The 60,948-nt window shown below is 44.2% G+C and overlaps 16 protein-coding genes across 17 annotated transcripts; 9 read left to right on the top strand and 7 right to left on the bottom strand.

Annotated features, from left to right (window-relative positions):
- The first annotated feature begins 2,033 nt into the window (after positions 1-2,033).
- LOC115770188 (transmembrane protein 70 homolog, mitochondrial) lies at positions 2,034-3,137 on the top strand. The gene is made up of 2 exons (XM_030715349.1): positions 2,034-2,719; positions 2,778-3,137. The coding sequence occupies exons 1-2, from the start codon at positions 2,216-2,218 to the stop codon at positions 2,973-2,975; spliced, it is 702 nt and encodes a 233-aa protein (XP_030571209.1). The 5' UTR covers positions 2,034-2,215; the 3' UTR covers positions 2,976-3,137.
- Positions 3,138-3,295: 158 nt separating this feature from the next.
- LOC115770443 (eukaryotic translation initiation factor 4E1) lies at positions 3,296-6,259 on the top strand. 2 transcript variants are annotated; one of them, XM_030715719.1, is made up of 5 exons: positions 3,296-3,431; positions 5,068-5,471; positions 5,531-5,630; positions 5,698-5,785; positions 5,853-6,259. In XM_030715719.1, exons 1-5 carry the CDS (start codon positions 3,408-3,410, stop codon positions 6,014-6,016), a joined length of 780 nt encoding a protein of 259 aa, XP_030571579.1. In that variant the 5' UTR covers positions 3,296-3,407; the 3' UTR covers positions 6,017-6,259. The 2 variants fall into 2 exon arrangements, with proteins under 2 accessions (XP_030571579.1, XP_030571578.1); XM_030715718.1 differs by lacking the exon at positions 3,296-3,431 and adding an exon at positions 4,331-4,980.
- LOC115770444 (fas-associated death domain protein) lies at positions 6,253-7,113 on the bottom strand. The gene has a single exon (XM_030715720.1). The coding sequence runs from the start codon at positions 7,058-7,060 to the stop codon at positions 6,374-6,376; it is 687 nt and encodes a 228-aa protein (XP_030571580.1). The 5' UTR covers positions 7,061-7,113; the 3' UTR covers positions 6,253-6,373.
- An 88-nt stretch (positions 7,114-7,201) lies between these two features.
- On the top strand, positions 7,202-21,068 carry LOC115770442. The gene is made up of 7 exons (XM_030715716.1): positions 7,202-7,917; positions 7,972-8,107; positions 16,604-16,835; positions 16,996-17,140; positions 17,211-17,331; positions 18,498-19,165; positions 19,231-21,068. The coding sequence occupies exons 2-7, from the start codon at positions 8,019-8,021 to the stop codon at positions 19,884-19,886; spliced, it is 1,911 nt and encodes a 636-aa protein (XP_030571576.1). The 5' UTR covers positions 7,202-7,917; positions 7,972-8,018; the 3' UTR covers positions 19,887-21,068.
- On the bottom strand, positions 17,537-18,079 carry LOC115770446 (kunitz-type serine protease inhibitor 28-like). The gene is made up of 2 exons (XM_030715722.1): positions 17,934-18,079; positions 17,537-17,869 (listed from the first exon to the last, which is right to left on the bottom strand). Exons 1-2 carry the CDS (start codon positions 18,031-18,033, stop codon positions 17,658-17,660), a joined length of 312 nt encoding a protein of 103 aa, XP_030571582.1. The 5' UTR covers positions 18,034-18,079; the 3' UTR covers positions 17,537-17,657.
- An 85-nt stretch (positions 21,069-21,153) lies between the features above and the next one.
- Positions 21,154-22,009, bottom strand: LOC115770445 (heat shock protein 26-like). The gene has a single exon (XM_030715721.1). It carries the CDS (start codon positions 21,892-21,894, stop codon positions 21,244-21,246), a length of 651 nt encoding a protein of 216 aa, XP_030571581.1. The 5' UTR covers positions 21,895-22,009; the 3' UTR covers positions 21,154-21,243.
- Positions 22,010-22,255: 246 nt separating this feature from the next.
- On the bottom strand, positions 22,256-24,329 carry LOC115770432 (heat shock protein 67B1). The gene has a single exon (XM_030715702.1). It carries the CDS (start codon positions 24,170-24,172, stop codon positions 22,556-22,558), a length of 1,617 nt encoding a protein of 538 aa, XP_030571562.1. The 5' UTR covers positions 24,173-24,329; the 3' UTR covers positions 22,256-22,555.
- Positions 24,330-26,782: 2,453 nt separating this feature from the next.
- LOC115770110 (heat shock protein 23) lies at positions 26,783-27,745 on the top strand. The gene has a single exon (XM_030715227.1). It carries the CDS (start codon positions 26,979-26,981, stop codon positions 27,537-27,539), a length of 561 nt encoding a protein of 186 aa, XP_030571087.1. The 5' UTR covers positions 26,783-26,978; the 3' UTR covers positions 27,540-27,745.
- A 1,023-nt stretch (positions 27,746-28,768) lies between these two features.
- Positions 28,769-29,790, top strand: LOC115770426 (heat shock protein 27). Its single transcript, XM_030715694.1, has one exon. It carries the CDS (start codon positions 28,861-28,863, stop codon positions 29,494-29,496), a length of 636 nt encoding a protein of 211 aa, XP_030571554.1. The 5' UTR covers positions 28,769-28,860; the 3' UTR covers positions 29,497-29,790.
- Positions 29,791-30,623: 833 nt separating this feature from the next.
- Positions 30,624-31,497, top strand: LOC115770275 (heat shock protein 26-like). The gene has a single exon (XM_030715499.1). The coding sequence runs from the start codon at positions 30,733-30,735 to the stop codon at positions 31,375-31,377; it is 645 nt and encodes a 214-aa protein (XP_030571359.1). The 5' UTR covers positions 30,624-30,732; the 3' UTR covers positions 31,378-31,497.
- Positions 31,498-31,541: 44 nt separating this feature from the next.
- On the bottom strand, positions 31,542-32,333 carry LOC115770139 (heat shock protein 27). Its single transcript, XM_030715284.1, has one exon. It carries the CDS (start codon positions 32,309-32,311, stop codon positions 31,712-31,714), a length of 600 nt encoding a protein of 199 aa, XP_030571144.1. The 5' UTR covers positions 32,312-32,333; the 3' UTR covers positions 31,542-31,711.
- A 323-nt stretch (positions 32,334-32,656) lies between these two features.
- On the bottom strand, positions 32,657-33,531 carry LOC115770106 (heat shock protein 22). The gene has a single exon (XM_030715223.1). It carries the CDS (start codon positions 33,282-33,284, stop codon positions 32,742-32,744), a length of 543 nt encoding a protein of 180 aa, XP_030571083.1. The 5' UTR covers positions 33,285-33,531; the 3' UTR covers positions 32,657-32,741.
- Positions 33,532-34,215: 684 nt separating this feature from the next.
- On the bottom strand, positions 34,216-35,056 carry LOC115770173 (rhodanese domain-containing protein CG4456). The gene is made up of 3 exons (XM_030715333.1): positions 34,696-35,056; positions 34,474-34,633; positions 34,216-34,402 (listed from the first exon to the last, which is right to left on the bottom strand). The coding sequence occupies exons 1-3, from the start codon at positions 35,039-35,041 to the stop codon at positions 34,342-34,344; spliced, it is 567 nt and encodes a 188-aa protein (XP_030571193.1). The 5' UTR covers positions 35,042-35,056; the 3' UTR covers positions 34,216-34,341.
- Positions 35,057-36,063: 1,007 nt separating this feature from the next.
- LOC115770135 (heat shock protein 67B3) lies at positions 36,064-37,147 on the top strand. The gene has a single exon (XM_030715278.1). It carries the CDS (start codon positions 36,388-36,390, stop codon positions 36,967-36,969), a length of 582 nt encoding a protein of 193 aa, XP_030571138.1. The 5' UTR covers positions 36,064-36,387; the 3' UTR covers positions 36,970-37,147.
- A 259-nt stretch (positions 37,148-37,406) lies between these two features.
- LOC115770140 (GPN-loop GTPase 2) lies at positions 37,407-38,549 on the top strand. The gene has a single exon (XM_030715285.1). The coding sequence runs from the start codon at positions 37,450-37,452 to the stop codon at positions 38,371-38,373; it is 924 nt and encodes a 307-aa protein (XP_030571145.1). The 5' UTR covers positions 37,407-37,449; the 3' UTR covers positions 38,374-38,549.
- An 872-nt stretch (positions 38,550-39,421) lies between these two features.
- LOC115770297 (hemocytin) lies at positions 39,422-53,776 on the top strand. Its single transcript, XM_030715533.1, has 27 exons — positions 39,422-39,528; positions 39,820-39,909; positions 39,997-40,104; positions 40,175-40,222; positions 40,278-40,673; positions 40,737-40,864; positions 40,925-41,020; positions 41,084-41,281; positions 41,342-41,508; positions 41,565-41,722; positions 41,845-41,999; positions 42,065-42,667; positions 43,402-44,523; positions 44,583-45,476; positions 45,627-46,175; positions 46,229-47,548; positions 47,607-47,676; positions 47,737-47,992; positions 48,100-48,838; positions 48,907-49,404; positions 49,460-49,966; positions 50,028-50,511; positions 50,575-52,358; positions 52,433-52,648; positions 52,711-53,166; positions 53,233-53,489; positions 53,552-53,776. Exons 1-27 carry the CDS (start codon positions 39,422-39,424, stop codon positions 53,672-53,674), a joined length of 11,529 nt encoding a protein of 3,842 aa, XP_030571393.1. The 3' UTR covers positions 53,675-53,776.
- Positions 53,777-60,948: the final 7,172 nt, after the last annotated feature.

Raw genomic sequence — 60,948 nt, 5'->3', positions numbered from 1 at the left:
TTCGCCCGGCATTTGTCGAGTCAGCAATTGAGTTGCACTCAAGTTGCGGCCCAACACGAACTGCAACTCGCATAAAATCTATGCCCTAGCATACTCAACGTGTTGCATCAAACAGGATACACAGAGCAGCCAACACAATGTTGCGTATAAGAGTTCGTTGTGCCCCTTAACCAGCCGCAACACCAAACAGAGTGCAGCATGTTGCAGCTCGCGTTTGTGGGGTCTCATACAACTCAAAGCTTTGCAGAATTTGAGTGCATCGTGAGTTGGGCTGCTAAAAGGGGCGATTGAGCTATATTCAAATTGAGTCAGTTTTGCTCTTTGAGCAGTTTTTGATGTTCAGCTTCGATGGCAGCTGACATTTATAGCTAATCATAATTTTGATTAATTATAAACTAAATAATGCAATTTATATAAGCACATATAAAACATAGACACATATGTCTATATATATATCTAGAAGGGACACAAATAGAAATGCGCCGTGACCCAGGCATAAAATAAATTGACATCCCAATGAATTCGAATGTGCAATATGCCATGTCACTGCCACGCCCCCCTGGCTGCGTCGCTGCCTAAGTTAACTGCAGCACCCGCCCCCCCCCCCCTCAACCCCGCATTCGCTCCTCATAGATTCATATATCAGTGCTACTTTTTTTGCTATGAATTATTTTGGCTCGTCTGCATGTGAAATTTTTGGCCAAACAATTGGCAAGCGCCAGCAACAACTTACTATGAGTGAGGGGAAGAGGGGGAGAGGGGGACAGGGGGTTGCAACGCTGACGACGGCGAATGAATATGATGCATGAAATAACAATAATGAAATGACAACAAAAGGCACGGCCAACAAAAGGATTGCCATCGCTGGGAGGAGCAGGGGGTGGGGTGGGGCTGCACATGTCAGTAAACCAGTTGACCGACTCGGCAATAGATGAGCGGAGCGAAGGGAGGGGGGGTGAGGTCAAATCAAAATCCAGCTCAAATGTGATTTTTGGTCACTTTGAAAATTGTTGATTAGTTACGCCTGAGCGCAGCCAAATGAAATCGGGCGTCGGTTGCATTAAAACGAGATTTCGGCTCGCTTTCGAGCCGCAGCACTTGACATCGATTGCAGCTTATGGACATGCAACAATGCCACAGTTTGTGGCAACAATTCAATGAGCCAAACAAAAAATTAAAAAAAAAATAATAAAAAAACTAAAGAAAATTATCGAAAAAAAGCATAGTTGTGGCATGTAACCAGAAGCTCGTTATGCAATTTCATTTAAACAATTAAATGGAAATAAATTAAAAAATGCGGTCGAGCGGCGGTTTGCGTCGAACAACGACAAATTGCAGGCGCCACCCAAAGATAGATATAGATATGGATATGCACATATATACATACGAGCCACGCCCAATTGATATGCCCAGCGCCCAGCTGTCGATTGCCATTAATTCGAGCATATTAATGCGAATTTACATGCGCATTTTGTGCATTTTGTGTGCTCGCTTTGGTTTCCATAACATGCACATTACAGCCGCATACCAATCCCCCAACCCCCCCCCCCCCCACCACCCTCCTCTCACACGACACAAAATTGATTGTTAATCAAGTACAACAACTACAACAGCTACACACAGAACATTTTGTGCCCGATTTAAACAGATTATGTGTTCACCAGCATAATATCCACAATATAATATATAAATAATCAACTTCCACGATTTCTCTGGCTCACCAAAATTCGAGTTGTGCACGTTTTTGGCATCAATTATAATACTACTGGCATTGGCATATCCTTGTTATAGTTGTTGTCGTCCTTTCTGAGCAAATAGCTTCGTCAATGTGTTCGCAGTAAATAATGTAGTTGGCTTTTATCATATCTAATTTTAACTAGAGCGCCATTAAGTTCTAGTAGTATACGAATTATTTGTTTGCATTTTAGCATTTAAATGCTAAAAGCTATTATTTAAAATGAAATATATCTAAGTTGCAGTTTTGAAATTTCGCACTCACCACTCTAATTGTACTCAGCAATCTGGCAACGTCGGCATGCACGCAATCAAGTTCATGTCTTTTAAATAGGCGCAAATTTCAGTCTGTTAATTAACAGAGTCGAGTTTGTGTTAACAGGGCCAGCTGATTTCAAAATGTGTTATGTTATTCAATAACAATAAGGCCTGGCACGAAAATCACTTTAAACGAATTATTTTTAATTAAAACGTATATAAAATGTTTTCAATACGCTCTGCATTGCCATGCAGAAGACAATTGGCGCTGCTGATGTCAAACATAAGCCGGCACGCTCATGTGCAGTCCAGCTGCGGATATGCTGCCTGGTCGAGAGCAACATTGCACAGCCCACAACTACAACAAAAACAACAGCAGCACAGATGGTTGGCAACGCAAACTGCTGCTGGTAAGGATTCCGAAGCCGGCAATCTGAAGCGCATCTATTACGGAACACTGGCGCCGCGCATGAAAATTGTGAAGCTTTTTTCATTGACCACCAGTTTGGCTGGATTGGCAGCGCAGCCCATTCTCCTGGAACAGGGCATGAAAATCGGAGGAACCGGAATGGCCGTTTTCCTATGCACCATAGGGGGCTTCTTTACTTTCGTTACGCCTTTACTGCTCCACTTCATAACCAAAAAATATGTCACTGAGCTGCACTACAATCCCGTTACGGAGGAATATACCGCCACGACGATATCCCTTATATTGTTAAAGGTCAAAGTATGTGGTTATTTAGTTGGACTTAGAATGGTTTTTGATTTAATATAATTTTTTAAAGACAACGTTTCGACCCAGCGATGTTACCGTGCCCGAGGTTCCCGGTATGTTTACCTCGTTTCTGGTGAAAAATCGTCCACTTTTCGTTGACCCAGCTCTGTTTGATGATCCCGAGCACTATGTACGCATTATGGGCTATGATAAGCCTATAGACTTTAAATTGAATTTGAAGTCAGAAACGGAGCAGAAGCAGAAATAACGAAATAAATTTATGGTTTATAATTGATATTAGTTACAAATCACTTTTGGCTACCATAAAGCTTTTTAAACTTCAGCTCCTATTCACAATAGCAGAGCTATAACCGGCACCAGTTAAAAAACTTAACAGAATGTTACTTCAGAACACAATTATAGAGGAAGTTTTATCGACGTACATATGCTATCGATTTGACGTAAGTACAATAAGAGTGTGACCAGCAGCGGTAATGGCAAAATTACTTTGAAATATGTAAAGTATATACCAAAAAGACTACAAATACTTACAAACCGCCTTAGATTCGGTCACGCTGTATCGAACTTACAAAGTTGTCCAGACGCAATTATTTAACGTTTAACAGATAATTACCGGGAGTTTCAATACGCAAATCGAGTGCGTATACGGTATTTTATAAAATAAACTCTCGTTGACATCATGGTAGTGTCAGAGAACGAAAAGGTAAGATCAATATAGCAAACGTGTGCCGCATGGTTTCAGCCGTGGCAGGGTCGTCGATAAACAGGGCTGTTGCACAAGAGGGGAGCGAGCAGCAAGGGGTATGACTACACAGTATATGAGTGCAGCTGGCGTGGCAAGTCATCGCTAGTTTTTCGATTTGCATTTTTCAATTAGTTAAAGTAGATGCACATCCACACATTTGTTGTTTGCCATTAACGTAATGAAGTGAACTTAATTGTTATTTGCACGCTGTCGCCTACGTAAATTTTGGCTCACGCTACGTTACGAAGCTGCTCTCTCCATTTGCATATGCTGTTGTCTTTCGTTCGCTCTTTCAAAGCACGCCGCACGTTTGCCTCTGTCGCTGTCATTCTTTTTGTGGTGTCGCTCGGTCGCTGGAATTCGCAGATTGCTCGTACACACACGCCTAGCTCGCGTTCGCCTGTGTTTTAATATACCTAAATATACATACGTATTTGTATATGTATATATGTGTATGTGTACATGTGCATGTGTGCAGCATAAAAAGTAGGTGAAGCAGGAGAGACAGAAAAGTAAATTACTGCAATGAGCAACAAAGCTTCAGCAGCAGCAGCAGCAGCCAAGCAAAGAAACAACGGTTAAGTTTCTACCATGGCGACTGCGACTCGTTGCGGACTTTCATTGCAGTTAACCCCAGATGAACAGTTCAGTGTTTAGCTCGTTGGCTTTCAGTAATTCGCGGCAACTATTGAAACTTGGACACGAATTTTATCTAAATGAAACATATTTTCTGTTTTTCTCATTTGCCCCACAAAGTTTGAAAATTGACAGTGACGAAAATTCGAAGATCCAGGCAAACTGTGTGTATTCAGACAGATGTGTGTGTTGTTGTGTAGTCGTAAATTTTAGCGTGCAAACATCACATTCATTTCGGAATTTGTACTTCCATTTTCAGTCCCGAAAAAGTTATTTCGTGTATTATTATTTAAAAAATATATATATACATTGTAATTGTGCACACATCGAAAGTAAAAAGCGGCCGCGAATTGCACATAACGAGTTGAACAAGTTCTCTTTTACCGCAAAAAGACACACATAAGTGCAAAGTGAGTCAGTGTAGTGTCAATGACATCCACAAAATCTCCAGAATCCACAAAATCTGTTTGTAAGCAGCTCAGCTTCACTGGCTGAACGACGGCAACAGAAGAGTCGAAAATCAAAAATACTGCAATAAGCAATATCTCCACCCGGTCCGTTATTTACATACATACATACATATATATATATACATACATAACGTACAAAAGAAAAGCTTCACGCACGCACATATACTTATACACGCACGCACGCACACACACATAAAGCTATACGCAGCAACGACAAGCGATCGCGTCAAGTGAATCAGCGTCTCGCCGTCTCCCACTCGCGAGTACAACGTGAAAGCTCAAGCTCTCCCTCCCCATCAGCAGCAACAGCGGCGAAAGCCTCGAGACACTCGTTCGGCCTCAACATGCAGAGCGACTTTCACAGAATGAAGAATTTTGCCAATCCCAAGACTATGTTCAAAGTAAACGTCAAACTTTAAATTGCCAATTGACTGCGCTTCAATCAATATCTAATTATATTTTCTTTAATTTATTTTTACTCTTAACAGAGCAGCGCTGTGCCTGCTGGCAACGAGCAGGCGAACGCTAGCGCAAACACAGTGGCACCGGGTCGCCCGGAGCCAACACCGACTGCCACTGTTGCTGCTGCTGCTGATGCTGCTGCTGCTGCTCCTGAGGTGGCTGGAAACAAGGAGGAGCCAAAGGGCGCCACCGAGTCGCAGCAGTCGGATGATGGTGCTGTGCGCACCGAGCATTTGTTTAAACACCCGCTGCAAAACACATGGACACTGTGGTATTTGGAGAACGATCGCACCAAATCCTGGGAGGACATGCAAAACGAAATTACCAGCTTTGACACAGTCGAGGACTTCTGGAGTCTATACAATCACATCAAGCCGCCATCCGAGATCAAATTGGGTAGTGATTATTCACTCTTCAAGAAGGGCATACGGTAAATGCAACTCACGTTCAAATCTGCCAACAATCAATAATTATGTGTGTTTACCTTAGCCCCATGTGGGAGGATGCTGCCAATAAGCAGGGTGGTCGCTGGGTGATCACACTGAACAAAAGCTCTAAGAACGATTTGGACAACTTGTGGCTCGATGTGGTTAGTAATGAAAAGGCAGATGTTTATTTTCGAGTTATTTTAACGATTAATTTTCTATTCCGTTTAGCTGCTTTGTTTGATTGGCGAGGCATTCGATCACTCGGATCAGATTTGCGGCGCTGTTGTCAATATTCGCGGCAAGAGCAACAAGATATGTAAGCGATCCTTCGAAATACTTTGTTTCACACATACTTATATGCTGTCTATTATGTTACCTTGCAGCCATCTGGACTGCCAATGGCAACAACGAGGAGGCCGCTTTAGAAATTGGACACAAGCTGCGCGATGCTCTACGTCTGGGGCGCCAAAATTTGCTTCAATACCAGCTGCACAAGGACACCATGGTCAAGCAGGGCTCGAGTGTCAAATCGATCTATAATTTGTAAATTTTCTCGAGCAATGCTCTCCAAATTTTGCAACAGTTTTTTATTAGCTATTTTACGTTGCCTTTATTATACTGGTTTATAACCAATCCGATCGCAGCAACGTAAAGTCAACAAGCCCAATAGGCAAAACAGAATATAAACGAGAATAAACCCCCCTTGTTATCAGAGAGTGGCGCGTATTATCAGACGCACCGCTTTTTAGTCATGGAATATGCGAAAATAAAGAAAAACTAAGGTTAAAAACGAAATTCTATTTATTTATAAAAGAAATTTAATTCGCAAAATGCAGGTAAATGGCATGCGCTTCATATTGAATACGTGCAACATGTCAATGTATTGGAATCACATTTGTAGCAGCTAGTGGGACATAATTTCTTCGACACGGCGTCGCAAGTCATTTCTGCCGCAGTCGGCGAGTGCCCGACTGAGCTGCACCAGCAGCAGCCGAGGATCATTGCACTCGTCCTCCTCGAACATCTGCAGCAATCGCAGAATGCGCGATTTGAGATCTTGCGGATAGCGCAACTCTATCTCGTCCATTGCGCCTTCGCCAATGCGCAACTTGCGGCCCAAGTCACGCCAGGAGCGACCCAACTCTTGAGATATTCTTTTAAAGATCGCAGCACGCTTCGCATCCGTAAACTGCGCCACAGTCACATAGTTCTGCGGAGCTGCCGCCGGCTGGGCTGCACGCTGTGGAGCTATGTGCAACTGCTGTTGCAGCTCCTCAGCCAGTCGTTGCTCCTGGTAGGAATTGATGGGTATTTTGGCTGTCTCAGTTCTTTGGTAACTGTCTATAGCCTCCTGCAGCTGGGTATTTTTTATGTTTAAGCTTCGAAGAGGTTCAACATTCTCTTCGCTTATTTCATCACTGCGTTCCAGACAATCTATTAGGTCTTCTATATTTTTGATGAGATCCCTTTTCCTAGCGGATCCAATTTCGTTGGAATAAATGTCTTTTAGCTCCTCCAAGTCTGAGCTGTTGGCACCTTCAAGGGCCATTTGCTTCAGCATATCGTAGCCCCAGTGAACTCCCAGCGCCATCGTGCAATATTAAAATAATAAACTTTTCGTAAGAACAGTCGAAACATATCGGTTATTTTGAAATATCGATTTTGGGGTGACCAAATTTTAAGTGATAAAAGTCATTTCGAATTCGTAATCGATTGTTAGCAGGTATTTGCGCGATTCAAAGATGCAGCCACACTTCAGTGTTGTCGCAGCCCTTGTTTCTGCAAGTGCGTTTCTGTCGCAGGTTAAATCAAAATGTCTTTGTTTTATTTAACTTCAGCAAATTGCTTCTGATAAAATATATATAAATATGTGCAAGCTCGCACATAGCAAGCATTGCAAATTACGGTCCGTGTTAATGCGCCACAAAAACGTACTTAAACATCCAATTTAATAATTGCATTGTGCATAAGCAAAATATATAATAATAGACACGCCACACACACACGCACACACACACACATTTGCGTCTAGAATACAAACTAGCAGATATTGTAAAAGTTCATTGCCTTAAAAACCTACGCGAAGTGCAATAGATGTTTAATTTTTATTTAGCAAGAAATCAAAGTCCCAGCCAAAGCAAGCTGTGCGAAGTCAACGAACAAAAAGTGTGAAAAAACATCAATCAGACAAGGCATTTGCTATAAATAAAGCAGCAGCAGCAGCAGCAGTGCCAGCATCTGTTTCCCATTTCAAAACAAACAAATGCTAAAGAATACCAACAGCAACAACAACATCATAACAAGAGAGCACATATCGACTATCGCAAACGCGAAAGACAGCGCCAGGGACTCTGCAAAGGGTCACGGCGGCGGTCAGCAACATAAAACGTCACAAAAAAAAAATCATAATAATAACATAACAACAACACAACGCGTTAGGACTGCTACGTAAGAGTGACCAGATTTCTGTTAAAATTCACTAATGCATCCTTTTGAATGCAGGGCATAGAGCAGCAAAGAAACAAAAAACAAAAACAAACAGCACAAAAATGTCGTGTGAAAACGCAAAAACCTCATCAGATATTGAGCACGTAGACTGGAGCACCGGTGGCTCTGGCCAGCACTACGCAAATGTCAGGTAAGTTCGATTGCAAACGACTTTAAGAAACAAAAAAAAACACACACTATTTGCCAAGTTAGAAACAACGGCACATTGTTTGGCCCTCGACTGTAAGCTGCAAAAGCAACGGCAGCAATAAATGTCGCATAAATTATTCCGAGTCAAAACCAAATACAATATTCATAATGCAGCCGAAATGAAAAAGGGCCGCTGTTAATTTTAAGCTGAACAGTATAAAATATTGCTTTTTTTTTATATAATGTATTGAGCGGCCCCTCCCCCCCCCCCTCTGTTTGTTATTTGCGTTCCGTTTTGAATTACAGTAAAAGCTCTCATGAGCGGACAAGCGGATAAATAACCGCTGTCTTATTTAGCCATTTTCGAGCTAAATTCAGCTACTTTTCTGAGACAAATGGACATAAAATGAGATGTGAAACATTTGAAAAGTTCGTAATTAATATCCCCCACGTCTCTTCTGGAATGATGCGTCATATGAATCAAAACAGAAGCCGCCTGTCAAATGTATTGATTCAATCTCTCATCTGGTTTAACTAGCAAACAGTCAAAGCTCATTAATGTAATCGCATTTAGTGAATGTTAATGACGGCAATTAAATTGGCTGCAGCGAGCACACACATATTGTTAATATGAATCGAGCTATACGTAGTATAAATAATTTAATTAATCATACTAGTCTATTTGCATGTACTCATACATACTATAGGGCGTTTATTTTTTATCAACGGGCGCTTCAATAGAAATGCAAATTCTTGGATTTATATATGTGCATATATAAGCGGTCAGGTGTCAACCAACTGACACTCAGTGTCTAATTACTTTGATTTATAATATCAACTTCCGAGCCATACCCACACACATTCATTCGCACTCATTCATTCATTCATCTGTTTTAGCTACTAGCGCACATTTCGCTGGCCATAATTATGGCGTCATTTTAATTTATAAACCAGTCAACAGCCCAAGATACACATTGCGACTGGCGAGTGTGAACCCGAAGCTCATTGTGTCTACAGCAGACGTAGACGTCCGCTTATCAGAGTCGCCCACAATCTGTACGGCAATGTGGAAATCTTTCGCCTCCTATCCAAGAGTCATTGCCATTAAATATTTAATCGTCTTGGTTACTTATTTGCCAGGCGGATAATTCGCTTAAACATTTACACAGCCCGCACTTCAATTGCAAAACGAAAAAATATGAACTGATAACTGATAAGGCTCACAGCATTTACTATGGCTACAGCCACAATAGAATACTCCCAATAGCCTAATAAAGAGTAGTAAAAAACAGCTGTATTCAATTAAATTTATGCGATGTTTCTTCGAAACATTTGTTTTATTTTTAACTATAAAAAAGGAGCCCCATATCTTAATTGATAAGCACAAATGTACATCTGTATGTATATATATTTATCTAGGTATTTCCCCTTACATCATAGAAAAAATGCCCCAAATACGTTAGTTATTAGTCAGAAGATGAACATTCTTTCCAAACGAGCCAATTGTTGCCAAGCAAATATAACTAGTTCTAGGCGGAGTAGTTAGTAAATATCTTGAGATATTTTTCTAATTTGTTATGTTTACAAAAATATGTATTTTTATAGTTGTGACATACCTGAATAAAGTCCATAAAGCCTTTGCAGAGGCATTTCGTAAAGTCACGTAGTTAATGGCATTGCTTAAATCGGTGAACTGCAAAAAAATTATAAGACAGTCATGATAAAAGCAGCATAATTTAACAGATAAGCATTAACAATTCACACTGAGATATCAACTAAAAATTTGCCTAGAATTACTTTAAAACTAGATTTGATGTTTAAATCTATGAGAAACAAACTGCAACAAACTATGATTAACATAGTTGACACGCATACCTTTGCATTGGCAAATGCCTTTGTATTAGTGCACTGCTTTGCGTGCACTGCTTTTGTCCTCCAAGCTGTGCCTTGGGTTGACACGGGCCGCGTGTCCGTGTGCTCCGTACGTGAACTGATCCGCAAGCCAGCGTGCGAACGTGATATTTTTCACGTTGCCACGATTTCCCTTCGAGTATTTTTCATATAGGCAAACTGATTAACAGCCAAGTAAATATATAATTTCTAATTGATTTTGCTGGCTAATCAGTTTTTCCCCGTTCAGCCAATTAAGGGGTTAGAACATTAACAAACGGTCTTAACTATTTCTATTAGCTAGAGTATACAACCAAGATAAGCATTTGTTAGCTGGGCTTGAGTTCTGCCAGCTGCAAGGCCCAAACCAGTTGGCTTTAAAGATAAGTAGCTGCAAACAAATTAAATGAATTACAAAAATAACGCGCAAAATATCAAAAGTAAACAGTAAGCAAAACAAAGCACACTAGAAGACAACAATGAGAAACACAAGTAAGAACCAAGCACGCGCATTGAACCGACCGCACAATACTCTGTTCACACGGCAATAACAGTTTTAATTGGTTTGAGGTAAACTCGGGCAAGTGTCAAAATGTTTGACTGACTCTTAAATAATCATGTCTCAATCTAAACATTTTATTCTGTACACAAAGCCAATATACTCCGTGCCACTTTTTGAGCAGGGTATACAAATTAAAAAGCAAACCAAAACAATGCGAAACGCGCAACTCCCAACTTCCCGTCACGTATAAAGTATCTATATGTGTGCATATAAGGGAAACGTATTTGTTTTCAAACTTTTTATTTTAGTCTCTTTACAAAATGTGCTAATTTATGGATAACCAAATGCAAGCGGGTTCGCTAACCGTTCCGATACTTAATATCTACCAGATATGACGACTGTCAACATCAGATTAAGACTGACAGCAAAATGAATGCGTGTAATTACTATTTGCAATCATCATTCAGTTTGGCGCGTAATACGTTGCGTATACGTTACGCATGCTGTGACTCAAATACCGTCGATCGCCATGGGAGCATGGTCGCCCAGCACTTTCGATTGCCTTGCTGCGTGACGGCAGAGCGGTGGCGAGGGGGTGCAGCAAATTCGCTATTAATTACCGCATGCCTGTGAGAGCGTCTCTTGCACTAATGCAACTGATTGAATTGATTGCCTGATAACGGCGACTCGCAATGTCCATATAAATATGGCTGGTACATACACACACACATGCATGCACCTCTTGATGTGACAGCGGAAGCAGGCAAGGGCAATTGCAACAACAACAACAACTCGAACTGGCTAACTTTGCGGACTACAAACGGAAACTGGAAACCGAAAACAAAAGATACCGAAAGTTGTTTTTATTTTATTGAAATTTGCACCTGTCTCGAATGTGGAAATGCGATAGCATGTGCATATTTAAATTAACATTAACATTAAATGTGTACATAGCCACGTTTCATCAGCTGCTGTACACGTGTGTGTGTTAGTAAGTGTGTGCATGTATTAGTGCATGCCGGCCGAAAAAAAGCTTGAGACGCGCTCTGCTCTGCCGCACTCCCGTTGAGTAATAATTGGACAGAGATGAATTTTCGATCAAAAGCTTTTGCTCACAATACTTTGTGCCCGACACGGACCTGTCTACAGCTTCTGCTTCTCCCAATGCTTCTGGCACAAACTTTAAAACGGCAATAAAAGCTCGTGAGCAACTTTTCGACTCTTCTTTAAAGCTTGCGCACGATCAATGTTCATGCACGATCATGTTCCTTTGTTTTTTCAGCAAATTAGAAACAAAAGCTTTTATTGCAATGCGAAACAAAGCACTCCGATCTGAGCCACATTATGTCGGGTACACATTGAACTTAATTTTCTGAAGCTATATAATATAGTTGTTCGAAAAAATACAAACTTAAAGCTACGTTACAATGACAGCATATGATATAGTTAGTTCTCCGATTCAAAGATGCAGCTAAAAAAGCTTAAAGTCAAGATACATACATAGCTTGGGCTTCATTTTGGCTCCTTCAATGTACTGCAACATTTGTGACATATTTTGGGTATGACAAAAAAAAAAAGAAGCAGTTAAATTATAAAACAAATCCTTGAACTTTTTGTTCCAGCTTTTACGATTTCCCCCAGTTTTAATTTAAGCAGTGTTTGCTTAAAAATAAAAAATACTTTTACTGCTCAAAAAGTGCTTAAAAAGTCGAGAGAAATAAAATGTTTTGTACTTAACGAAACGTTATTAAATTGCAGAGGTCTATAAATCTGAAAATTAATTTTATTACATTTGGGGATTGTGCAATGTATTATATATATTCAACAATTTCGATCAAATGAGAGAAGCTATACAAAATATAGGATACTTCTGTTCTGCGCATGATAAAGATTTCGTAAACTAATTAAATTTAAAAGAGTCTAGCTCGTAACTCTATAAAAACATGGTTTTTGTTGACCTTAATATATTGTATATTTATATAGTATATTCTTTATGATTGTCGAAAACGATGACGTTCTGCGTGTTATACACACAGGAACCCATTAAAGCCCCTTTTCAACCACCAATTTTTTACCCATTAAAAATGGGTATAAGGGTATATTGTATTTGTGCAAAATCCAAATGTATGTAACAGGCAGAAGGAAGCATCTCCGACCCCATAAAGTATATATATTCTTGATCAGCATCAATAGCCTAGTCGATCTAGCCATGTCCGTCTGTCTGTCCGTCCGTCCGTATGTATGAGCCAAAGGATCTCAGAACCTATAAGAGCTAGAGACTTGAAATTTCAGATGTAGATGGTCCTAGTTCCCGCGCAGATCGGTTGTGTTTCCGATAATCGATAACTTACTCCGTTTCCAAGCAATCGATAAAAATCGATACCGATATCCTGTTTTTTGGGCAATTTTGGTAAATAATAAGAGCTAGAGTCACCAAACTTGACATATAGTTTCTAAAATAGAATATATATATGCATTTGATGTTGGAAGAAGAGGGTTCAGGGTATCCCCTAGTCGGTGCTCCCGACTAGAACCTCTTACTTGTTTTATAAATGTATATATTGCCCACCCTATAAGTATCCTATTGGGTATACTGGGTACGCGTGCATGTACATATCTAAAAGTATGATTGTTATTCATTGGAATTAAGCGTATCTTATCGCAGCGATAAAATGAGCTTTACATTAACACGTCAATTTCTAATGGCATGGCCACAAAATATAAAAGCTTTCTCCTTATAAAACCCACGAAATGCTAAAAGCTTGAATATGGCTACCAAATATAGATCCATATTTGTATTGGATGCGCCAAAATAACCGGGGCAGGTCAATGAATGCGCTTTGTTTCGAATACCCAACGAATTTTTTGCAGTCTGAATTTGATTATTTAAAGACGACGAGTTGGGGTTAAAAATCGAAAATTGCCTGATGAAATTCATAAACTTGGCCAGAATTTGTTTTTCTTTGTTTCAAGAAAAAAAGGGGTGGGCATATGGAATAGACATTAATTTATGTGACATGATCCGAGACAGACGCGATGCTGCAACTCGATTTATTTTTACCAATTAATCTGTTTAACAACAAGAAAATCATCTGACAAACTCATCAAATTGCTGGTAGATGCGAATGCAAATGAAGACTGGGAATGCCGCCAGACTGGCGTCTGGTTTCTGTTGTCATTTATCGGCTCCTGAGCCTATTAACTAATGAAGTCATAAAATTGGCAGACATCATGAATGGATATGTCGCCTAACGATGGCACCGACTGTCTAAAGGATAAACAAACAACTAAATTGAGTGTACACCATATACTAAATACACACAAAGAAGAGAGATATTAAGCAACAAATACATATGTATGTATATATATGTACTTTATGGACGGTCTGGCTACTGTGTTTGCCTGTTTCACACTTTCCAAATGCGTTTTATTGATCCAAGGACAGTCAATTGCCGAGCACCGAAGCAATGGACACAGCTCAACTACTACGACGTGGCCATGGCCTCAGACCCAGCCCAAGTCCGGGCCCAGGCCCAGGCCCACAACAAATGTGATGACAACCGGCAGCAGGAGCAGCAGCAATAAAAACACAAACACAAACGCTTGACTGGCTTTGTGGCTGTGTGTCCTGCGATGTCCTTCGGCGCAATCACGCACTTGCTGTCTGAACTCCAAAACAGACAGCAGGCTGGTAAAAAGGGTGATGGCAGAAAGTAAAAGTGCCTCAACTGAAACCAATTTTTAACCCTATTTTGGCCAATTGGCCAGAGTCTATTGGCCAACAAATGTTGTTAGTTAGACGCCAATGACGCCCCATTGGCCCTGGCCCGGCGTGGGCGTAAACGGGCTCTAATAATAGCCCGGCCCGCTCGACTAATTGCGCCCGCCATGAACTTGACCAGCTAATTGAAATGTAATTGTAAAAAACGCAACTGGAACTAATGAATGATTGAAGGCATTATCATGCACAATGCATCAGCTTTGACATGTAATAAAAAGTTATAAGAAATGCCTATTAATGTTGAAGCCCATGCAAATTACTTTTCTCTTTTATATTCGTATTAAACGAACTCTGATGTTTTTTATACGAATACGAAATAATCAGAAACATTTGAATTTCTTATCGACCCGAAACAATAAAAACAAACACGCAGCGAGATTAATAATGATTCGGAAATAGCGTGTTCATCTTTTTCCAAAAACAAGAAACTATAAATAATTTACACAAGAATTCCCAATAAATGCGAATGCCTAGGTTCACGTGTGTGAACTCTGTGATACTCTGTAAAACAAAAGAAAAACTATTTCTTGAACAAGAGATTTTCCCTAGAGGCAAAAAAATGTAATAATAAGAAATATTCTTTATTTGGTTCATAGAAATTGTTTAATTACTTCGAATTCTCTTGCAAAAACTCGTTCCACGGAAAATCAAATGAGAAAGAATTTATTATGAATATTATTATTATTTTGAAATCTGAACTTCAAGCATCAATATTATATTTAAATAAACAAATATATACGTTTATGTGTATGTATATTCCCGATCACATATAGAAAATGCAATGTGCTAACTAAATAAAGTGTTTCTGTTTATTTAACGACACGTTGGCTCCAAGGTGTTGTGCAAATTGTTTTCGGAAATGTTTATCAACAAAGGCGAAGTCCAGCTCAAATATAAGGCACAATATGTAAATAGTACACAAAATGACCTATGCAAATATTAGATACATACTTAAACGCCGTAATTAAGTAAGTTTCTATAAGTATTATTGAACCTACCAGAAAAATAAACGTGGCTCAAGCAAAGATCTCGCAATTGACTCTGATTCTGATTAACACACACAACTGTAGCACATTTCAACTAATATACGAATATTCATGAATATAATGAGTACAATGAGTATCGGGTGCACTTATCATTTATATTCATATTATTCTTAACGCGAATTCCCATTAGATTAAAAGTTTCTTCTAAAAGTAAATTACATTTACTATAATATTAAATGTACTTAAACTTATCGAGCTAAAAGAGTTTCACTCATTAAAAACTATTTGAACTACAAAATCGTCCAGTTTTTCATTTGATTTTGTAGAGTGTCTCCTTTTAATTATTGACCCATCTGTTTTTAAGTCCTATCATGACTTAATTGTCTACAATTGTCGTTCTAACTAACGAACCAAACAGTTTGTTGAATAAAGGTCTAATTGCAAATTGTCAAAGAATTTATTAAAATGTTCAGAGGCGCAATTAAAACTATTGTACACCAAAAAAAAGTTCATTAATGTTGCATGGTGTAGCTAAATATATATGTATATATTTTTAAACTATCATCAAATGCAATAATGTACGGTAAATGGGCTCAAGCGAATGACTAAAAGATAAGTTCGTAGAGTAGTAAGTTTAAGTAAAGTGTATTAAACTAGAAACTTTAAGTTCAATAAATATACACAACAGTTACAAGCCACAAAAGCTGTAAACCTTACTTGAGCTCATGAGAATCGCAGAGAAAGGCCATTATAAAAGAAGTGAAGTAAACTTTATCTTATAAGGAGGCTACAGCACCTAAAGCCTCTGAGATGGACGCACCGTCAAAGATAGATGCATCAAGAGACAGGCTAAATTTACAATTAAAGGCCGTTTAATGGGATAGTTTACAAAAAGTTTAAATAAACTAACAGCAATAGCCGCAACAACCGTAAAACATAGGGCAGCAATGGGTTAAATGTGTATATATATCTTAATAGTAGATGTAATCGTATAGGGCTATAAAATTGTTTACACATTAACATTGATATTTGGACATAATGAAAGAACAAAGCGCAGGCTCGCTCCAACCGTGACCCTTAACAAATGCTTTGTTAAAAACATCGAACAAAGGCAGTGCATGAGTTTTCCGGATCCACGAGCTGCTGCCCGCCTGTCCGGGTTTACTTTATTTTTTTCGTTTTGGCTGCCAATCAAGTTGGCAACAAATCGCTGCCGTTTCGACTCAAGTAATTCTGTTTGGGTTCCCAGTTGAAGGTCACGCCCCACACACGCACACACGCGCGCCTTTTAAAGGTCAGAGTTGCGACTTTTTTAATCGAGTCCAAATTTATTCGCAGATTCGGCTCTGGCAGCAGCCAGGCATCACAGAACAGCGGCGACATTTGCCGCATCTGCCACTGCGAGAGTGATCCACAGAATCCGCTGCTGACGCCCTGCTACTGCTCCGGCAGTCTGAAGTATGTGCACCAGGCGTGCCTGCAACAGTGGCTGACCGCATCGGCGACCAACTCCTGCGAGCTGTGCAAGTTCCCCTTCATCATGCACACCAAAATAAAGCCCTTCAATGAGGTAAGTCGCATCAGCTGACATTTTCCCTATCTAATGCTCGAAACTAATTTATTTCGCTTTGTATTTTCTCTTTTTTTTTTTTTGTTGCACATATATTATTTTGTTGTTCGCATTGTTTGGCTTCCTCTATGCCGGACATCGATTGCATTGCGGCTGACAGTGGCGCAGCCTTGACATCTCCAGCATTGAGAGGCGCCGGCTATGCTGCACGGTGCTCTTCCACTGTGCGGCCGCCCTGTGTGTCATCTGGTCGCTGTGTGTGCTCATCGAGCGCGCCGCAGATGATGTAAAACGTGGAGTGATTGGTTTGTATACCCCATGAACTCTTCATATATATATATAGCTTAACTCAACTGCATTTATTCGCCCACACAGATTGGCCCTTCTGGACAAAGCTGGCCGTTGTCACCGTTGGCCTGACGGGCGGCGTTGTCTTCATGTACATCCAGTGCAAGGCCTATCTGCATCTGTGCCATCGCTGGAAGGCACTCAACAGGCGAGTAGTCCATCCGTAGCCGATGCTCAAAGGATAAAAAACATGCCACACCAAAGCAAATGGACAATTTATTTATTGAATTGCGTTAGGCAAAGGCTGATAAACAGCGGCAGCTTGAAGCTATTATTTTTGTTTCAATTAAGATTAGTTCTCCAGTTGTTCGTTTGTTAAAAACCCATTAATCTGAGGTACTATGATGCCCAGCTAAGCTTTGTATATAGTCTTTATTAGGGCGCAATAGAATACACTTAATTTGAATTATTGTATTCCACCCACAATACATAATATTGTATTATATATAGTGTATATATAATTAATAACATTTGTTATTCTTTGTCTTCGTCTGAGGTCAGACACGTTCGCTCGCACTCCTCTTCCGTGCAAAAACGATTGAAATTGCCACCGCAGCCAAGAAATATCATCTTATTGCAGGATCGATGCAATATGTTGTAATACCACATCTCAGGCATCGCGAAATCCTTGCACCAATCATAGCGATCATGACCAAGATCTCTACGTATATTGCAGCTGTGGGCAACTAACAGAAATAGTTAGCATTCTGCTAAAATTTTGGCTTGAACACAAATTAAATAGTCACTTACTGGGTTGTCCAGGACATTGTGGAAGAGTCTCTCTTCTCGCCTCGGTGTGGGCCACAAAACCCACCAGCGCCAGACAAACCAGAGCCAAATATAACTTCATTTGAATACAAATCACAAAGCTTTCAGTTCAGCTTCAAATGCAAACTGATTGGCAAATATTTAAAAATTGCTCTTAAATACCAAAACAACTCGAGAAATGAACAAAAAAAATCGAATAACAAAGTAATTTAGAACATCTGTTACAAAAAACAGCCACAAAAGTTAATGCACAATTGTAAAAATACTCGTACCGACTGCATAATACTCTGTTTCCCCTGTCACAACAACTCAAAGGGCTATGAATTTTTTAAGAATTCCTTTTGCTATATATTTGAAGAGGATTGTGACAAAAGGAAAAACTTTTGATTCTTTAGTTATACCTATTAAATCTGAAATCCTATCAAAATCGGTAGAAAATCTCGTATAGCTCCTTGAGCACATTTGCTAAAACACATTTAATATACGTCGCGTTTAACAATTTTCTCACTTTTTCACTTTCTTAATGCTGTCAATTTTAACTTGCAGAATCCTGCTCATACAGAACGCGCCGGAGAAGATACATCCGTTGGCGCCGCCATCGCCAGTGGCTGCCCACCATCACTTCAGCGAGAGGCACAGCTCGCTGGGCCATGGTGCGGTCAATGGCACCGTGGAGATCAATGCCTCTGGCGGCGCAAATCATGCCGTTCACGACTCGAGCTGCGGCGCCTTGGAGCATGCGTCGTCGGCGGGTCTGCATCAGCATCAACAGCAAATGCAGCTGCAGCTGCAGCAGCGCCTGCTGAACGCCTCGCCGCAGCACATGCTGCAGCTGGACGTAGTGCCGCACAGCAGCAGCTGCGCGGGCACCCAGACCGAGGATTCGCATGCACAGCGGCAGCAGACGGGCCAGCAGCTGGGTCAGGTGGCTGTGGCGGCCAACATTGAGTGCTCCCAGTCGCAGCACAACTACGACCGCGACTGGGCACTGGACGATGTCGTCTCGCAGATCTCATCGTTTCGGCCCTGCCCGCAGGGCTCGGGCAGCATGACACCGTTCCATGACTCCATACACAATGTGCTGGAGCACTCGGAGAGCTCCAGTCGCGGCTCGGCCACAGATCTGTGCGCCGGCTCGCGGCAAGATCTCAGTGCCAGCGGCATTTCCACAGACACCGGCCGTGAGCACGCGATGCAGCTAAGCAGTTTTAGTGGTCAGTATTGGTAATGCATTTTCTACTGCTTCATATATATGCTAAAATCCCCATTCGAATTGCAGGCAGCGGTGAGCACAAGGCGCCCTCGATCAGTTCCGGCGTCTCGCATGCCGTGGCCAATGGACTGGGCGGCTTTGCTTACAAGCCGCATCAGTCGAAGCGCTACTCCAATTCGTCCATTTTTCTGGAGAACCGTGATATACTCAACGACTCGCCCCTGTGCGTGGGCGTGGCAACACCACTTGCCTATGACTACAGCACGCCACCAAAGATCGACTATCGCCACTCCAGCATACTGGGCACAGAGGAACAAACGGGACTCAGCTGCTGTGCGGTCGCCTCCGACTGTCAACTGGGCAGGGAGGGGGACGTGCGCCGCTACTCGGACACCAAGCTGGACATGGAGCAGGAGGCCATGCTAGGCACAAATGCCGATGGCGGCGACACCGTGCTGGACATCGAGCTGCCCACGTCGCCGCTCTCCCCACCAGCTGCATACGCCAGTCACCACCAGCATCACCAGCAGCACCAGCAGCAGCTGGTGTTGCGTCGATCCTTTGACAAAGGCGTGGACGAAACGAATAATGGTGCTGGCATTGGCAGCGCCAGCAAAGCCTCCAATCGTGCGTCGGCCGATGCGCAAATGGATCGCTCGCGTTTGTTTTTCAAGTCGTTGCCAAATCTCAGCAGCAGCTGCGAAAGTCTCATCAAAAAGTGATTGTGCCCCGCTCACGGATCCTCAATACCCTCCACTGTGTCTCTCTATACATGTTGAAAGTATTTGGCGCTGGACCCAGACAGACAGACAGACAGACAGAGCCACAAATACCATTTACTTTTTTTTTCAATACCATAATCCTTCCTATCCTTGGCCCGTTGCCGCTCCTAATTTAACATCGTATCTCGTAAACATGTTTAACAAAGCCCATAAACAATTTTGAGACTGCAAACATAACAAAACACAAGAAAATAATGTACGTTTAGAACAAAACAAATATAGTTTCATTCGAAAAGAAAGAAAAAAAACAACAGTATCTATATCTAAATATAGATTTATATAGACAGGCACTGAACAAATGAGCAAAACTACATCTTATATATATATATATAAACCGACTAAAGCTGCATAAATTTCCCATTTTCCCAACTCCTGCCGAACGTAACCCCCTCCCCTTGCCCAACCTTCCACATCCGCTGCCTAAGCCAAATCCTTTTATGTGTAGCTCATATATATATATATATATATTATAATTAAATGCAAGAAGCAGCAGACGTGAACTTGTGACATTTTGTATTTTGTTTCTTAACTTCTAAGTCAAATGAAAATTTTAAAAATTGATCTGTGATTAAGCGTCATTGAATATACACATAAAAACTTAACCTTACATAACATAACATAAATGATAATAACATTAACATTAACAGCTGCAAACACAACCGAAGCAAAAATCAATGCAAACAACACAAAAAATAACAAATCTAAAATATGTAATTTTAAATGAATAACAACAACAAAAACAACAACCACAAAACGACTATTTAAATGGCATTTTGATGATTAAAAGTGCAAAAGCTCCTGCCTGGAAGCTTCTCCGTGCAGCTACAGCAGCTCTCTATGTAAATCCTCAGCTTGCGAAAAATTGAAGCCGATTTAGTTATAGAATTAGCATAATATATACAGTGCATACTTATGATCGCGACAAGTTGCCCGGCATTACAGCAACAGGACAACTACATTTTTTATTATGCATTCAAATATTTAAATAAATATATGCAAAACAAATATATAAAAAACTATTCCAAAGAGAATCACGTCTACTTAACAGGTAACGGGATTTATGAGCTGGAACTATTAAAAGGGAACTAAATTGAACAAAGTGAACTGCAGAAGTTCCAGAATAAAAATGGCGGACATAGAATGAAAAAGTTCAAATTCAGTTTTTACAGTTGTTTAACTAACATTAATATCTCTTTTTTTTATTATAACTTATTAGTCTTTTTGTTTGTACATATCGTTTTTAATAAATAGAATGTGATATGATTAGGAATGATAATGAGAGAATGATGCACAGCTTCTATTTGGTGTTTTTGCCGCCATTGGCTGCGTTTTTGGCTTTCGACTCCTCCTGCTTGTTCTCTGCGGCATTCTCCTTGATATTCAGATGTGCAGGTCCCACTTGCTGGATCTGAATCACACGCTCCTTGGACTTATCCTCAATGGGCTGCGGCTTCGGCACGCTCACAGTGAGCACGCCGTCCGAGGACAGAGAGGAGACCACCTTATCGGCCTCATAGCCCTGGGGCAGGGCATACCGACGAACAAAATGGCGCGAGATGTAGCCATGGTCGTCCTCGCGCTCCTCGTGCTTACCCTCGACCACAATGGAATTGTCCACCACCTTGACGTTCAGCTCGCTGGGCGTGAACTGGGTGACGTCCATGCACACCTGGAAGCCATCTTTGCCCACCTGCGAGACGGGCCAGCGCCATCCATCGCCCTCTCCATTTGTCATCTTCGCCAAATCGCGATTGCGCCGGCTGGCCATAATCTTGCCGGCTGGCGATGTGGGACAGGCTGGATGTGGGCACTGCCATGGAGACAATAGTGACTGGGGCATGGCCCGAGCTTGTAGCTGGCGCGGATGCATGCCCAATCCAAAGTCGTAGACGGGTTGACGAGGCTCGTTCAGAGCATCAACCAGCGAAATCAGATGAGATATCGACATTTTGTTTTAAGTTCTTTTTATATTTTCAGGTTATGTTGCTTCAGAAAAAAGTTTTCTGCCGGTTTAATAATCTTTTTTCGCACAGCGAAGTTCTGCTCTCGACGAATACTGTTGTTAAACTGTAACGGCACAGTGGTTGTCGCCTGCTTTTATAGCCGGCAACTGTGCTCTTCTGGAAACATCGCGCAAAGTCTAGAGAGCAGAAGAAAAACATCGCACAGTTGTCATAGTATGTGTAACTGAAAGAGCGAAACAACTGGTAAGAGTACTGTTGCTGTTGCTGTGTGAAAGAGAGAATCATAGGCTAGGAAAATAACAGCGAAGAAAAGCAAAGGCAACGCAAACGCACTCTTTGAATCTTTATTTACTTCAAATTTTAAGTACATAATACGCTTATTTTTACTGAATACTTGTAGTCGTAATTGTTTCACACTTGTTTAGGAAATCATAATTTCATATATCATAGTTGTCATCTCGTTTACCTGCAGGCCCTATCATGTATTATTTATTGTGAATTATTGAAAACACACAAACAAAAAACATTTATAGAATAAAACGCATTCCAATTAGATATTTTGTTCTGTTATCATTATTATTATTATTATTATTATTAGTTTTTGTTTAGTTCTCTGCCTTGTGTATCAATTGTCAGTCTCTACATTCACTTGGCCGCTGCTAGGGGCGGCTCCTCAGCCTTGCCGGCGGATGCTGCGCCGTTCTCGCTGGCCTGCTTCTTGGCCAGTAGAATTGCGGCGTCTACGGCAGCGATCTCCTCCGCGCCCTTGGCGGCGGACTTTTCGACTTTCTCCTGCTCCACGGGCGGCTCCTCGGTTTCTGTTTTGGCTTTCTTGGCGGCTGGCATTTCCACTTCTGCTTCTGGTTCGGCCGCAGCTTTTTCGGCATTCGAATTCGAGTTCGAGCTGGACGAATTACCGTTTGCATTGGCATCTTCGGTTTTCGCCTCATCGGCCTCGGTCGAGGCTGTGCCGCTGCTGCTGACGGCGGCTTCAGTGGAGTCCTCCTTCTCGCCAATGGTTGCGGTGGCAACAATGGCATCTTCAGCCGTGTCCACTTCCATTAACTTTGACTCCGAAATCGGCTGCTGCTGCTCGCCATTGGAATTAGAAGTGGAAATTGAATTGGAATTGGAATTGGAATTGGAAGTTTGCACAACGGGCTCAGTCTCTTTCTCTTTCTCTTTTGTTTTTGCATTTGCAGTTTCCTCAGCAATTTTAGTTGCGTTGACGTTGGCGTTGGCGTCGCCGTCGACGTCAGCGTCTGGCTCTCCATTGCCGCTGCCACTGCCGCTGCCGCTGCCGTTACGCTCCTCGGCGCTCTTCTGCTCGGTGATGGAAGCGACTGCAGCTGTTTTTGGGGTTGGCTGCTCCTCGTCGCTGGCTGCACTTTTTGCAGCTGGTATCTGCTGCGCATCCTTTGACTGCGCCAGCACGGCTAACGGTACTGGAACCGACTGCTGTATGTCGATGATGCGCTCAATGGGTCGCTCCTCGCCCGCTTTGGCGGCGGGCGGCGGCGGCGGTGGTGGCGCCTTAACGGTGAGTATGCCATCCGAAGAAAGCGTGGAATGGACATCGGCCGGATCGAAGCCCTTCGGCAGCATATATTTGCGTATAAAGTGACGCGAGATGACGCCGTGGCCGTCCTCCTTCTCGTCGTGCTGCCCCTCGACCACGATGCAGTTGTCGATGGTCTTTACGGTTAGCTCGTCAGGTGCGAACTGCTTGACGTTCATGCTCACCTGGAAACCGTTCCGATTGACCACCGAGTAGGCGGATGCCGATTTGCTGGCATTCACCGAGCTGCCGCCGGAGAGCGAGCCAGCGCCCGAAGTGGACGAGTTGACCTTGTCGCCCAGCTCCTTCTCCAGCTCCAGCAGCGACTTATTGCAGCAGACGGTCTTGGCGCCGGCCACACGGCTGTAGGGATGATGACGCTGCTGCTGGCCCTGCCCACCCTTGATGGGCACCCACAGCACCGACGCTGCTGGCGACTGAGCATGGGCGTGGGCGTGGGCGTGGGCAAGACGTGTGCCACGACGTGCACTGTTTGAGGGCGACAGCTGCGGGTGCGAGTGCTGGGGCGGCTGTGTGGCAGCCGATGCAGCGGCCAGCTGTTCCAGCGGATACATACCGAACCCAACATCGTCAATGTCCATGCCCATGCCCATGCCCAGGCCGAGGCCGAGGCTGGCGCTGCGATTGAAGTTAAAGTCGTGCAGCTCCTCGGCCAGATCGAGTATAAACGGGATTAGCGACATTCTCTGATTTCACTAGGGATGGGGCTTGACTTGACCTGACTTCGCTAGGCTGCTAATTGTCTATTTCTGGCTGGGATCTGGCGACACTAACACTGGCACTGGCACTGACACTGGCACTGAATCTCGCTGCTAGCGTTCCGTGTGCGATCCGTTCCGGCTTCTAACTGGATGGCGTTTGAGCTCTTATGGCTGAATGTTCAACCTTTTAAACGACTGTGCAGCGCTGAATGGAAAGCGAATGTCTGGCCTGGAAATGCGCTGCAGCAGCAGCCACGAGTGCCGGCTCGGACTCGACGGCGCTGTCGGTGGCTGCGTCGGCTTATGCAAAGTGAGGCTGGGCCAACGTTTCCCATGTGCAATCTTTGTTTATTTGCACAGTTTTGGCAAAAAATCAATAGAACAAAACCTGGCGGCGACACCCCTCGAAATAAGATCCAAAAATACGGCTTATCTACAAGCGTGCATATGTATGTATGTATGTATGTATATATGTCTTTATATATACATATGTATGTGTGCGTGTCTGCTTTTTCGCAATGCGAGGTTGGCAATTTTCCGGTTGCGAGAACAAAGAAAGTATTCCAGGCCGACGACGATGGAGACACACACAAACCGGCAACTTGAAAACCGGCTCCAGCCTCTCGACCTACGCCTCGGCCCTGGGCATGTATTCTCCAGACAATATATGTACATACATATGCATATTGTTTATATGCGCAGATTGTCGCAAACACAAACACACACACACTCAGACTCACATACATATACATAAATATAAATGAAGATAAGAGCATGTAAAGTGGCCATGTTGCAGCTGAATTCCCTGCGCTCAGCCGGCAAACAGCTAAACAGCTGAGAGGCCGCAAAAAATTGTTCGTGCCGGCGGCCGGTTACCGAACCGGCGCGATTGTAGCAACTACAACAACAGCTGGTTTGCTGCGCCTCTCCGCGGCACACGCACACGCACACACACACACATACAGATACATATGTATGTGCAAATGTGTCTGTGGTCTGGAAGGCCAACCGGCAACAGAAAATTCGTTGATAATAAGACCGTTTCGAAAAGGGGGCAACAGCCTGCAGTGGGGCAGACGCAAAGCATGCGCAGTGCCCCTTGTCGTTGTTGTATGCACACACATACATACATACATGTGTATATTATGAATTGCATTTGTCTGGAGCAACAAGAGCTGATGTGCGGCAGTCGCATGTATGTACATGCATAAAACATGTACGTGTACACATGTGTGCGTATGAAGTTTGTTACATATCCAATCAATTCCCAGACAAGAGGCAGACACTCGTTTGGAGACTTTTGCAATGGAGCAAACGTCAAACACAAACGGCGGCTGGAAACAAAGTTGAAGGTGTCCATTGATATGTATACACTTACGCATGTATACATGTTCAAGTATATGTACAAGTACATGTATAAGTGTAGAAAGTAATCGTTATCATGGAAATGCAGAAACAGAGTGGGATGTAGCTGTATGCTCACACTGTATGTACTTATGTATGCACATACATATGCCCCTGCAATAATATGTACAAATGTACGTACACTTTGTGTTATATACTATATTTTGTTATTTTATATTTTATTTGCATTGCCAAAAATCAGCCAGCAATTTTGGCTATAACATGACATGTACGGTGTGTGTATAGATATATGTGCATATATACATACATACACTATGAAAAAGCATTTACTTTCGTTTACTTACATATGTATGTGTGTACAAATGTATATGTATGCATAGTCGCAATGCCTGGGATGTTCGTATGTGTGCATGGTATCTATGCACATACATACGTATGCATGTACATATGTACGTATGCATGTAAATAAGTACATATGCATGTACATATGTACGTATGCATGCACATATTTACATATGTGCACAGAGTTACATCCCTTCGCAAGTTAACAATTATTGGCACTTGTATTTTTTACATAAATACATACATACAAACATAATATTCGCAATCTGTGGATACCCATAGAAGCATGAATGTACAAGTTTACATATATATATATATATATACATATGTTTATTGATATATGTACATACATACATGCATAGATAATTGTATACATTCTTACATACATACATATGTAAGTATCTACATTCCTGACTTAGTCAATGTTATATTTGTTGGCATATTTAGATTAACATAAATAATTTAAGTGTGCAGCACAAAATGAATGAACATGCATCTAGAAATTGACGGAACTTTCTTTCGTTTTCATTATTTTTGCTGTACGTGATTGTTCTTGTTGTTCTTATCACGCCCACTCACACAGAGTCCCTAGCTGCTGTTATCTCAGCGAAACACTCTCACTTTCATCGCAAGATAATGCTGCGATGCGTTTAAATACATAAATATGTATGTAAATATGTGTGGGCATATGTATGCATGTATTCGAGCGATTTCCAGAACATTTCCGAAATTATTCAACACTAGCCAGAGCCAGAAGTTTCGTAGGCTTTCCGCGACGCGCCGTCTCCCTCATTCGCACAAGCGCGCCCGCAAGCAAAAGCCACCACCCGAGCAGCTATAAATAGCCGGCGTGCTGCGTAGTCGGCGTCAGTTTGATTCGAAAAACCGAAGCAACAAGAAATATCTACACAAAGTCTCCAAACGAAGTATTCCTTGAAAAGGAGTCAAAGTCAAAGTCAAAGATCTAAAGCTAACCAGAAAGCAAATTTGTTTGAAAGTAAAAGTTCGCTACAAGGAACAACTGCGTACCAAGTATTGAGCATATAAGGAAGTCGAGTAAGCTTAAAGAAGAGTTATCAAGATGGCAAATCTTCCACTTCTCCTGAGCCTGGCTGATGACCTGAACCGCCTGTCGATGGCGCCCTTCTATGACACGCCCTACTACTGGCAGCGCCAGCAGCGCAATCCTCTTCTGGCACTGGCTGCCGTGCCCCTGGAACAGCAGCTGCGTCAGCTGGAGAAGCAGGTGGGCAGTGTTGCCGGACCGGTGTCCAAGGTGGGCAAGGATGGTTTTCAGGTGTGCATGGACGTGGCCCAGTTCAAGCCCAGCGAGTTGAACGTCAAGGTTGTGGACAACTCCATCATTGTCGAGGGCAAGCACGAGGAGCGCGAGGATGACCACGGCTATATCACACGCCACTTCGTGCGCCGTTATGCCCTGCCCCAGGGCTACGAGGCCGACAAGGTCGCTTCCACCCTGTCCTCGGACGGAGTGCTCACAGTCAGCGTGCCGAAGCCGGCGGCAATTGAGGATAAGGGCAGCGAACGCACCGTTCAGATCCAGCAGGTCGGACCTGCCCATCTCAATGTGAAGGAGAACGCCAAGGAGCAGATCGAGCAGGATGGCAGCGGCGACAAGTGAACTTAGCATCTCATATAATCCAAAGTCATTTGTAGTTTGTAGAATGCATTAACATAATATTAATCAATTATCAAAGTCGATGTCTGTTTTATATTATAACCCAACATACATACATGCATATGTAGGTGTGCCATACATACATATGTCGATATGTCAAAACTATAACTTGTATTTCGTTAAGCTTCTTTACAATTATGAATTGAAAATAAACAAAAACCTGTTTCAGTAATAAATGAGTTGAGTTTTCATTAAGGGTTGGATCAATTTGGCAGGAAATGCAAAAAATAGTCCACAGATATTATCGACATGCATATGACAATGTACATCATCGTACTCATATGTATGTACATCACAAGCGCCCCTAACTTATACAGTGTGTACATACATACATATGTATGTATGCACATACATTTTCGTAAGGCACTGCAAGATGTGTACACCCATGTGTACATACACACATACATATGTACATGAATGTCAGCCTATGTGTCCGTGTATATAGAGACATGTATGTATGTATATTTAAAATAATTCGAACAAACATACAAATGCATAAAAAGTTTAACAGTTTTTTCTGTTTTCCTTTTATTAAAAGCTCAAAAAATAACCCTTGAATTCAACTGCGAATTTCGCTATGAAGAGAACACCGAAATCGGTATATATGTACATACATACATACAGATGCACACATACACACAGGTATGTACATATGCAGATGTATATGCATGTTTGCACATACAATACATAAACAAAAAGAATGACAAACAAACCGGTCTCGGCAAACAGAGATAGCACGAGTTCATTGTACTTGCGAAACGCCAGTTTCACTGTATGCGATTTTCTCCCTGTGGACCCTTGAACGTACTTTAACATTTTAAACCGATGAATTTACAACAATGGCGAAAATGCAATAGGGATATATGTAAAAATACAGGCTCTTAAAATAAATGTACTCAAACATATAATGTATAAGCATACATATGCATGTATTTGCGAAGAACCAGAAACTCCAAGAAATTGCAAGAACTTTCCGTGTGTGAGAGAGGCAGAAAGATCGAGAGAACAAACACAACAATTTGCCGGCGCACACATACACACGCATGGCGACAGAAAGAGCGAGTAAGTTCAAGAGTGAAAAAGCAACAATCAGTCAACTTCTTGCTTGTGTGTGTGTGTGTCATTTTGGCGTCAGTATAAAAACCCGCTGCGCCGTCCGCTCCTCTTCATTTCAATTCGAACCGTTGTTTTAAACGTATCTGCTGCGCAGAAGCAAACAAAAAAGTTCTAATTAAAAAAGCAAGCACACAAGCAAAAAATTAAAATGTCGATTGTTCCACTCTTGAGTTTGGCCCGAGATCTGGATAGCGCCTACAATGACTGGGACCATTTCCTCGACGATGACTTCGGCTTCGGAGTGCACGCTCACGAGCTATTCCACCGTCCACGTCTGGTGATGCCACACCATCTGCATCGTCGCCGCTCTCACTTCATGCCATACGAGAGAAACCATCATCAATTGGTGCCGGCACGTCGTCGCGGCTCTGTTGGACAGAACGCTCTGCTGCCTGTCGTTGGCAAAGATGGCTTCCAGGTCTGCATGGACGTGGCACAGTTCAAGCCCAGCGAGCTGTCCGTTAAGGTGGTGGACAAGACGATAATCGTCGAGGGCAAGCACGAAGAGCGCGAGGATGGCCACGGCATGATCCAGCGCCATTTTGTGCGCAAGTATACCTTGCCCAAGGACTACGATGGCAATGATGTCGTCTCAACAGTCTCCTCAGATGGAGTGCTTACACTGAAGGCACCGCCGCCACCCAGCAAGGAGCAGGCTAACAAGGAGCGCATCGTGCAGATTCAACAAACAGGCCCTGCTCACTTAAGCGTCAAGGCGCCAGAGGGCGCCGCCGACGGTAAAGGCAAGAGCGAAAATGGTGAAAAAATGGAGACTGGCAAATAGAGGCGCGTGACAGAAAGAAGGAAGCGGAGTGTTGCCACACTGTTCGGAGAGTGCAAGACTTACCACATTCACACACACACCATACACAAACACACACATACCAAAACATGTACATCGCAAACTTCATCGCATGTTAGCAATAAGAGATTTTAAATGCACCCATTTGCAATGTAAGATTTCCACTTGGTTTACTCTATATGTATTATGTATTTTAAAAATACTATCCATGTAAATTAATATTTTTGTAACATGTAAAGGAACAGCGGCAGCACTCGACTTATGTATTTGCATTTATGTACACTGTGAAAATATAATAAATAAAAAATATTAAATTAAACGAATTGGCTTTAATGTTTTTTGATAGCAAAAGGTCCCTTTGGACGAAAATACATTATGGGCCCAATACATGTGTCCACTTGGGCGAATAGGGACATCAGCTTCTGGTCTACCGATTTGATTGATTTATTAAAGGTTATGAGTTTGGTACATAAATACATGCATACATACATACGTATGTAAAAATGAGCGACATACAGATATTATCTACATATGTGTGTGTGTGTACTTTGTTTCTTCATGCGTAAATGCATACATATGTACGTGTTTATAAATACTTGTGTGTATGTATGTACAAATGCATTCTGTATGGACTCTAATTTTAATGAACTGCAAATTTAAAACGCTTTAAGCTGTCTGTTAATAAGAGTATGTATATTAACATTAACTTGTACATATGTGTATACATAGCGACGCATACATGAGTACATGTACATACATACATTCATCTGTATGTAAGTTTCGAAAAATGTATTTTTATAAACAAGGAGTTCAAGAAGTGCAATTGAAGTTGACTTAATTTGCTTTGACTTTTTACAGTCTGCCAAGCTCTCTCTTTCTCTTTCACACAAGAGTGTGAGTATGAGTAAATATAGACTCATACTCACACTCTTAGCACTCTTTCTGTTTCACTCATTTGCGTCACGCACACACTCTCGCAAGCTCGCGATGTTTCTCGATTTGTTTCTCTGTTCGACACATAGCACACACACACGCACGAGCAATAGCTCGATATTTCTAGAAAATCGATTCAGCCGGCTATAAAAGCGGTTGTCGAACTCAGTTTGCCAACAGTTGAAAAAAAGTATTCGTCAAGCAAAGAACTTCGCCGTGCGAAAAACCCTTAAAAACAATTTTTGTTTTTTGAAAACTATAACTGAAAGTGTAATTGCAAAAGAAATGTCGCTGTCTCAATTGATTTCGCTGGTCAATGCACTGCAGGAGCCCCGCGACCCCGACTACGACTTTGGATTTGGCGTGCAGCCGCGCCAGCTGCAAATCTGGGCCGCGCCACAGCTATTGAGTCCTTGGGAGTGCGCCCATCCGGTCTGCCCCAGCTCGCCGGCCGCAAAGATCTTGGCCAAACGGCGCAATCGTAATTTGGCAAAGGGAGCAGGTGGTGATGCCGACGGACTGCGTTGGCCCGTCTCGCAGGTGGGCAAGGATGGATTCCAGGTGTGCATGGATGTCACCCAGTTCGCGCCCAGCGAGCTGAACGTCAAGGTGGTGGACAACTCTATTGTGGTCGAGGGCAAGCACGAGGAGCGCGAAGACGACCACGGCTACATCTCGCGCCACTTTGTGCGTCGCTATGCCCTGCCCCAGGGCTACGATGGCGACAAGGTGGTCTCCTCTCTGTCCTCCGATGGCGTGCTCACTGTGAGCGTGCCGAAGCCGCAGCCCATCGAGGACAAGTCCAAGGAGCGTGTGGTTCAGATCCAGCAAGTGGGACCCGCTCATCTGAATGTGAAGGAGAATGCCGTCGAGCAGAAGCTGGAGGATTCGAAAGCCGAGGCCACCAACGGCAAGCCCGCCAAGAAGTAGAAGCTAGCTGGCGGGCACACCCAATCCTGCTCCTCATCATCACATACCTATGTATTTATTAGATACCATAAATAGTATAACGAGCTAAAGACTAATAATAAAATAATCTTAGTTAAACCAACTGAAACAGAATTCAAAAGTTTCTTCTTGAGTGTAGTCCAGAGGATTTGGGTTTTTGTATATTTATTGCGCATTTGAGTTTATTTCTATTTATTCAAAACTAATTGAAATTCTCGATGCAGCTCGTTGGCCATAAATAGATGGGTTCACCTTGAATTTGAAAATGTGCCCGCTGCACGAGGCCGGGGGGGCTGGGCGGGATTCGGAGCAGCTGCTACTTCCAGGGCAGGGCCAGTTTGCCCGTCTCGTGCACGTGGACGAGGCGCTCGCCGGGACTGTAGTATTTGGCTGGCGGCGGCGGCGGCGCCTTGATGGTCAGTATGCCGTCCGAGGAGATGTCCGAGATGACCTCGTTGGCATTGTAGCCGCGGGGCAGGAGGTACTTGCGCACAAAGTGCCGCTCCACGTAGCCGTTGGGGCCCTCGCTGCGCTTGTTGTGATTGCCCTGGACAATGATGTAGTCGTCGTTGGTCTTGACCACAATCTCCTGCGGCCGGAACTGACGCACATCGATGTCGATGCGGAAGCCCTTCTCATCCGCATGCACCCGCTCGCCGGAATAGTAGTTGTCCCAGCGCATGGGATATGTCCACTCGTGGGGCGTCGATTGTATGAGCTGGTTGCGTACTCGGCGCGTGACCAGCTCATCCAAGGGCCGCAGATAGTCGCTGCTGGCGGAGGAGGGCCACCAGACGCGCGGATCGTCCCAGAGATACGGGTACAGCTGGAAGTCGTAGGGCGGCTGATGATAGATGGGACGCGGTCGGTCCAATTCCCGGGAGAGATCACGATATGTGGTTGGCACCAAAGCCATTGCGCGTCTCAGATTCTTATAGAACCTGTCGACGGCGCTGTCAGTGCTTTTATAGCCCAAGTCCCCGAGACGACGACGACGACCAAATTGGCCTCGGTTCGAGTCGGATGCGGATGGGCGTTGTGATGAATCATTTGCCCGATGCGCGAAGGCCAACAAACAAGACACAAGCGTGTCGCCCAACCTCAAATGCAACGGCAATTTATTGGACGCGAGTCAAGAAGTGGACGACGTCATCAAGGCACAAGGCGTGGCCAAAGGGGGCGGCACAAGTGCAAGTGGCCGCCGATGCCAAGCATAATAAAATGTTCAAAATACATATCTACTTTTTGTTTATGTTTATTTCATTATTTCTATATAAACTATTATAACTTTTTAAGACTAGGAGTTGCCACAAAGCCGATTGGGTGCGGCTTATCTTTGGCTGCATTTACTGCTCCTTCTGCTTCTCGGCGGGCTCCTCCAGCGGTGGATTAGGCTTCACGTTCAGCTCCGCAGGTCCGGTCTGCTGTATGGGCACGACACGTTCCTTGAGCGCTTCTTGAACAGCTGGTGGATTGGGCACATTGATGGTCAGTATGCCATCGCTGCTTAGGCTGGATGTGGTCTTGTCGGCCTCGTAGCCCTCGGGCAGAGCAAAGCGACGCAGAAAGTGGCGAGAGCTGTAGCCGCCCTGGTCATCCTCCTGCTGCTCGGACTTGCCCTCGATGACGACGCTGTTGTTCACCGTCTTCACCGTCAGTTCATTGGGCTTGTATTCGCTGACGTCCAGGCACACCTGGTAGCCCTGCTTGCCAATGGTTGCCGCCGGCGAAAATTGTTGCTCCTGGCTGCGCGCAATCTGTTGCCAGTTGCGCGGCACCGTCAGGCCAGTCCACATGTGCGGCTCGTGGAAGAAGGCCTGGAATGGCGAGACACGCGGCATCCTGGTCAGCTCCTCGGCCATACGTAGAAACATGGGCAATGAACGCATCTTTCCTGGTCACAATTTGTAATGTCTGCAATTTGTGGTGAAATTCTCTTTTGCTGCTTGCTTCACGCGAGCTCCGTTCGCTTTGACTGATTTGATTCAACTGTGGAGAGAGCGCGACGCCGGCTGCTATTTATACGAAATGCTGCTGCGCTCGAGAACGTTCCGGCGCTCTCTCGACTTGGCAGCTGATGCAATTTTGAGCGCTTCTAGAATATTTTTACCTTTTTGGCATTTAACCAGCGTTCAGCTTGTGAACTTTAAAACTAAATATATTTTCGATTAATTTCACGCTCATCAATCAAACTTTCGATTATTCTAAAGCACTTTTTCTAATGCGACGCAGTTTTGCGGCATTTACAAAAAATGTAAGGCAGGTCAGTTTGGTAACGGAAAAGAGAGCAGCAAGCATGGAAGATAAAAAAAGAGAATATGTGTGCGTGTGCTCCGCAAATAAGCTCGCGTGTGCGTGTGTGTGTGAGAGACAGAGAGAGAAGGGGAGGCACAAATATAAGACATGGGCGTAGTGTGAGGGTGCGCACAAATTTGTTTAAGCTTGAGTATTTACTTAGCTGTAATTTTTATTTTAAACATTTTTCGCATGAGCTTTGTTTAACAAATTCACACATACAGAATATTGCTCTAGAAAAAATTGATCAAAACTGAAAGGGGCTGTTAAACATAAACTTAAACATGGGTGAAAATTTAGAAACTCATCAAGCTAGAGATTTTCTAGAAAAAAAGAAAAATGGGCACACTTTTTTTTTGCTTGGGTATTCATTTTGGGGCAGAAAACTATTGAAAAGCCTTTCATATTCGATTTGAGAAACGTAAAAAATAAGAAATAATAAGAAATTCTAGACTACAAGTTTTGTACTCTCTTCAATGTAGGTGCTATATAGTATATTTATAATCAGACGAGTTCCACTTGAAATACTTGCTTTTAAAATCGAAATTTATTCCAAAACCATATTTTCAATTGTGTGCACATATCATAAATGGAATTTAAACATTGTAACTAAGTGATATTTTAAAGGCCAAAAGTAAGTGCGGGTGGATCTCACTGTGGCAGACCCTCCTTCTCGGCCCACTCCAGCCAGGAGCCGTGATAGACGCTCAGGCTGTAAAGATTCCATATATATTCCATATATAAGTATATATGCCATAAATAGCTTCTAGTTCCCTAACTCACTTGGTGAAACCTGCGCTCTTGGCGATCTCTGCGGCCTGCTGGGCGCGTCTGCCGGAGCGACAAGTGAATATGATTTCCGCATCGTTGCCCGGCTTTGCGCGGCCATATTTCTGTGCAAAATCCTCAGCCGCAGACTTCAAAGCGGACTCCAGTTCGGGCACTGGAATGTGAATGATAAGAGTATAAAAAACAGATTCCAGCGCTGGGCTTGCATGTAGTCACAGGGTATATTGAGGCTGGCGGGTATGCTGCCCGTGGCCGCCAGTTCGTCCGGATTGCGAACATCAATCAGGTAAATCTCTGGATGATTGGGCACATCTTTGACTCGCGCGTAGCTAGCAGACATAATGCTGTGATCCAAATGCAAATGATCAGTAGTACTCAATGCTACGCTTTCACCACGCTTGCCCGACGTCGGATCACTAAGTTCTCCGCTCGGCCAAGCGCCAGCATTTATTATGGGCGAGAGCGCGGCTACGGCCAAGACGATGACGACAACGTCGACGGCGACGGCGACGGCGACGGCGACGGCGACAGCAGAGCCGCTGTTCAAGTTTACCGGCCGCATGCTAGAGCTAGCTTAGACTAACCGCAGCTGGACTTCGATTGCGAATCGAATTCCAACCTGTTGCCGGTTTCCATTGTTGTCGCTTTGTGGTTAGGCGCTGGCGACACTTCAACGCCGCCGGCGACGCCAGCCACTCGTCGGATTTCAGCTGAGCAGCTACTTCGGTGCGATTTGTTTGGCAAACGCCCAGACTTTGTTTATTTGTATACCCTTGCAGAGAGTATTTGTATTTTGTCGTGTAATGTGTAACGCATAGAAGGAGACATCTCCGATCCCATAAAGTATATATATTCTTGATCAGCAGCCGAGTCGAGTCGAGTCCGTTTGTCCTAGTCTCTCAGCTTTAAAGTTATCTTTGTGAAACCTTGCAGAAGTCCCTCTTTCTGTTGCAGCTGGATCGGAACACTATATCATATAGTTGCCATAGGAAGGATGGGTTGAAAATTAAGTTGTATGGAAAACTTTTTTGTTTATCAAGATATCCTGACCAAACCCGGCATTTATAAGTTTTACTATGCTCCTCATATATATGCAAAGTCCCATTAAGATCGGACCACTATATCATATAGCTGCCATAGGAACTATCGGTCGGAAATAAAGTTGTTGTATGGAAGACTTTTTTGTTTATAAAGATATCCTGACCAAACTCGGCATTTATTAGTTTTACTATGCTCCTCATATATATGCAAAATCCCATTAAGATCGGACCACTATATCATGTAGCTGCCATAGGAAACATCGGTCGAAAATTAGGTTTTTGATTAAAAACCTTTTTTGTTTATTAAGATATCTTAACCAAACTCGGCATTAACTATTTTCCCTGTGCTTCATAGATACGGGCAAAGCACTTTGAGCATTATGACAAGGTTGGGTCTGCAAGGGTATTAGATCTTCGGCGTGCCGAAGATAGCCTTTCTTTCTCGTTATTTTTTGAAAATATATCGAATTTTAATTCGAACTGCAATGTCTGCGGTTTTTCCTAATTTCATTTAAATCAAAAATTTTTTTTCGCTCTAAAAGCTTCAGCCGCAACTTCGAAAGCTTGGATTTGGTCCAGAAAATTCCCAGTTGTCGCTCCAATAAAGCTCGCAAAGGGCCAGAGCTTTCGCTCTGCGCTCGAGTATAAAAGGCGACCCTGAACACAAGAACTTCACATTTACGACGCGATATTCGAGTTGAATTGTGCTCGGCACAGCCGCAAATTTCCACCCGCTGACAAATCAACCCTCACCTAAGGAAAACAGGTCGCCGTCGCAGTCAGGTTCAGTGAACTTGCAACAGATACAGATACTGAGAGTTTTGTGAAATAATTGAAGGCAGAAAAAAAACTAAGAAAAATCAGCAAAATGCCAGATATTCCATTTGTGCTGAACTTGGATGCGCCCGAGTCCATGTACTATGGCCACGATATGTTTCCCAATCGCCTCTATCGCAGGCTGCACTCTCGCCATCACGATGCCCTGGATCTGCACACATTGGGTCTGATTGCCCATATGGGTGCCCATGCACGTCATCTGGTGACCCAGAAGCACAGGGCTGAGCTGGGCACAACTACCGCCGCTGGCCCGGATAAGAAGGGCAACTATCAGGTGAATCTCGATGTGGGCCTGTTCGAGCCGGGTGAGCTCAGCGTTAAGCTGGTCAACAATTGCGTCATCGTTGAGGGCAAGCATGAGGAGCGCGAGGACGAGCACGGCCATGTCTATCGTCACTTTGTGCGTCGCTATCCTCTGCCCAAGGAGTACGATGCAGATGCCGTTGCCTCGACTTTGACTGACGAGGGCGTGCTCACTATAACCGTGCCCCCGTTGGTCGCCGAGGAGGAGGGCAAGGAGCGTATTATACCCATTAAGCATGTGGGACCATCCGATCTCTTTTTGCAGAAGGACAACGGACACAAGGAGCTGGCCGAGGGCGAGGCTAAGTAAGAGCCTAAATAGTTGCGCCATTAAGCAGCAAAGTGATTTCCTAAGACTCCCATTTTTATTGCACCCCGAAGATAATAAAATTTAGCACGCTACATTTTTACAATTCACATGTATTATTCATTGATAAATTAACCCATTTAAACTTAACTATTTTACTAACTAGCTTAGATTTAAAACGAAATCAATTATGGCATCAGTATTAATAAATGTATCTTAATGTCTAAAAAGATTTTGCAGTTGTCTTTTTTTTTTTACTTTAAGCAAATTGGCCTAACATTTTCTGTTTTAAACTATAAAAGAGAACACAAAAAATTAAAAACCAATATATTCGATAACTTCATTTCGATTAAATTTATCGGGCTATTCAGGCAGCTGAGTAGAGTGACCATTTTTTGGTATTTTCAAAATGGTAATTTGAGTTATTTGCAAGTCGACGTGCACGGTCACACTGATCACAACAATAATAAATAAACATTAAAAATGCTGCAACGCGTACAACCGAGAGTAGAAAATCCTCGCTATGGTCAGCTGATTATTGGGCCACCTGGCTCAGGCAAGACGACGTACTGTAACGAGGCGTATAAATTCTATAAAGAGTTGGGCCGGCAAGTTGGCGTTGTCAATTTGGATCCGGGGAATGACAACATGGCCTATCAGCCGGTGGTCAATGTGATGGAATTGATTACCGTGGAGGATTGCATGGAGCACATGCAGCTGGGGCCCAACGGAGCGCTTATGCATTGTGCCGAGTATCTGGAGCAGCATTTCGAGGATTGGCTGCTGCCGGCGCTAAGGAAATTGAGTGCAACGCACAACTACTTCCTCTTCGATTGCCCGGGCCAAGTTGAACTCTACACTCACCACAATGCCATGGCGCGGATTTTTGAGCGCTTAGAGGCGGAGCGCTACAACCTGGTTACAGTGAATCTCATCGATTCGCATTACTGCTCGGAGCCGGCAAAGTTCATAGCCACGCTGCTGATGGCCCTGAATACAATGATGCGAATGAGTTTGCCGCACGTGAATGTGCTGTCGAAGGCGGATCTGCTGCGTAAGCACGAATCCAAATTGCACTTCAACGTGGACTTCTACACAGATGTGCTGGATCTGAAGTATTTGCTTGAGAAACTGGACGATGATCCGACAATGCGCAAATATCAGAAGCTGAACGAGGCCATTTGCTCCATGGTAGAGGATTATGCCCTAGTTTCCTTTAAGCTATTGGACGTCTTCAGCACAGACAGCATGCTCCGACTGCGCAACCACATTGACAAAGCAAATGGCTACGTGTACAAGGCAGGCGAGGAGCAGACGGTTAACTCTTTGCTAGCCTGCGCCGTCGGCGCCGAAACTGAGGCAATGCGTCAGCAGCACGATATTGAACCTTATGTGAAGCAGCCGTAGCGAACATATGCTAAAATTTAGTTGTATTTATCTTCTAGTTGAAAATGGGTTTATCAACATCCTGTCGCCAAAAATTTGCCCTTAAAACTGGCCAAGTCGTTGAACACATAAAATAACACTCTGATTGTAATTTCCTGTGATAAATAAATGCTTCACTACACAATTGCGGTACATTAGTTTCTTAAGCAGCTCATTGTAAAAAGAAATAAAAGAATATTGAATTTAAACAACATTCTTTGGATTTATATTGTAAAATTCAAACTCGAGCGGGCGTTTATTCCTGTGTAATGTGCGCCCCATCACTGAGACAAGTTATGGGCAGCACTGTTCTGCATGGTATCGTCTGAAATCGATACGCAGTGTTGCTATTGATTATCAATTGACAGTTTAAGCCGTTACAAGCATATTGACCGCGCTCCAAGTTGAATTATATTTTTAACTTTGCAAGTTCATTGCAAGCTAAATACGCGCAAAGTATTTCATTCATTTATGTCTCGCTTACAATGTGATAAGCTGAATGGCGGCGTAATTTATGGTTTGCGTATTTCTTATGTAATTTATTTATAATCTCAGCCTTGGTATATTCTTTAGGTCAGTTTCATAATATCATTGCGAGTGAGAAACCGTTTTATCGCTTCAAAGTTGCTGAATTGCACTTCCAGCTTTAGACTCAGCTTCAACTTGGCACATTTTAAGTCGATAAGACGAATAAAAAGTGAATTTGAAACGCGTACCAGTTAGAACTTTGATTAGACATAAACAAAATGGCGACTGGCTTCAGTGCCAGGCCTATAAAAGCCGCTGGGGATTGGGACAGCGTCATTAGTTGCGTTCGCGCGGTTGCCTCGACCTACGGATCTGGATTGTGAATATGTTTCCAAGTGCATAAATTCAGTGTATTGTGTTATTGTGTGTTAATTGTTAAGTGGATCTCAAGGATTCGCAGGATAACTGCTTGCTTGGAATTTCAAGATCAAGGAACTAATGGATTACCAGTGATTTATGAAGCTGCTGTGTTAACAAGAGGATATCTTGCAAGCCAAAAAAAATGGCAAATAAATATATATACTTTCTAGCATGGCTGCTCATTTTCAGCCAAGTGTGTGCCGAAGAAGGCGACATAGTCATGTCTGATGATGATGATCAAAGTATAGAGTGAGTGAATGGCTACAAATCACAAAAAAAAAAAAATATATGAACTATTGTCCTATTGCGGCAAAGATTGGTTACAATTTTAAGTGCTTTCATATTTGTATAAAACCAAAAACTTTAAAGTTCTTACAAGATGGAAAACAAGTGAAAGAAACTCCTCCTCCATTTCCAGGCGACTTCCGCTGCGGAACGCCAACTAATTTAAGAGAACCTAAACTGCTTGAAACTATTTCTCATAGTTATTAAATTTTATCTAACGCAATGCCACTTGGCACAATATTCGCTACTTGATAGTCCCCTGGTTCGGGCCGTGCCGGAAGCTGATAATCAGGAACGCGACGAGCGCCATTTAAATTTTAAAATTCATCGAGCGCCCGCTGTGAGGTACGATGCAGATAAAATAATTGCATAACGACAAAAAAAAATACAAAAATCATTATATTATATGATATTCTATAGTGCGCGCTATAGCTACAGTTACAATGATGGAGTTGGTCAGGGAGGAGCAGGAGGCGGAGGCGGGGGCGGAGGCTATGGTGCCCAGCATGGCGCATTTATGGGCGGCATTAAGACATCGGGGTGAGCATCAGAACGAATGTAGTTTCGTTTTTAATACAGGCTTGAAAATGTAATTAACTTATTAATTTAGTTCACACTTGATGAACAATGCGCTTGGTCTGCTTGGCATTGGCAAAGGGTAATATATCCCCTAGAAAGAATTCAAGTTTATATCTAAGCAAATCTATTCCCAGTGTCAAGGGCAACTTTTATGGCAACGCGGCCCAACAATTGAGGGCATATGGCAAGTGCGCCGCAATCACGCTGCCGCAAAATGTTCAGTCCCAGTGCGATGGCAATGGTCGCTGTCAGGTCTATTGCCCGGATGGTTATACCTTTTCCCAGGACACAAAACAGCTTGAACTGTTTTGCAGCAACGACGGCTGGATCATACGCAACTCGGAGTTTACCAGAGTGCCGCCGTGCCAGGCCACATGCATGCCGCCGTGCCAGAACAATGGCATCTGCCTGGCAGCCGGCGTTTGTCAGTGTCCGGAGAATTACTCGGGTCCGCTGTGCCAGCACAAGAAGTCCGTGTGCGCGGCCAAGCCGCCGGTGCCGAAAAACTCTAAGGTATCCTGCAAGAACAAGTAAGTCAGTCCTTGAGCTGTTCACATCACAGCTGCACTAATGCATATCTATTATGTATGCAGCCTTTGCCATGCCGAATGCATGCGCGGCTTTCAGTTTCCAGATGGCAGCGGCATCACCAACATCGAGTGCCGCAATGGTCAATGGCTCCACACCAAAACCGGCCTGGCCAAAATGCCTGATTGTGGACGTAAGTTGTGCTCTCCAATAGGCTAATAACCTAAGCTGACTTCGGGTTTTTTTCCCACAGCGACCTGCTCGCCGGCGTGCCAGAATGGCGGTCAGTGCATCAGCTTCAATATCTGTCAGTGCTCCAAGATGCATCGCGGCGCGTTCTGTCAATACAGTGAGCACATTGAGTGAATGTCCGGTTAAATGATTTGCTTAACATCCTTGTGTATCTTCTCAGGCATCTCGAGCTGCAATGTGACCAATACCCATTTCAATGGCAACTACAAGTGCGCCTACGATACGGAGGAGGCGCGCTGCACATTCAGCTGTCCGGAGGTGCGTGGCCTTAAGGTGCAAGGACGCTTGGATATTGAGTACAAATGCAAATATCAGCAGGGTGTCTACCAGCCGGCGCCGTTGCCAAAATGCGTTTTTCGTAAGTTGTCGCTAAACTGCAGTTTTTTAAGATTATTAAAAGAAAGTTTTCCTTGCACAGCTCCCGGATATACCATTAAATCGGGTAGCGTACAAGTGACGCATATGCAACAAGCGGGTCGCTCCTACCATGGTGCCTTTAGCGGCGAGATAACGTCAGAGCTGAGAAGCCAGCGTGAGATTCTGTTGGCGTTGCTGGCCAAGTACAAGGATTTGGAGCGCAGAAGTGTAAGTTGAGCTAAGGAATTGTGTGTGCAGAACGTAATGTTCTTTATATTTGTCAGGAATGGTGGTCATCGGAGGAAACGGTGACAACTCTGGGCAGCTACTCCTTGTACATGAGCAGCGAGGTGGATGTAGTTGTGGACAAATCGCCCAGACCAGCGCTGTGCACCACCTGGGGTGGCATCAATATCAAGACATTCGACGGTTTGGTTTTCAAGTACGTATTCGATATATTGATAACTGATCGATAGCTTTGAATATGATCAATTGGCATCGATCGATGTCTTATTGCCGCATATTGTATTTCAAATTTGCAATAAATTTTCTTTCTATTTCTAGGGCACCTTTGTCGTGCTCACACACACTGACCACGGACAAAGTTTCTGGCACATTTGATGTCACACTGAAAGCCTGTCCTTACGGCTCTGGCTATGGCTGTGCGCACACGCTGAAGATTCAATGGCAATCGGTGCTTTATACGCTGGAGAACTTGAGTGAGTAGCACACAGAAACCCATAATGAGAGCTATGAATGCGACTGATAATTGTTTGCTTTTCAGATGGCACAATGCGCCTGTCCACGCCCACCAAACAGCTGCCCATCCCGGTGCAGGTGATGGGCATGAAGGTGATGCCAGTGGCACAGCATGTGCAAATAGATCTGGAATCTATTGGCCTCAAGCTGGACTGGGATCACCATCAGTATGTGGCTGTGCATGCCGGGCCCGCCATGTGGGGCAAGGTGGGCGGCTTGTGCGGCTCCCTGGACGGCGATAACAGTAACGATTTGATGTCCAGAACTGGAAAGAAGCTGGAAACAGTCAAGGCATTTGCCGACGCCTGGCGTGTGGACGATAGCAGTGAAATGTGCCGCGTTGAGAACAGCGCCGAAATGGAATTTGGCATCGAATCTTGTGAACAGAGCAAACTGCAGAAGGCTGTCAGCATCTGTGAGCGTCTGCTGGCCAACGAAAAGCTGAGCGACTGCATCAAGCCCTTCAATTACGATGCACTCATACGCACCTGCATAGCTGACTACTGTAACTGTCCAAATCGCGAAAAGCCCGAGAGCTGCAATTGCGATGCCATTGCCATGCTGGCCAAGGAATGCATGTTCAAGGGCATTCAATTGCAACATGGCTGGCGCAATCTGGAAGTGTGCCGTGAGTAGCTATGACTATTTAGATAAATGTTTCCGGTAACAAATGTTCTCTCTCTCAGTCGCCATTTCTCTCGCTTGTCAAATCTTGATTTCACTTTTCACTATTTTTAAAGATTCATCTTATATGGATCTGTCCATATTTGGGAGATAACCCTTACCCAAGTCTACCTTAACATACATCTTAATTTATATATGAATATTGCTATGCACTTACCCACAAATGCACATGAAGAGGCAGGATTATTTTATTGGCATCTATTAGGCGAGAGGCTTTTATACACACCTGTAAGACACAAAAGAATTAGAAAGGATAAACATACCAGCAAAAGGAAGAGAAACAAAATTAAAGAGATAGATTGAGAGCAGGCAATTTATAAAAACTCAGAAGTTTTTAACATACACTTTCTAATACTCATAATTAAAGCTCATTTAAATTCATGAGAATCGCATTGTAGGGCAGTCTTTACAGATCTTTATTTTGAAAAGGTATTGGTTAAGAAGAAGGCTTCTTTAAATTACAGCGCAGCAAGTCCTGCAGTTTTTCATAATGCAAAACGAATTTGTTTCTATCTAACAGAAAGACCGAAACTAAGAGGCAAGTTTGCATAGAATCAGACAGTCGCTATAAAAATGTCAGGGATATCGAGTAACAGAGAAATATGGAAGGAAATGCAAATATTCCGATTTTTCCTATTAAATATTTCATTAACTTACCATTTTGAAATACTCCAACAGCTATTAGTTGCGGCTTTGGACGCGTCTATCGAGCCTGTGGACCCGATGTGGAGCCAACCTGTGAATCGGAGTTGACAAGTTCTTCTCCCACGAAAGGCAAGTGCAACGAGGGCTGCTTCTGCCCCGAAGGCACGGTCCAATACAAGGACGCGTGCATAACACGGGAGCTGTGTCCCTGCTCATTACGTGGTCGCGAGTTCAAGCCCGAAGCGACAATCAAGAAGAACTGCAATACGTGTACTTGTAAGAATGGGCAATGGAAATGCACGGACGATAAGTGTGGTGCACGTTGCGGTGCCATTGGTGATCCTCATTACCATACTTTCGATGGCAAGCGATATGACTTTATGGGCAAGTGCTCTTACTATCTGCTGAAGACGCAAAATATGTCTGTGGAGGCGGAGAACGTTGCCTGCTCTGGTGCCGTATCGGAGGCACTTAGCTATGCGGCGCCCGATGATCCTTCCTGCACCAAATCGGTAACCATACGTTTCCTGCTGCGCGATGGCACACCGGCCACCATCAAATTGGATCAGGGCTTAACAACTGTTATCAATGATAAACCTATTGCCAAGCTGCCCAAGATGATGGGCCTTGGTGAGGTGTTGATACGACGCGCCAGCTCTACGTTTCTGACCGTGGAGTTTGCCGGTGGCATACGCATCTGGTGGGATGGCGTCTCGCGTGTATATGTTGATGCGCCAGCCAGTTGGCGTGGCCAAACGCAAGGCCTATGCGGCACATTCAATTCCAATACACAGGACGACTTCCTAACACCTGAGGGCGATGTTGAAACGGCGATTGAAGCGTTTGCGGACAAATGGCGCACCAAGGACACCTGCCAGTTCCAGGCGGAGACCCATCAGGGACCGCATCCATGCACGCTTAGTCCAGAAAAGAAGGCGCTTGCGGAAAAGCACTGCGACTGGATACTGCAGGACATCTTCCAAGAATGTCACTTCATGGTGGAGCCGGAACAGTACTACGAGGACTGCCTGTACGATACTTGCGCCTGCAAGGATGAGCCTGAGAAATGTTTCTGTCCCATTCTCTCCGCCTATGGCACCGAATGCATGCGACAGGGCATCAAGACCGGTTGGCGTATGACTGTCAAAGAATGCGGTGAGTATTAATGGGTTTAATTAAGCGGAATCTTAATCAATGTCAATAATACCTTTCAGCTGCCAAGTGTCCAATGGGTCAGGTCTTTGATGAGTGTGGTGATGGATGTGCGCTCACTTGCGACGATTTGCCTGGCAAGAACAGCTGCACCCGTGAGTGTGTCGAGGGCTGCCGCTGTCCACATGGCGAGTACATCAACGACCAGGGCGTCTGTGTGCCCAAGCACAAGTGCCATTGCAGTTTTGATGGCATGATCTTCCGGCCTGGCTATAAGGAAGTGCGGCCCGGTGGCAAATTCCTTGACCTTTGCACTTGTGCAGATGGCGTTTGGGATTGTCAAGATGCCGATCCTGGTGATGATGTTAAGTATCCGCCTTCATCCGAACTGCGCAGCAAATGCGCCAAACAGCCCTATGCGGAGTTTACCAAATGCGCGCCCAAGGAGCCAAAAACATGCAAGAACATGGACAAGTATGTAGCCGAGTCCGCGGACTGCTTGCCTGGCTGCGTCTGCATGGAGGGCTATGTCTATGATACATCCCGGCTGGCCTGTGTGCCGCCTACAAATTGCTCTTGCCATCATGCTGGGAAAAGCTACGACGATGGCGAAAAGATCAAGGAAGACTGCAATTCGTGCGTTTGCCAGGCGGGCAACTGGAAGTGCTCCGAGAATGGCTGTGAATCCACCTGCAGCGTGTGGGGCGACTCACATTTTACAACTTACGATGGCCATGACTTTGATTTTCAGGGAGCTTGCGATTACGTGCTCTCCAAAGGTGTTTTCGATAACGGCGATGGCTTCACTATTACCATACAAAATGTGCTGTGCGGCACAATGGGAGTCACTTGCTCCAAATCACTGGAAATTGCTCTAACTGGACGTGTCCAAGAGTCTTTGTTACTTAGCGCGGACGCGACTTACAGCGTAGATCCCAATAAGTCGCCCATTAAGAGTGAGTATTTTATTGTAGTATCGATATTGGTACCATTAATAAACTCGAAGTACTCAATGGCTCGATTAACCGATAAATAATTAATAGTATCGATACAATTGTGAAATACTCATAGATCGATTATATTATAACGTTTTTTTTTTCAATAAGAACTACGAGACAGCGTCAATTCCAAGGGCCACAATGCTTTCCACATTTACAAATCTGGCGTATTTGTGGTAGTTGAGGTTATTCCTCTCAAGCTGCAAGTCAAATGGGACGAGGGCACGCGCGTTTATGTCAAACTGGGCAACGAGTGGCGCAACAAGGTCAGCGGCTTGTGTGGCAACTACAATGGAAATAGCCGGGATGATATGCAAACGCCATCATTGGGTCTAGAGACGAGTGCCATGCTGTTTGGCCACGCCTGGAAACTGCAGCCACATTGCGCTGCACCCGTAGCACCCATCGATGCCTGTCGTCAGCATCCAGAGCGCGAAACCTGGGCGCAACTAAAATGCGGCGCTTTGAAGTCGGAGCTTTTCAAGCCGTGTCACGCTGAGGTGCCGCTGGAGCGTTATCTGAAGCGCTGCATCTTTGATACGTGCGCCTGTGATCAGGGCGGCGATTGTGAATGCTTGTGTACAGCTGTGGCGGCCTATGCGGATGCCTGTGCCCAAAAGGGCATCAATATACGCTGGCGATCCCAGCATTTCTGCCGTAGGTTTAATTTTTGAGCCATTTTTACTATTTGTAAACGTGTACTTTTCCAGCCATGCAATGTGATCCGCACTGTTCGGAGTACAAGTCCTGCACACCTGCCTGTGCCGTGGAGACTTGCGACAACTTTTTGGATCAGGGCATTGCAGAGCGCATGTGCAACCGCGAGAACTGTATCGAAGGCTGTCACATCAAGCCCTGTCAGGATGGCTTCATCTATTTGAACGACACCTACCGCGAGTGTGTGCCCAAGGCTGAGTGCAAACCCGTCTGCATGGTGAAGGATGGCAAAACCTACTATGAGGGTGATGTTACCTTCCAGGATGCCTGTGCTACGTGCCGTTGCTCGAAGCGCAAGGAGATCTGCAGCGGCGTTAAGTGTGATGCTCCGGTTGCAGTGCCAACGCCGGCGCCACTTGTTGAAGGCACCACAGAAAAACCGTTGGCTACGCAGAACCAAACCAAATGTGTGCGCGGCTGGACGCGCTGGTTCGACAACGACGCCGATGCCACGGAGAAGACTGTGCGTCTAAACGATGAGGAGAAGCTGCCGCGCTATGATCGCCTGGAGAACATCTATGGTACATGTCTCAAACAGTACATGACCAAGGTGGAATGCCGGGTGAAGAACACGCATGAGCCGCCAGAGCAAATGGACGAGAATGTGGCATGCAGCTTGGCGGTCGGTTTGCGTTGCATTGGCAAGTGTCATGACTATGAGCTGCGCGTTTTTTGCCAATGCGACGCGGAGCCGGAGCCAACAACGTCAAAGCCAATCGAGAAGCCGCAAATTGGCGCCAGCTGTGATGTTGGCGTTGTCGAGTACAAAGAGTATCCCGGAGATTGCCACAAGTTCCTGCATTGCCAGCCCAAGGGCGTTGACGGCGGTTGGGTATATGTGGAGAAGACCTGCGGCGAATCCATGATGTTCAATCCCACCATGTTTAATTGCGATCATATCGCGATTGTGCAGGAGCTGATACCTAGCTGCGGCAAGCGCAAGCCCGACCCCGAGCCGGAGCACATCATGCAGTGCGACGAGGGCAAAGTCTGGTCGGAGTGTGCCAATCAGTGTGAGAACACCTGCCATTTCTATGGTAGCATTCTACGCAAGCGCGGTCTCTGCCAGCGCGGCGAGCACTGCAAGCCTGGCTGTGTCGATAAACTGCGACCGGATTGCCCAAAGCTGGGCAAATACTGGCGCGACGAGAACACCTGCGTGCATGCTGACGAGTGTCCCTGCATGGATAAGGCCGAGCAGTATGTGCAGCCCCACAAGCCCGTTGTGGGTGAACTGGAGATTTGCCAGTGCATTGACAATGCATTCACCTGTGTGCTCAACAAGCCGGAGCCAACACCTGAGCCAACACAACGTAAGAAGCAGCGACAACTTATTATGCTTTAACTTTTAATTGTCTTAAACTTCTGCAGGACCATTTGAACCAATTGTACCCATTTTATCGGTTACTCTGACGCCGCCGTTGCACTGCGAACCTGAGCGGTAAGCTCTTGGCCTTTGAACTTGTTAACAGATTCACTCACGCTCATTTCGTTTTGATAGACTCATTCCGATGATTGAAAATGGGCCGCATTCATTGCCCGACAGCATATTCAATGCCAGCTCCAAACTGGCCCCAGACCATGCACCGCACAAAGCGCGTTTGACCAAGAATCCGAAAACTGGCGGTGGCAGCTGGTCACCTCAGATCAATGATCAAATGCAGTACCTGGAGCTGAACTTTGGACATGCCGAGCCCATCTATGGTGTCATCATGGCTGGCAGTCCGGAATTCAACAATTATGTGACGCTTTTCAAGGTACAATAAGACAAATATATGGCGCGCTGTTGCTAACATTTAGGTGTTCTGTATAACATCTGTTGTCTCACATTTGCTGCCCTGTTAAATAATTATGTAAATTGTAGATCCTGCACAGTCACGATGACATCGCGTATAACTATCTGGTAGACGAGACGGACAAGCCGCAAATGTTCAATGGACCTCTGGATTCGCGTGAGCCCGTGCGGACACTTTTTAAAATACCCATCGAGGCTAGCTCCCTGAGAATATACCCCATCAAGTGGCACGGATCCATAGCTATGCGCGTGGAGCTGCTAATTTGCGGCGAGCTGCCAACTGTTACACCGTCAGCCACGTTGCCCACCAGCACGGAGCATCCGCCATTGAATTTGGAGCTTGAGTGTGTGGATGAATTGGGCGTGGATAAGGGTGAGATGCATGAGCGACAGCTACAGGCTAGCAGCTTGTGGCAGCTGCATCAATCGGCAAGGAAACCACGTCTACTTGATCTGCTGAAGCTATCCAATGCCCAAGCTTGGCGTTCGCTTGCCAATACGCCCAATGAGTTTATCGAATTTGATTTCCTGGAGCCACGCAACGTATCCGGCTTCATAACCAAGGGCGGTCCCGATGGCTGGGTGACAGGCTACAAGGTTATGTTCTCGAAGAAGAAACCCACCTGGAACACTGTGCTGGCCCCCAATGGCCAGCCACGTATATTTGAGGCAAATGTCGACGAGCATACGCCGCGTACACATCACTTCAAGAATCCAATTCTGACGCAGTATCTGAAGATTGTGCCGGCCAAGTGGGAACGCAACATCAACATGCGCATCGAACCCTTGGGCTGCTTTAAGCCTTATCGTAAGTAGTTTAATAAACTAATACCCTAGCTAGTAAATCTTTATTTTGTATATTTATTATATATATAGCTGTGCTAAAGGAGGAACTAATCGAGGCAACGCATGAGCCAACCAAGTGCAATGTTTGCGATGGCATTGCCAGTCCCAGTCCCAGTCCCAGCTCCGACAGCAAGTGCCACTGCAGCGACCAGCTCTACTGGGATGGCAACAAGTGCGTGCAACGTAATCTGTGCCCATGTGTGGAGAACTATGTTAGCTATCCGATCGGTAGCAAGTTTGAGAACGCCGCGTGTGAGGAGTGCGTTTGCGTTTTGGGTGGACGCAACAATTGCAAGCCCAAAAAGTGTCCACCATGCAAAGAACGCCATTTGCGCCGGGTCATAACCAGCGACTGCTTCTGCAAGTGCGAACCGTGTCCCAAACAGCAGCGTTTGTGTCCGTCCAGCGGCGATTGCATACCGGAGATTCTGTGGTGCAATGGCGTGCAGGACTGTGCGGACGATGAGGATGCCAGCTGTCGAGATTCGTTTACAGTGGAGCCGGACATAAAACGCGAGAAGAATGAAAGTATGTGAGGATCGGTTTATATTGATTACAAATATTTAAATTCCTTTTATTTTAGCTACGGTTATTACGTGTCCTGCGCCTGTTTGCCCGCCGCAAATGAAAATTAAAATTATTGAGAAGAAGGCACGCAAGATGTCGAAGATCTTTTCATTCCACAAACAAGTATCGATTGTGGACGATGGTGTTAGCATAACGAAAACTAAATTCGTTTCCTCGAATGAGCAAGTTCTGGCCATGCCCAACAACGAACTAAACTATCAGGAGGAAGAGGAGTGCAGTGAATTCACCTGCGTGCCCATACCCACCAAGGAGGTGAACAAAAATGAAACCATCACCTGTGTGGAGCCCAAGTGCCCAGAGAAATATGATGTGGAACTGGACATGAGCACAGCCAAGGCTGGCGACTGTCTCAAGTACACGTGCGTGCTGCGACCCAATAAGGATGATGTGTGTGAGATAAGCGGCAAAAGCTTTACCACCTTTGATGGCACTCTGTTCAAATATAGTCCCTGCAGTCACATACTGGCCAGAGATATAAACAATGGCAGCTGGACCATATCGGGTAGAGATTGTGTGACCGGAATTCTATTTATACTAGTTCTTAATACTCTTCCCTGTTGCAGTGCATCAGCAGTGCAGCGACGAGACGCGCAAGGTCTGCCACAAGGTGGTCACCATACAGGACCTGCAAGCGGGCAATGAGCTGGTGCTGCTGCCGCATCTTAAAATTAAATTCAATGGCTTTGAGTTCACCGTGGAGCAGCTCATCAATTCGCCCATTTGTAAGGCCTCGTTTGTGGTCTCTCAGCCGGGCAAGACGTTGCTCGCGGTGTCCACCAAATATGGCTTCTGGGTGCAATTGGATGACATTGGCATACTCAAGGTGGGCATCTCCTCCAAATTCTTACGCACTGTGGACGGTCTGTGCGGCTATTACAATGGCAATCCACGCGATGACAAGCGCACGCCCGACGGCCAAGTGCTGGCCAACACGGAAAAGTTCGGCAACAGCTGGTACGACAAACGTGTGCCCCTGGATCAGTGCGGTGATCAAAAGTGCACCAGACAACTGCAGGCCAAGGCGCTACAATTGTGTAACATTATCAAGTAGGTGTACTAAATTTCTCACTACCTTTTTATTTATCACACCTTGTTGTTTCTGCCTTGCAGCCATCCTACCTTCGCTAAGTGCCACAAGGCTGTCAACTATAAACAATTCTCGAACAACTACTGCCTGGAGGCGGCCTGTGATTGCCTGCAGGCCAATAATGGAGATGCCGCCGCCTGCAAGTGCAACATACTCGAGAGTTTCGTGAAAAAATGTCTCAGCGTCAATCCGTTGGCGCAGCTTACCACCTGGCGGGCGGTGCATCAGTGCGAGATTAGTTGTCCGGCGCCCTTGGTGCACACAGATTGCTATAAGCGACGTTGTGAGCCCTCGTGTGACAATCTGCATGGCGATGATTGTCCTGTGCTGCCGGATGTCTGCTTCCCGGGCTGCTACTGCCCGGAGGGCACCGTTCGCAAGGGCCCCAAGTGTGTGCCCATCGCCGACTGCAAGGATTGTGTGTGCAAAGCACTGGGCAGCTCCAACTACATGACCTACGATCGCAAGAGTTTCAGTTTCAATGGCAACTGCACTTACCTGCTCTCCCGGGATGTGGTTCTGCCGGGCGTGCACACGTTCCAGGTGTATGTCAGCATGGATGATTGCAAGAAACTTGGCCAAGTCAGTGCCACCAATGGCACCAGCTGCGCCAAGTCGCTGCATGTGCTCAACGGTGATCATGTGATTCATGTGCAGCGCGTGCCGCAAAAGACGAAAGCCCTGCAAGTCCTAATGGACGGCTTTGAGGTGAAAAAGATGCCATACAAGGACAGCTGGATAACGTTGCGTCAAGTGGTGGGCAAGGAGCTGGTGCTAAATCTGCCCGAATCACACGTGGAGTTGACAGCCTCGTTTGAGGACTTGCTCTTCACGCTTGGCGTGCCCAGCATCAAGTATGGCAGCAAAATGGAAGGACTCTGTGGTGATTGCAATGAAGATGCCAGCAATGATTTGCAGCCGAATCCGGCCAAGAAGAAGCCAGGCATAGATGTTATACAGAGCTGGCAGGCGGATGAGCCCAAGTTAGGTCTGACCGATGCCCAGGAGTGCTTGAGTGAAGATGTGCCCAAAGAGAACTGCCTACCGTTGCCGCCAGAGAAGGATCCCTGCCTGCAGTTTTACAATGAGGAGCTGTTTGGCAAGTGTCCGCTGGTTGTCGACCCCATTGCCTATGTGTCCGCCTGTCAACAGGATATCTGCAAGACGGGCAACACACAACAGGGCGTCTGCGTGTCCCTGGCCGCCTATGCCAAAGAGTGTAACAAACAGGGCATCTGCACAAACTGGCGCCGACCACAGCTCTGTCCGTATGACTGTCCCAGCGACATGGTCTACGAGCCCTGCGGCTGTGCCAAAAACTGCGATACAGTCAAGGCCATGTCCGAATATGATGCGGTTAATGTAAAGACCCAGACGGTGTTCCACACTGTGAACAGCGATGATATGTGTCTTAGCTCAGAGCGCTTTGAGGGCTGCTTCTGTCCTGCCGGTCAGGTCATGGATGGCGGCAAATGTATACCAGAGGAAGCGTGCACAAAATGCGACGACGGAGTACACCTGCCGGGCGATAAATGGCAGCCGGACAAGTGCACCGATTGCCAGTGCGATGCCAAGGGCAAGAGCTCGTGCGTGGAGAAGAAGTGCCAAGTGGAGGAGAACATATGCGCCGAGGGCTATAAGCCACAGACCATAGTAAGTGCCGAGGAGTGCTGTCCACGGTATCGCTGCGTGCCGGAGCCCAAGGAGTCACAAAAATTATGCCTGGCGCCACTAATGCCAGTCTGTGGACCCGGCCAATTTAAGAAGCAGAAGAACGATATCAACGGCTGTCCACAGTACATTTGCGGTGAGTGTTATTTCCAATCATCTGGATTTATTTAAGATAATCTGTCTGCCTTACTAACTGCTAAATCTATACAGAATGCAAGCCCAAGGAGGACTGTGAGCCGCTTGTGCCACCACGTGAGCTTTTGCCGGGCGAGCAACTCGTCAAGATCGACGAGGGCTGTTGTCCCACACAGAAGATTGTGTGCAAGCCAGAACAGTGCCCGCCAGCGCCAGTCAACTGCCAGCAACGCTTCTATGAGGTCAGCACACAGCAAGCGCCCGGCGCCTGCTGTCCCACACACAAATGCGGTGCGTACATGAACCGTTTATGAAACATGCATCTTATAATTAATTCTGCTTTGTGCTCACAGTGCCGCCCAAACATTTATGCATTGTGCAGTATGAGGTGGAGGAATCGAGCAGCTTTACCAAGCAAGTCGGCGACAAGTGGCCGCACGCCAAGGATGTCTGCAAACAGGAGCAGTGCTCGTATGGTCCAAATGGCGTGGCTCAGGTTATCAGCACGCTGGAACAGTGTGTTACGAATTGTGCGCCGGGCTATAGCTATCAGAAGCTGGACGAGACCAAATGCTGCGGCGAGTGCGTGCAGACTTCGTGTCTATTCGAACAGAAGCTATATGAGGCTAACGCGCAGTGGAGTTCACCCGACAATTGTACGCACTATTTGTGCCTGAAGAAGGATAAACTGTTGATGGTCAGCTCCTCGAGCGAGGTCTGTCCGGATGTCAGTCAATGTGCGCCCCATTTGATCTATGTCGAGGGCTGCTGTAAACGCTGCAAATTGGAGCCGCAGGTCGAAGATCTATGTGAGTTCGCTATCTTAAAAAATGCTCATTTATTTATTGCATTTGCTAATTGGTAAACGATTGCAGCTACCTGTCTGCCCGTTTCGCTTGCCGAGTCGCGGACAAAGGAGCTGCTGAAGTATACTAAGCCTGCTCATGGTGTTTGTGTTAATGCCGAGCCCATTAAGGGCTTTACGGATTGTGAAGGCGCGTGCAGTTCGGGTTCCAAGTACAATAAGCATACCGATATCCATGAGAAGTTCTGCACCTGCTGCAGCATCAAATCCTATCAACCGATCTCAGTGAAAATGGTCTGCGAAGATGGACATACATATAATCAGCGCGTAAGTTTCTATTTCCAATCATATCTTTCCATCGATCTCAATTTAAACGTTTGTATTGACAGCATGAGGTGCCCTCGAATTGTGGCTGCTCGCCGTGCGATGAGTTCTCAGAGGGCGTGATAGATGTGCGGATGCAAGGAGCAAAGCAAATGTCAGTGCCGCTGTTGCAGTTACTGGGCCATTGAGCTGTTGCGCTAGTCTAGTTTTTAATGATTAATTGTAAACGCATGAAAACAAGAATATTCAAAAATTCCAATTGGCTTTGTTAGTTTGGTCGCCAGTTAGTAATGATAAAAAGCATGGACATATCGATATATTGTTCTACCTATGAATTTCGGTTCAAGCTATCGATAGTTGGTAACACCGAAGCTCAATATGTACGCAGCATCAATACATCGATACTTCGATCGCTTGCACCATCAATAACAGCAACATGAATAGACAAGTTTTAGTGTACAAAGTGATCTAATTCTGTGAGTGTGTGAAGTGAAAAAAAAAAAAAAAGAAAATGAATCTCATCAAATATAGGGTAAGTGAGATTCATAATGTACAATTGCCATGCCACATTCACGAGTTCAACTTAATTTTAAGTCAATTTATTGCAGCGCCTGTAGCGGCGCCAATATTTGTTCACGGCACGCAATAGGGCTGGGGCTGGGCTGTCATTATGTTTGCTTCTGGGAAGCCGGCAGCCATTAAAAAATGTTGTGGCACCTTTTGATAATGCAGTCGGCATTGCCGCTGAGCTGTTTATGAAAACTTTGCGGTTTTCAGACTCGGACTTAAACTCGCTACATTTGCATTTCAATAATTAATTGTTATTGTTGCCTGAGCACTTTGTGTTCGTTTTTGCACATGAGCAGCAGCTACACACACACACAGACACATACATACATACATATAGAGCCTCTCCATTTGCCTACGCGCAGACAGGGCACAGCTATAAAATGCGTGCCAGCAACTACGTAAAGCAAATACGTAAGCACGTGTGTGCAGACGTACAAACATGCATACGTACGGACATAAGTACGTAAGTAATAACAAAGACGTTGACTTTTCTGTGGCGGACGTTAATTTATTTACTGCTGCGCTTGGCAAATAGCACCGCTACATTACCCCCCGCCCTCTCCCTCACTCTACAACAAAACCGCAAGCAATGCGCGCTCTGCACTTTTGCACATTCATTGCATTTTATTTATTGTATGATTCAACAATTTACGTAAGTTAGCGACGCGAATATGAAATTATCCTTTTGTGTGGCCAAGCCGAACGAAACTTGCCCCCAAGGAAGTTGACAATAAAAACACGTACACACGCCTATTATGACATGGCTTAAAGCCTTTTTTTTTTAATGCAATGCCAAAGTACCTGGCAAAGTTATTGTTCCGGCCCCTTGGCAAGTTGCCGTTCCGCGCATTTATGCATATATTTATTATGACCTGAGGTTAGCTTATAAAATATTCAATATGGCGGGGAAAATCTTAAAGAGGCATCAATGGAAGCCTAAAACTATTATCAAGCCCTGCAAATACTGCAGAGATATAAATTAAATAGGCGTTAGGGCGTTAAAATTGAGGAAATAGTCAATTAGACAGCTGACACACGCACACACACACAGAAGTGTGTACCTATATGTGCACGGCATTCTTATTGGAATTTAATGGAGCACATGGTTTTTGTATTGCACATATAAAAATAATATTTTCTGCATATTGTATAGAGAGTGTAGTCTATATAATTGCACAGAAGTAATCCCAAGCAGGAAATGAACACTGAAATGGCTAGCGATGCGAAAGACACACACACAACACACACACAACACACACACACAACACACACACAACACACACACATATTGGCACACATGCGACAAGATACACGGCAACACTTTTTATACGAACACACATACAAAAACATTTATTTTAGCCAAGCATTTGCCAAATCGATATGCAATTTTCGTAAATATTGTACTTAGTGGTAAAATTGTATATATGTATGTATGTACTTTACGTTCGTATATGGCCGCTTAAAAATCTAAAATGCAAAAATCGTTTATTTGCTCAAGAGCCGTAAAAATGTACAAACTGCAAGGCGATGCCTGTGTGTGTGTGTGTGTGTGTGTATGGGCTGATTCGTTCGGCCGCTGCAAAAAGTCAAACATGGCCATTTGTTGCAGGTTTCAATTTCAGTTGATTGCAAACATAGTGCGAGAGAAAGACAGAGAGAGAGAGAGATAGAGTGGGAGAGTGAGAGATTGTGAGTAAGAGAAAGAGTAGCAACTAGCTTGGTACCTTCAATGCCATTGACGAAGAAGAAATTGTTGTAGATATTTGGACGTGCAGTCGAGCGCAAAAAAGCAACAGAGACATCGACGACAGACGGTCCGACAGAGCCAACTGTTCGACTGTGCGGGCTGTGCATAGAGACATATGTAGAACTCACACACACACACACATACACGTAAGACATACAAAAATTATAAGGATATACGCTACGTGCAGTCAATAAATAAAACAGTTCTGTTCGAGTCCTTGCAGCCAACAGTACCACCAAGTAGCACATACGCCTGGCACAAGCCTTACGAAAGAAACACGTTCGATTTAATACAAATGCGCTTAGGTGTAGGCGTGGAAGGGGTTGGGGGGTGGGGTTGCCGGTAGAAACGGCTGCTGCTGTGTGGGATTTATGCCAAGCGACGTTTTAAGTCTTCGTCGCAGCAACAGCTGCTGCTGCTGCTTCTTCTTCTACTTCAGATGCGGCTGCCACAGCTGCGCTTACGAATGCGCTCCATGAAGTCAATGCATTTGCCTGGTTAGCAATTTGTAATAATTTTCCTCTGTTTTTTTTCCCCCTCCTAGGATGCTTATCTATTTTGTAGCATCAAATAAATATGGTTTGAATTTTGTAATATGTTGACTGGCCATAATTTTAGGTAAAACATGGGCCGTTAGCCCACAGCGCAGTAAACCAAATATTTACTAAGTTTTAAATCAGTTTTTTTGCCTGCAGAAGAAACTCGTTTGACTCAAAGTATTTTTATCAAAGTTACAACCAATTTTGCGCAAATGTTAATCGTTTTTGGGTTCAACAATAGCCTTTGCATACTTTAGAGGGTCACAAGGGCCAAGAGACTATTTTGTCTTTTGCATGCTTTTACCCCTGTGGCTAGAATATAAATTTTGATTTTACATTCCAAACTCAGTTACAAGTTTGGTACTAAATGGCAACAGTTATGTTGATAAACAAAAACTCGTTGCATACCTTTTTCTATGGCCGAGACCAAGTCAAAATTGCAAATATCTGAACAATGCGAACCGAAATGCTGACTGCTGCTGGCTGTTATTTTTGAACTTAAGAAACTCATATACACACGCACACACACACTCACTCTCAGGCACACACATAGCGGTGTCGGGGGTGTGGCGGGGCACATTAAGTTTGGCATTAAATTCAAAATACGTGGAAAATGCGTATGGGAAATGCAACAGCTGCATATTGTTTGATAAATAAATAGCAAAAATACATACACACACACACACACACGTTTCCCTATATTTAGAGTGCACAGTCACACACATACATATATACAAATTGCTATTACCCAACGCAATGATTTTTCGGCACAAGCTGTTGTCAGTGATATATGTATATAGCAGAGTCTATCTAGTATACATGTGTGGACATATGTATGTGTGTGTTGGTTTGAGTGGGTGTGAGCGTGCTTGAGTGTATGTGTTGTGTGTAGATATTTCGTTGTCTCTCACCTTAAACGCCGCTACCTCCCCCCTCTCTTCATCTCTCTCTCTCTCTCTGTCTTTCGCTGCATTTGCACTTTAACATTTAAAGTTGCTTCTCGGTGCGATGCGGCTGATTAGAGAGAAAAGGATGCCAAATTTATTGCAACTGTCTGCGAAAGATAATTTAAATAACAAACTCTCACGCGCACACACAGGCACGCACTCACTCACACACACATACAATGGCCACAAATTGTTACGACAGTGATAAATAAATGTTAACAATGTGCAAATTGTTTAAATTTGCCGCAGCAACAACAGCAAACAGCAACAACAATGTGAGCAGAGTTTGTAACAAATGCAAATGCACATTTACAACCACAATTACAATTGCATTATCACACACACACAAACAGACACACACATACGCAGACATGCCAGCATGCGGCTTTTGTAATACGCACACACACACACACACACACAATTTGACACTCGCATTCGCATATACATATACGTTCACACACAAACATGTGAAAAAAGTTGCACGTTAAGTTTTACAGGCGGTATTTTATACACTTTTTCGAGGGTATACTAAATTGTTGACTAAATATGTAAAGCATTTAAAATGAGACTTTTCCGGTGAAAAGAGTGTGAATTCTTATATTTTTAATCGCAGAATAAGATTAGCCCTAAAGACTGTGGCCTTTGAACATTTCTTTTGTTTTAGATTTTACATAGGTCGAAACGGGCGGGGATACTTAACGATGTTATGCTGCTTATCGGAACCCTTGGTCAGTTATTCAATAGAAACCCAAATTTAACAAATACAATTCATATAATTGTTTAGTGTAATAAAATAGGGATCCAATTAGCAAACTTTTCTATATACCTGCTATATAAATAAAATAATTTTATATGAATAATTTGATAAACTTTTATGATTGAAGCCTTATTTAGGCAATTCATTCCGAAATGTTCAATAGTTGCCCAATTATTCGACAGTCTTTTGTTCAAAATAAAATATTGTATTGTGTAATTGCGATACGCAAGTGTATTAAATATTCGGCATATTATAGATATGCACTCTTTCTTGTACGCATTGTTGTTGCTGCTGCTGCGAGAGTTATTATTATGGTTGTTGCCTCTTGTTGTTGTTGTTGTTGTTGTAGTTGTCATTGTAGTTGTTGCTTTTTAAGGCTGCTCTGTTGCTTGCTGTTGTTGTTGTTGTTGTTGTTGCAGCCTCAAATGCGAAATAACCAAAACTTTGCCCGGCAATTTGCTTTAAGCAGTTATTGTGTTAAATATTTAAAGTACTTTGATGAAATCCAGTTACGACTTGCTAAATAACTAAGCAAGAAATTGAATTAAGCATAGCTTTCGTGCTGACTATCAATAGGTTTGTGTCTGAGCCAGCTAGTATTTTAAAATGGCCAATTTAACGAGGAATTCAACTATTAAATATATTATAATATAACATTTATTCACACATTTCTTTTTATTTATGTTGTCCTTTGATAAAAAGCGTTTATCTCAAAGCTTTCTCCAGCTGCATATGGCAATTTTTAAGCCGATTTTCAAGAGATTTGCTCAGATTTATTTCGTTATATTCACGAGCTTTTGTTATTTTTGATTTGCAGTTTTAAGGCCTCGTGCACAAAGATCTCTCTTTGCATTTTGTTGCTAATATCCTGTCGAGCGTTGTGGCTAGTCCTTGACAAAATGTGCGCAAAATAATTACAACGGATTTTTTTATTATTATTTTTTTTTGCTTCTCTTGTGCATTTAAATGGCGGTCGCACTTTTGGTGACGCTAATGCGGCGCTCATTTGTAGCACCGCTTACACCCCGTAGCACACACCCCTCCAACCCATCAACCCTCCAACCACATACACACATACAGAGCCGTTTGCCTGGTTTCACACATGCCACTTGGTCTGGGCTCAGCAGGACTTTTGGCAGCTTACTCGCCGCAGTCGCCGAGCCTCTGTTTATGTTTGTGTTTTATTATTCGTTTTTTTTTTTTGGCAAACTTTTTGTTTGGTGCCAACTACAATAATTTCGTTGCATAATATCCTTTGACAGGATACACTTTCGCTAAGCCTCAAGGAGCGCACAGCACGCTCCAAACGTCATCAAGCAACATAAAATTGTTTTTGGCACACGCTCCACAGTCGTTCGCTTCTCTCAACTGCCCTGCCAAGTAGTCGAAATCGAGTCGACTCGAGTGTAGCGCTTGCATTCTCACATATTATTTGCCCATTTATATGCCCTATATAATCAATGCAGCTAAAATAGGGTATATAAAGAGTATATACTTGTTAACGAATAATTAAATATGCATTAAACAGCAGCAATATGTTTCTGTGCTGACTTTGGTTTTATGTTTTCATATAGAAACTTTTCATAGATACGTTCTTTATCTGTGACAGGCAGTATGTGAGTCCGAGTCAGCCGACTTTTCTTTTAGTACTTAAAGTTTAAAAAATAAGCAAGGCGTAGTCCAAAATGTCTTTTGCCCATACAAATAATTTAAACTTGCTGTTGTTTCTCTTTTTAAAGACCAAAGCAGAAAACTGAGTGCAGGGTAACTTTGGGCTGTTCAATATTGGTGCATTGTTTTCTTTCCTGTTTCGCTATTGTTTTGTTTGGTTCTCGGCGCTGCCCAATAAACAACATTTATGCATGTTTACAATTTAATATGTTGCGCGCACATGTGTAAAAAACAATTTGTGCCTGCTTGCCAGCCTGGTTGGCTCTCTGGCTGTCTGTCTGTCTGGCTGGCTGGCTGGCTGTTTGGCTGGTTGCCTGCCTGGCAGGCATAGCAAAAAGCAGCCACGAGGTCCTGGCGCTGGATAATAGCTTTGGCGGCTGCTAAAATTGTTGCTTATTGTTGGAAGTGCGCCAGGCGTGTTTCTTGCTGCCGCTGCTGCCATTGTTCCGGTTGTTGTTGGATTGGCCGCAATTGCAAGCCGCTTGCGGCAAGGACATGCGGCCGGCAGCACATTGGCATCGCGTGCGTGTTTATCATTTTAATGAAGCAGCCGTTGCGCAATTTATCCCATACCACCCATAACTGAAAGTAGATAATGCGTGTGTTACGTTTCTTTATCATTTAATGAGACGTAATCGGTTTTAATTACCCCGAATGCAAGCAAGAGAAGTGTCCTTAAAGGCACAAGAGCGAGAAATGTTGCTTAAAGAGCTTGCAACATTGCTCGCCAATTCTCTCACACTGTCGCTATATATCTCTTTTGCCTGTCTCTCAGTCTCTCATTTTCTTCAGCTGCCTTTGCGTGTGCAAACGTGCGTTTATAATGGATTTATCTGTGTTTGCCTTTATTCGCACTCCAGTAAAGGATATTCAGCGGGCGGCTGGCTGTCGCTTCATAAGCCATCGTGCTTTGCATAATAAAAAACAAACTTTTGCTCGCCTCCTGGATCTGTTGCAACTTGCCACAAACTTAATATGCATTTGTCTGTAGTTCTACCTCTTGCCCCTCTCTCTCTCTCACCCTCTCTTTCTTGCAGCTTTGCTGCGTCATCAATGGGCCAAGTCTTAAGGATTTTGGCCAATTTAGTTTAATTGCAACAAAAAGTTTACCAAGCATATTATTCAAAACACTTTAAATTGTCGTCTTCTTTTACATTGAACGATTTGCCATTTAATTACGTTAATTGCTATTTAGACATTTGTAATTGATTAACAACCATACACACAAAGC

Source organism: Drosophila novamexicana, unplaced genomic scaffold, assembly GCF_003285875.2.
Source record: "Drosophila novamexicana strain 15010-1031.04,08,12 unplaced genomic scaffold, DnovRS2.1 tig00004555-arrow-pilon, whole genome shotgun sequence".
Taxonomy (NCBI): domain Eukaryota; kingdom Metazoa; phylum Arthropoda; class Insecta; order Diptera; family Drosophilidae; genus Drosophila; species Drosophila novamexicana.
The sequence above is the reverse complement of the archived record's forward strand: the minus strand, read 5'-3'. Positions and strand labels throughout refer to the sequence as shown.

Bases quoted from the DNA above. Each gene is read 5' to 3' on its own strand.
- LOC115770135 (XM_030715278.1), top strand. From the start codon at position 36,388: ATGCCAGATATTCCATTTGTGCTGAACTTGGATGCGCCCGAGTCCATG.
- LOC115770446 (XM_030715722.1), bottom strand. From the start codon at position 18,033: ATGAAGTTATATTTGGCTCTGGTTTGTCTGGCGCTGGTGGGTTTTGTG. The intron at 17,870-17,933 runs GTAAGTGACTAT...TATTTCTGTTAG, and splicing joins ACAATGTCCTGGACAACCCA to TTGCCCACAGCTGCAATATA.
- LOC115770140 (XM_030715285.1), top strand. From the start codon at position 37,450: ATGCTGCAACGCGTACAACCGAGAGTAGAAAATCCTCGCTATGGTCAG.
- LOC115770139 (XM_030715284.1), bottom strand. From the start codon at position 32,311: ATGGCTTTGGTGCCAACCACATATCGTGATCTCTCCCGGGAATTGGAC.
- LOC115770444 (XM_030715720.1), bottom strand. From the start codon at position 7,060: ATGGCGCTGGGAGTTCACTGGGGCTACGATATGCTGAAGCAAATGGCC.
- LOC115770426 (XM_030715694.1), top strand. From the start codon at position 28,861: ATGTCGATTGTTCCACTCTTGAGTTTGGCCCGAGATCTGGATAGCGCC.
- LOC115770432 (XM_030715702.1), bottom strand. From the start codon at position 24,172: ATGTCGCTAATCCCGTTTATACTCGATCTGGCCGAGGAGCTGCACGAC.
- LOC115770275 (XM_030715499.1), top strand. From the start codon at position 30,733: ATGTCGCTGTCTCAATTGATTTCGCTGGTCAATGCACTGCAGGAGCCC.
- LOC115770445 (XM_030715721.1), bottom strand. From the start codon at position 21,894: ATGTCGATATCTCATCTGATTTCGCTGGTTGATGCTCTGAACGAGCCT.
- LOC115770173 (XM_030715333.1), bottom strand. From the start codon at position 35,041: ATGCGGCCGGTAAACTTGAACAGCGGCTCTGCTGTCGCCGTCGCCGTC. The intron at 34,634-34,695 runs GTGACTACATGC...TTCACATTCCAG, and splicing joins CGCCAGCCTCAATATACCCT to TGCCCGAACTGGAGTCCGCT. The intron at 34,403-34,473 runs GTGAGTTAGGGA...GAATCTTTACAG, and splicing joins AAGAGCGCAGGTTTCACCAA to CCTGAGCGTCTATCACGGCT.
- LOC115770110 (XM_030715227.1), top strand. From the start codon at position 26,979: ATGGCAAATCTTCCACTTCTCCTGAGCCTGGCTGATGACCTGAACCGC.
- LOC115770297 (XM_030715533.1), top strand. From the start codon at position 39,422: ATGGCAAATAAATATATATACTTTCTAGCATGGCTGCTCATTTTCAGC. The intron at 40,674-40,736 runs GTAAGTCAGTCC...TTATGTATGCAG, and splicing joins AAGGTATCCTGCAAGAACAA to CCTTTGCCATGCCGAATGCA. The intron at 49,405-49,459 runs GTATGTGAGGAT...CTTTTATTTTAG, and splicing joins AAAACGCGAGAAGAATGAAA to CTACGGTTATTACGTGTCCT.
- LOC115770188 (XM_030715349.1), top strand. From the start codon at position 2,216: ATGTTTTCAATACGCTCTGCATTGCCATGCAGAAGACAATTGGCGCTG. The intron at 2,720-2,777 runs GTATGTGGTTAT...AATTTTTTAAAG, and splicing joins TTATATTGTTAAAGGTCAAA to ACAACGTTTCGACCCAGCGA.
- LOC115770443 (XM_030715718.1), top strand. From the start codon at position 4,924: ATGCAGAGCGACTTTCACAGAATGAAGAATTTTGCCAATCCCAAGACT. The intron at 4,981-5,067 runs GTAAACGTCAAA...TACTCTTAACAG, and splicing joins ATCCCAAGACTATGTTCAAA to AGCAGCGCTGTGCCTGCTGG. The intron at 5,631-5,697 runs GTTAGTAATGAA...TATTCCGTTTAG, and splicing joins ACAACTTGTGGCTCGATGTG to CTGCTTTGTTTGATTGGCGA.
- LOC115770442 (XM_030715716.1), top strand. From the start codon at position 8,019: ATGTCGTGTGAAAACGCAAAAACCTCATCAGATATTGAGCACGTAGAC. The intron at 8,108-16,603 runs GTAAGTTCGATT...ATTTATTCGCAG, and splicing joins CAGCACTACGCAAATGTCAG to ATTCGGCTCTGGCAGCAGCC. The intron at 16,836-16,995 runs GTAAGTCGCATC...TGCGGCTGACAG, and splicing joins AAATAAAGCCCTTCAATGAG to TGGCGCAGCCTTGACATCTC.
- LOC115770106 (XM_030715223.1), bottom strand. From the start codon at position 33,284: ATGCGTTCATTGCCCATGTTTCTACGTATGGCCGAGGAGCTGACCAGG.